The sequence below is a fragment of the Cupressus sempervirens genome, chromosome 8, assembly GCF_028749045.1.
Source record: "Cupressus sempervirens isolate cs-2001-9-10 chromosome 8, ASM2874904v1, whole genome shotgun sequence".
Taxonomy (NCBI): Eukaryota; Viridiplantae; Streptophyta; class Pinopsida; order Cupressales; family Cupressaceae; genus Cupressus; species Cupressus sempervirens.
In genome coordinates, this window is record NC_143125.1 from 291,548,355 (window position 1) to 291,620,443 (window position 72,089).

General features: G+C 31.6%; 1 pseudogene; it reads left to right on the forward strand.

Annotated features, from left to right (window-relative positions):
• Window positions 1-3,494: 3,494 nt before the first annotated feature.
• Window positions 3,495-35,906, forward strand: LOC149542569 (pentatricopeptide repeat-containing protein At4g04790, mitochondrial-like; annotated as a pseudogene).
• The last annotated feature ends 36,183 nt before the right edge of the window (window positions 35,907-72,089 follow it).

The following is a 72,089-nucleotide window of genomic DNA, read 5'->3' on the forward strand; positions in this document are numbered from 1 at the left end:
GGACACATTGTATCCAAGGAGGATCTGACTATTAATCTAAAAAGAAAAAAACAATACTCTCTCTCTCTCTCTCTCTCTCTCTCTCTCTCTCTCTCTCTCTCTCTCTCTCTCTCTCTCTCTCTCTCTCTCTCTCTCTCTCTCTCTCTCTCTCTCTCTCTCTTCCTAACCACAAGAAATGGCTGCAAAGTTTTCTTGGTAGGATAAATTTTGTGAGGAGATTTATTCCTAATTTAGCTACTATGGTAAAACCTCTTATAGACATTCACAAAAAAGAACATGGCCTTTACATGGGCCAAGGAAGGGAAATTTTTTTTTGAAGAGATCAAGGTAGCAATAGAATCAGTCCCCACTCTCATCAATCCAAATTTTGAGATGGATTTCATTCTTTACACCTTAGAAGGTGAGTCAAGTATCTCTATTGTTTTGACTCAACCAAATGACAAGAATGAAGAACATCTCATTGCCTTCTTTAGTGAAGGGATTAAAAAGTATGAAGACAAGTATAGATATGTGGAGAAGCAATTTCTTGTAGTCATAAGATCCTTGAAGAAATTCAAACACCTTCTATCCCACAATAAGATTCATTTATTGGCCCCTTGTGCAAGTGTTAAGGACTTCCTTTTGAGCAAGGATATTAATGAGAAAAGAGTCGTTTGGATTACTAAAGTCATGGAGTATGATGTGGATATACCAATTACCAAAATTGGTAAGAGGGAAAGGACTGTGCAAGTAGATGGTCTCATCTCAAGAATTGGATAAAGAAGTTGCCTTGGTATTGACAAAAAAATAAGAAGTAAGAGATGACAATCCAAAAAGTTGGATAGATGATATGATGACCTTCTTAATAGGAAATGGATATCCTTGAGGATTGGATAAATCTAAAAGAAGATATTTTAGATTGCATTCAATTCCTTATCCCATAGTTGATGGTACTCTTTTTAGGAAGGACTTCAATGGAGCTTTTCTAAGATTTATTGATGCATAGCAAGCAAGGAGGATGTTTAAATAATTACATGATGGTCTTGATGGTGTAAAATTTTCAACAAGAACCACTTCCATGAAGATGATGAGGGTAGGTTATTATTGGCCATCCTTGTTCCACGATTGTCATAGGTATGTTATGAAGTGTGAAAAATGTGCCTTCTCTTTAGGTAAACAAAGACTTGCAAACCTTCCACTTCATCCTATTCAAGCATATCAGCCTTTTGCTCAATGGGGATTAGATTTGATAGGTAATATTAATCCTCCTTCTCATTCTAGCCATAAATGGATTCTAACTATTATAGATTACTTCACCAGGTGGATAGAGGCAATTGCATTAAGGGACAATACTAAGAATTCAGTTGTTGAGTTCTTAAATGGAGTCATCACAAGGTTTGGTACTCTTTCCACCATCATTTTAGATAATGAAAAATCATTTGTAAGAGCTCAGATATGTTCATGGGTAGTAGATCATGGCATTTATTTGATTACATCTTCCAATTACTATCCTCAAGGTAATGGATTAGCTGAGACATCTAATAAGAATTTGATTAGAATAATGAAAAGAACCATAGAGGATAATCAGAGGTGTTGGTATTTTTTGGTTTGATTTTTTACTAAATAAAATTATCCCAATCTAGGTATAAAAAATCAAAATTGAGTCAAAATTATAGCCCTAGTTTTGAGAATTTTGAGAAATTAAGCCCTACAAATGCTTTTAAATGTGCATGTACCCTACTGTCCTTTTAAGGCCTAAGAGGTGTTTAATGCTACTAGCACCTTTCATTTAGTGCATCTGTGTTTCATGAAGTTAAATTGACATTCTAAGCCATTTCATGAAGTCCTATTTTGAGCATTTGTCAAATCTACATTTTCACCCATGTCAAACAGCAATAGGAACCCGTGTTTGCAATTGAATATCTCACACCCAATAACATTTCATGACTCACCACTTTGGGAGTGTTTATTTTCCATATCAAAGAGCCTATGTTTTACATTTCAAGTCATTTTGAATCCGTTTGACTAGGTTTTGAATTCCTCAAACTTGGTTGTTTACCAATGTCATGCTGATGTAGTCTTTTCATAATTCTTAGAGGCCCTATTTGACGTGTTATAATTTTGACCTAGTTGACCAAAATGTTAAAATTTCTTTTGTGTTACATTTTAGATGTTAGAGACTTGTTATCTTTCAATTTTGAGCTTATGACGAATCCATTTGATCAGTTTTCAAACTCAATTCCAAATGCAATTTCTAACTTTTTACTAGTGTCAGCATATGCAGATTTGTCAGTGCCCCTATTCAGGATGTGATAACTCCTAATCCATGATTGGTGAGATTGAATGGATTGTACCACTACATTGTACTCCAAAAATACTTAAAGTGTGCCAGTTTTTAAATCATGACGAATCTATTTGCACACTTTCCCAGGTCAATTCCATTTGCATAAAATGTTTTTTATCAGTGTTTCTAGTTTGCAAATTCTGAGTAGCCCACTTTGGCCACTCACCAAATGTGTCTTATTATTCATCATGAGCCCAAATCCAAGATTTATATTTTCCTCATGACAAAGAATCAACACCCTAGTTTTCGTGCTCCCAAGTGTCAATTTACCTAGTTTTTGAAGTCAATTTCGAATGTGATTTATGCTTTGCTGACATGTTTGTTTACAGGTGATTTTAAGAACGTAACTTTGATAGTCAATATCTTTTCATTGAGAATTCATCATGAGATGAGATTCAAATAGGGTGAAACTATGTGGAACAGAGAATTAGTGTGTCAAATTCCAAAGCCCTGTTAGGTGTTTGGGTCAGTTTTTAAGGCCAGCTAAAGGATCTCCGGGCATGAAATTGACAAGTTGGAATAAAGTGGTCAAATGAGTTTTAATTTGTAGTTTAGTGATGGTTTTTTATTTAGATCTATATCAAATGTTCTATTGATCAATTTGCCAGTTTAGTTGTCTGAAAACGGAAAAAAATTAGCCAGACCCATGCTGGGGCCTGACTGATTGCATCAAGCAAAGTGAGTCAAAGCATGTGAATGAAATGAAAAGAAGAGATACATTTCCAAATTCCAATATCTACTCAAAAATGATAATTAGATATGTCAAGTTAGGGGAACTGGGTGATGCATTTCTATTGTTCTATTAGATGGTGAAGCAATGTATCAGACCAACTATTTCTATTTATAGTACTTTGATTGGTTGATATTGTAGAGAAGATAAAGTCGAAGATGCTCTTAATATGTGCAATAAAATGATTGAAAATGGTGTTACATCTGATATACTAACTTGTAATGCACTAATACTTGGATTGTGTAAAAATGGGGAGATGAAGAAAACCAAGAAGATTCTTTGTCAAATGTGGAAAAATGGTTTGATTACATGTGAGAGGTATCTAAATTGTTGCCAAAAGTTGATTGAAAACTATTAGAGAAGGTAGAAATAGCTAATGTTTCTTATCCAACATGTTTGATAAACATTTTTAAATGCTTTGGGAAGGCCAAATTGCAAGAGATGGCAAAAAAGTACATTCTTGCATTGAAAACAAAAGGTACTGAACAAGATAGTTTGTCAAATTTCATGTGTGAATATTCCCTAAGCATAATGGATATGGAGCTTGAGGAGGTTATTTTTATTTTCAAGGGCATGCATGAACGTCTTGGAGTAAAACCATCCTCATCATCTTACAACAAACTTATTGAGCATTATTGTGTGACTTTTAAGGTTCACGTGGCTTTTGATTTAATTGATGAAATGTGTAAAGCAGGTCTAAATATTTGTGCAGAGACTTTCCATGTAATCATGCAAGCATGTTAAAGGACAAATGAACTTGAACTGGTGCCCCCTTCATATAAATTGATGTGCAACTATAGTTTGAAACCAACTAGGGAGATTGTCAAATATGTTATCAATTCTTTTGTGAAGATGAAAATGTTAAAACTGCTTACAATCTATTGGAAGAAATGAGACATCTCATATGGCCTTCAATACATCTTCATAATATACTAATGGAAGCCTATTTTTGAGAGAATAATGTCTTTGGGGCAATGGTTTTTCTTAAATAAATGGAGGATGTAGATTTGCAACTAGATGCAGAGACATATTCATACTTAATATCTCATGGTAAAAATTTAAATGAATCTAAAAAGTACTACAAAAAGATGCAAATGTCAAACATTCCACCAAAAAGAAATGTGTGCTTATGACACTTATCAATGTTTATGTGAACAATGACCAACTTTCTAAGACAAAGGAGATTGCTAAGGATCCAAGAATAAAGCATAAATACTCCAAGAGCACCCTAATAACAACACTTGCTTCAAATGGAAGAGTTTTTGAAGCATTCAAAATATATAAGGAAATAAAGAAAGTAGGTGTAGTCCCAAAGCGAAAAGCAATCAGGTTTCTACTTGAATCTCTTGCAATGCAGAGTAAATTTCCTAAAATTGTTTTAGTTGCTTAATGAGTATAGACATGAATAGGACTGATATTCTGCTTGCACTAAGATAGTTCTTTGCTGCATTGAACATGGACAAATTAGTCATGCCATTGATGTGCTCCAGCAACTAAAATTGAGAGACAAGCTTGACATGGACATTGTTTGTAATGAGATCTTTTCCCTTGTCTGTGATTCTACCATAGCAAAATTAATGGATTTCTTGGCTTTATTAAAAGGCATGAATAGAGAATCCAACATAATAAATGGAAGGCATCATGTAGAGGAGAGTAAGGAGCTCACAATTTTAAGTAGGGGAGTTTGGAAGAGGATGCACATCCACGATGAACAGGAACCCACAATGAAGGTGACTTTGAAGATGAGCAGTGTCCATGACAATAGAAAAGAACACACAACCATAGAAAAGATAGCAATAAAACCCATGCATTGAATCAAAGCTGTCATGTGCAGGGCATCTACATTTTTAATCCCACATCGGCTGTGGGAGGGTACCTTTTACATTTTAAATACTCCCACCAACAATAGACTTGTTGTCCCAATGATAAATTCTTTTGAAAGCCCTAGCTTCTTGCAAGGAGGGTCCCACTAGGATGTGGATGCCAGCTAGAGGCAAATAAAATATATTTTTGAACAAATGCATTGACATCATCGCCAAAAAAGCTAGAAAATGGAGTGCTGAAAAAGTGGAGATTTTTAGTGGTTTCTATGTCACCACCAAAAATTGGTGAGATATTTTAGCATGCGACATGGTGACCTACTAAAAAATCTCAAATTTGGCTAGCAACCCATCAAAAAATTGAAAATTCGGTGAGGAGTTAAAAAGCAGCATGGCTCCCGCCTGCAGATCCAATGACAAACCAAAATATGACAAGTGGCAACTGGTAGTGGGTATAGAATGACTGAGCGATGATGTGGAATTCTAGACCAACCACAAGGTGCCACATGGCATGGATTTCAAGGCAAGGTGTGATGTGGCAAGAAAATTTCACAAATACACCAAATCGTGCCACGTGGTAGATCTGATGGATGTCGCTATGTCACAAAGATGAAGTTGCTTGATGGATAACATAGCAACATAGTGACACAATAGAAAGTTGACACATGGTAGAGGTTCCTAATGTGGCATGCTTCCTGAGTTGCTAATGTGGCACCCAGTTAATAGGGATGGATGACTATACATGGAATGAGCTAATCAGAAGATGACACGTGGTGATGGTGGTCAAACCAAGTTTGACCCAGATGAAACCTGTGAGGGAAATTTCAAAAGTTCTAAAAAAATATTTTTTAAAGATTTTTTTCTCTAAAGTACATGCAAGGTCAGATTTTAAATAAAAACTTATTTATCATATAGTTCATACTATATAAAAGGATAAATTTTTGCAATTTTATTGCTATGGGAGTCATGAAGAGAAGCCCAATTTTTAAATGGGCATAACATAGACAATTTTTTGCTCAAAATAGGCACTCCAATATACTATTGGAACTAGAACAATCTGAATTTTCCATTTCTAAGGTTAGTTTTTCTACAGGTTTTCACCGGTTCAATCTATAAGCCAATTTGTGATTCTCAGGGCATTCTCAGCAGAACAGGCAGGTTTCACTATTGATCATCAAAATTGGTTAAAGGGAAGATTTGAAGACCTTTTGAAGCCTAAATGTGAAAAAAAAAACTTTGAAAAGATTTTATTGCATTTTGGAGGCCATATTTAACTGATTTTTCACATTTACCTTGAGTTCAAATTTGACATCAAAAATCAATTAGCCTTTCCAATCAAATATATGAATCACTTTATGCCTTTGAGAGATAAAATGATCAAATATTTGATTCATCCATGGAAGAGAGAGATTAGAGAGATTCTTTTCATGCCAAAGAGAGGGAATTTCAAGTGGACACATGTTAGATGTAGAGAAGATCCGAGATTTCCTTCCTCTATGTCATTCTCATTCTTTCTCATTGTAGGGTTTCCAATCTTTGGGAAGAAAAAGTTTCATTGTTGTGATACCATTAGGGTTTCTAGTTTTTCACTGTGAGACCATTGGTTAAAGTTTTTGACATGTTTCCTTGACTGCGACACCATTTCTTTTAGCAAATTTCTCTTGTATGAACAACAATAGGAAGATAAATGCAGATAGTTCAGATCTATTAGGTCTCTCTTTGTTTTAAATTTAGGCATATGAATGTATTATTTCAAGGAAATCAATACAAAGAACAGAAATTGTTTGAGTTTTCATTTTAGATCTTGTCTCCTTTCTCAGTGAATTTTCAATGTTTTATGATATTTGAACAAAGAGCCTAGGTCGTAGTTGCAGTCTCTTAAAGCTGTATGTTGTTTCATTGTTTCTTATAACTCAAAGGGTTATGTAAATGTTTCAAATAAATCAACAAGGTTGCAAGTTTCTTGAGGAGGATATTAGGTAAGAACAAGATTTAGATTGAACACAGATGTCTATTTACAAGGTGAATAGATAGATTAGATACCTAAATAAATGAATAGGTATCATGTATACATATGTGTGTGTTTGATTCATGGAATTACCCAAAGCTTAAGGCATTGATTAGTTATAGGATAACTTGTTCATGCTACTGCATATTTGAGGGTATGTTGAATTCAACATCAATAATCAATTTTATTTCCCTTTCATGTTGAAGAGCTACAGTAGAATGTCCTCACTTAGCTTGTGAATATCATAGAATTACAATTTGCTACTGTAGATTTCTGTCATTGCATAAGTATTAGGAGATATAAGGGCTTTTATCTACTCAATAGATTCAGGAATATGTTTTGCACTGGTACCATATTGATCGAATCTAAGATCCACCTACCTAGGTTTTCTAGAGCCTGAAGTAGAAGAAGGGTCTAGCTTTATAGTTGGCCCAGTGTCTGAAATGATATGTTGAAAATGGGAGTTACCTACCCCTAGATATGTCTTGTTTTCATCAGGGTAATTGGAAACCTATGATTTTTTCAAACACCAAAAGTATCAAAACTTGAAGATAGCTCTATGGGTTGATAGGATAACACCTAAGAGTGCTATAGGAATTTCTCCTTTCATATTGGTATATGGCAGAGAAGATAGGCTTCCTATTTCATTAGAATTTCCTCCCTGAGAATTAGCTCATCAACTAGAGCTGATTGAAGATGATTCTATGACAATAAGGATAGTAGAATTAATGGAGTTGGAGGAGACGAGTTTTCAAGCCATACAAAACTTGGAAACACATTAGCAACAAGTGAAAAGATCCTTTGATAAGAAGGCTAGGGTCAGGAATTTTAGGGAAGGTGATCTTGTACTAAAATGGGATGCAAATAGAGAAAAACTAGGGACACATTCAAAGTTTGAATCAATATGGAGTGGTCCCTATATGATAATCAATTGCAAGTAGGCCAATGCTTTCTAGTTGAGTATGCCTAATGATGAAATCTTGCCTATTCCAGTCAATAAAATATATCTTAAGACTTGTTTTTGATAGGGATGAATGTTTCATGTATATAGTTAGGTTAGTTTCTTTCATTTCTTGCCTATTTTCTAAGAAGTGCATGGTGCACATAGTATTGTTCCTTTGGAATGACCAATTTTGAAGAATTTTGTAGAGAGTATAGAGGTAGAATTTCCTAAATTTTTCACAATTATAGAGAGTCACAGTTCTTTAGTGTGTTTTTTTTTTTGCAAGGCAAACCTTCATGTTTTTTTGACTCTTTAGCCCAATGGATGTTGAAGGTCAATGGTTGTATGCATAGTAGGCTTGCATCTCCCTTGAGGTTCCAGAATTGTTAGGCTTCCCACCAAATTGAAATATTTGAATTTAAACCTAGTTAGCATTCATATATTTGAATATTCAAATGTTAGGGCATGCAAAAATGCCTATTTTAAATACCTTAGGTTGTATCTTATTTCCTAAGAGAATGCATGTTTAATATTTCCACAGGCCCATATTATGTTCACCATTAGAACAAAAGGGATTGATGACCAACTCTTTATCACTGTCAATAATTGTACACCCTTTTCTCATAGCAACAAAGTGAAAAATTTCCATGTAACACCATGGGCCCCTTTTCCTAGTCCTCAAATGGTCTTTTTGTCCACCGTCAAATCTTGCAACATCTATAGTCATCACTTTATCACTTTGCATAAGTGCATGGGCTTTACTTCATGCGAGAAAGTGATGATGTGGCATGTGGCATGGGGGTCTTTTTTTCCTTATGGGCCACAGGTGAGGCTTATGAATGAGATATTCATTTATTTCATTGGAAATTTTGTTGTTGTATACCTTGATTACATACTAATCTTTAGTCATAGTAAGGAAGAACACCTCGATCATGTGGAATAGGCTTTGAGGAGATTTCATTAGCACAAGTTGGTGATCAACTTTGAAAAATGCATATTCATGAAGAAGGAACTTGTGTTCCTAGGCTTTGTAATCTCACAAGGCACCCTCAAGATGGACCTTGAGAAGGTTGAAGCCATTATCAATTGTCCTCCACCAAAGAACCAAGGTGATATAAGGAGCTTCCATTGCCTTGCCACTTTCTATATGAAATTCATCAAGAATTATAGTCATGTGTGTCCTCCTATTCTAGACATTATTAAAGGAGGAAGGAAGAACAATTTTTCTTCGACAAAAGAGGCTAATTATATTTTTTGATATTTCAGTGTTTCAGATCATCCATGTTTATCTTCAATATGCTTTCCATATTCCAAGAAATCAACTCTATCAGCTAGATATTATGATTTCTCGTAAACTATTGAAATTTTGTTCCTTGGCCAACACTATATTATATCACTCAGTCATCATAGGATTATTTGGTCACTACTATATTTCTTTCTTGACACATATACTATCACTTGGGCAGTACTGATGGTTGATCAATGCTATTTCTACTCAGCATGTATTGTGGCTTGGTCGACACTAGCATCACTCGACATAAAATTCAAGTTCCTTAATCTTCTACTATATTGTTTGGTCAAGCCTATGTATTTTGTCTATCTTTGATCACTTCTTTAAAGATTTAGTTTAAATATCTTCTCCACTTGCAACATGATTTAAAAATCACTTTATCCTATCAAAGTCCAACTAATAAAGTGTCAATTTGTAATTTCCTCTCCATAACTCAATCTTTCCTCTAGATACTTTTGTTATGACAAACTTCTCAAATCCTCTTCACTAATAAAATAGATATGATACTCATACCAGATAGACACATGTCTTACCAATAAGGTTTGAGATCAATGAACACATAAAAATTGTTCCAATTGTAGTTTCCAACAATCTCCCTCTTTAGAATTGATGGAAGCACCTCTAGTTATAATGCAATCCAAAACATGTACTAAATTGAGAAACTCCCTCTTTGTATAGTATCAAATCTTCATTAATATCCTTAGTTTCATTCTAATTCACATGTCTATGCCCAACAATGACTTTCTTTAGTTTCATTCTGATTCTAGTCCATGCGACTCTACTATGCAACACATATTTTCATTTTATCATATTAGATCATGAAATCAATCATCTTCTTTTGCATTACTGACAATAATGTCTTTTATTTTCTCCCTCTTCCATTTTTCTTCCTCTTTCTTATGGTAACTATTTCACAAAATCTCCCTCTTTGACAACAATGCCAAAGATATTTCAACTCATGCATCTTTACCATTTAAATATTTTTATGTCAATTCTGAATTCATCTTCTATCATCTTTGTATGACTAATTCAACATTATGTCCTTCTTCCTCATTATTGCCTTAGGCAAGACCTAAAGTAGGTTTGTCTACATCAATTTATAAGATAGTCTGATCAACACATTTGATGCAGAGCACCATCTTTGTTTAAGTCTCTTTGTCTAGGGAAATCACTCCTAGTTTACCTCTTAGATATTCATGAGCATCTTTAGGTAACTCTTTAGTGAAAATATAAGCTATTTTCTCTTTAGTGTTCACATACTCTAATTTCACTTATTTGTCTTGAACTAGCTCTCTCAAGTAATGATACTTGATTTATCATCTTAAAATAGAAGGACTTCGATGTTAAGAGTGTTTATCCCTTCAATTAAGTGGTATAGATTCATGTCAAGCACCTTGAATGGTTTTTTGCATGGATTTGGTATTTTTCCCCTTGTTCTGCTTCTCTATCTCTATTTCTAGCCTATTTCTAACAACTTTCTCTATGAAACTAAGGACTTTGGCTTTTTGGGTCGAGGTTGACCTTTTAGGTCAAGATCAAGCTTGATCCTAACCTAGGTCAAGGATGACCTTGACCCTAACCTCAAGAAGGCTTGACCTCATCCTTGAACCCAAGTCAATTTTTGAATTTCCAAAGGTTTCGGGACATCAGGGTTTGGAAAGTTTCATTTTCCTACTTTCGGATCGACTTTTTTTGAGTTTTGGAATGGTAGAATCTTAAATTAAATTAAATATAGGTCCATTTCTAGGGCTTAAGATTAAATGAGATTTAATGCTCCTATGCCAGCCTTCTCTAGGAGTTTGTGCCCTAGATCTCTATATAAGTAAGCCTTCTTCCCTCATTTTGACATTTATAATGTATCCAGGATCTATCACACTTAAATGACTATCTACTTACTAAGAGAAATTACCTACTTTTCATAAGGAGATATTATCAAGCATTATATCATTCAAGTATCCAAGTTTTCCATTGAAGATAAGGGTTGAAGCATTCAAGCCTTTGAAGGGATTTGGTTCAAACATTTAAGATTCATCATTCAAACACTAGATCTAGCCATCATGATGGTGTGATCTTCCTTTAAGATCCTTTTTTCATCTTCAAGATCTATTTATTCTTCTATCAACATGCATTCCAAGCATAGAATCATGGAGGTTTTGATTTACATTTGTTAATGTTACGTTCAAGCTTTCATATCAATATACTTATTTACATTTCAAATACGATTAGATATCTATTGAATATCATAGCTTCATTGTTAGATTTACTTTTACTACTTGCTATCATTCTTGATTTTAATTTCATTATTAAGGTTGATTCCAAACTAGGGTTTGACCAAAGCAAACCCCTCATCCAAAAAATAAAACCATTTTTCTTGCAAATACAGGTGTGGAACAATGAATTAAAGAGAAGATTTGGATACCCTTTTCATCAAACTTGCAAGATCCACAAATAGAAATTTTATCAAAGTAGTGTAGGTCAAGGTTGATGTTTTGGGGTATAGTGGTGCCCTGGGGTAATATTGTGCCCTACTATTAGGGTCAAGATCAACCTCCCTTCAAAAGGATAAAATTTTTCTTAGTTTTCTCCATCTCGACATTTATTGTATGGAACAAGTTGCAAAGATTCTTGAAACTGTACACAAACACCAAAAATGAGAATTTTCTAGAGTTATTCTACTTCAAGGTTAGAATTTTTCTTTCATCTATTTCAAGATTTAAGTACATACTTCTCAAATAGGATGACCATAGGATCTCTTTTCTCATTATTTTTCATTACATGATCCTTTTGTGCATTGATCACTTTCTTGTGTCTAATCAATTTGGATCATTTCTATTGGAAAATTAAGGTTGAGGAAAGGTCCCATTTTCACCCTATTCACTTGATAGAAATATTCTTTGTCTTTTTGTACATTACAAGAGTATTTGATATGTTAATAGCACTAGTCTTATCACAATAAATAAGCACTAGATCAATGATCTCTTCCCTCATACCTTTTAACAATTGCTTGATCCATATGATATTTGAACAATTTACTACCGTGTCCACATATTTAGCTTTAGCTATTGATTGAGAAATGTAGTTCTACTTCTTTCTTTTTCATGAAACTATTCTCTTTCCTAGAAAGAATGCACCTCCACTTGTGCTCTTTTTGTCATCAACATTTCTTGCCCAATTAGAATCATCAAACACCTTCAATTAAAACCTATCATTCTTCTTTTCATACAATCCATAGTCTTTTGTTCCTTTCAAATACCTTAGTATTTTTTTCACTACCATCATGTGGTTCTCCTTAGGACTTGTAGAACATATTGCAACTATCCCAACTGCTAATGCAATATCAAGTCTGTTGTGAACAACATATTGTATTTTTCCAATCATTGATTTATACAATGTTTAATTCACATCAGTATAATCATCATTCTTAGATAAATTATCTCCAATATATATAGGTGTACTAACTTGTCTTGAATCTTCCATTCTACAAAAATTTAGCATCTCCTTGATATATTTGGATTGGTTACTAAAGATACCTTGCTTCATTTGATATACTTGTAATCCAACAAAGAATATTATCTCACCAAACATTGACATTTCAAATTCCTCTTTCATTTCATCAGCAAATGATTTGCATAATGCTTCCTTGCATCCAAATATGATATCATCAACAAATTTTTTGATAGAAATATCTCAATGTTCTTGCTAGTCTTTAAGTATAGATTGATGTTGTCATTAGTTCTTGCAAAACCAATATTCACCAAATAATTATGCAGCCTTTCATACCATGCTCTAGGGGGCTTATTTCCAACCATATAAATCCTTCTTCAGCTTGCACACCATATTCTTCTTGCAAGGATCGACAAATCCTTCAAGCTCATCTATGTATACTTTTATTCAAGTATCCCATTCAAAAATGAAGATTTGGCATCTATTTAATATATCTTAAATCTTTTATAAGTAGAATATGCAAGCAATGTTCTAACTTTTTCTAGTCTTTCTACAAGGGAAAATGTCTCCCCATAGTCAATACCTTCTTATTGTGCATATCCTTCACACACTAGTCTAGCCTCATTCCTTGTGACTTCACCATTTTCACTCATCTTATTCCTAAATACTCACTTTGTTCCATTAATATTTTTATCTTTAGGTCTAGGTACTAGTGTCCATGTTTTTTTCTTTTCAATCTACTCAATTTATTCATTCATTGCTTGTATCCAATCCTTATTCTCTAAAGCATCTTTGATAGTTTTGGGCTCAAACTCACAAAGTAAGAATGTATCACTTTTGATTCTTTTTATTATCATAACACCAAATTATTTATCTCTAATGATTTTCTCACATGCATGATGTCTTCTCACATATTTTTCTACTACATGTTTTTTTTCTTCTTTTTTCTTCAACGGGTTCATCTTGATAAATAATTTCAAGCTCATTATCCCTCTCTGGTTCAACTTTTGATGCATGCTTGACATTCTCTACTTGATGTTCGGTTCCTTCTATCATTGACTCAGCATTGTTCTATTGTTGTTCAGCAACCACAATCTACTACTTGACGACTTGCTATTGCAACTCAATATTTCCATTCTATTGTTGATTTGCATCTTTGTTATTTTGTTCAAGCGGGGAATTGGCAGCACTATCATTCACATACATGAATGTACTATAGTCTTTAGGTTCTCTCTTGCATTCAACTTCATTCTTCTCTACATACTTATCGACTTTTACATTTGCACTTTACACAACTTTGTTAGTGTTAGAGTTCAAACACTTATAAGATTTTCTCTAAGTGGAATAACCTAGGAATATGCCTTCATCACTCTTCACATCATCTTTTCCATTTCTATTATGCTTAAGTATATAGAATTTTCTTTGAAATACTTTACATTAGGAGCATACCCTATTGAAAATAATTGATCAATTATATATTGTCTTTGATGTTACACAAAATGTCATATCTTTACTAGTCAGTGTCTTCCAAGCTCACTCGGGTGATGAAGACAATTTCTTGTGTCTTCCAATCATTCTAGTGTTACAAAGTTTAAAAGATACAAAGTTTAGAAGATAGTGTCTACTAAGTTCACTTGAGCACCAAAGAGAAGTTCATAGAAGTTTAGTGTTAACCAAGCTTAGTTGGTTAACAAAGGAAAGTTGACATGGAACTAGTGTGAATAGAGCTTACTTAGTTACCAAAAGAAGTTTATGAAGTTGCAATCTTAACTGAGCTCACTTGGTTAACATAGGAAAATCATTTTAGAGTTAGTTTCTATTGAGATGGGTCGGCTAAAAAAAGATTTTCTTATTTTGGCATATTGAGTTTAATGGATTTTTTTATTGGTTCTAACTGACTGGAGAGATCAATATTAATTGTTGTAAGTTATATTCAAGTCAACTTGACAATTTATATGATATAAATATAAGGTCAAGTTAAGGATTGAATAAGTGAGAATCTATCAAAATAAGAAGATTCTTAGAGGAGGTGAATTGGAAGTATAAGAAAAATATCCTTATTGGGCTACAAGGATTAATCTGATCAAGAAGGATCGAGTATTCAAGCCAGAATTGATATCTAAATTAGAAAAACATTGTTGCATTAACAATCAGGTCAGGTCATTATTACTCTCTAATAATTGTAGTAGTGAATCAAATCTCTTAAGAGAGTTAGCCTAACAACTATTTGTAAATCCTCTAATAAGGTAACATTTCTAGATTGAAGTCTCTAAAGACCTCTAACAAGGCCACTCCTAATAGAGTGATTAAATCCTTTAATAGGGTCACACCTAACAAAATGTTTTGTAACCTTTAACAAGGCTAGGTCCTAACAAGGCTCACTTTAGAAGATTAAAAAGAAATAATTAGTCGTGATTGGTGGTTTTCCCAAATTGGGTTTCCACATTAAATCTTGGTGTCACTTGTGTTCATGCTATTTCTTTTGTGTGTATGAAACTAAGTTAATTAAGGTTAATAAAAATTAATATCTTAAGATCTAAATATTTAGTATTACCAAGTTACAATTTATATTTTAGCACTTACTGAGTGATAGTAAATTGTTAGTGTTAACTGAGTGCCTTTGTGTTAATCGAGTTTAAGTAGTAATTCAGTTTTAGTAGAGTTTGTATTTTTCTTTTTATTAGCATCTAAGGGATCTAAGATTTATTTTAGTGGTAAATGATTCACCCCTCCTCTCTTAGTTACTCCTCTTATATTTCTAATAATTGGTATAAGAGCTTTTGGTGCTTACAAAGAAGATTTCAAGGACCTAAGCTAAAGATCAAGATGCCTTACAGAAGAGAAATTCCCAAGTTGAACAAAGATAAATTTGAAGAATGGAAGGAAATTAAGAAGCTACATCTAGAAACCATCAATGACTCAAGTCTAAAATATCTGAACACCAAGTATGTGGCTCCTACTAAAACTTTGACTATGGAAGAGATCATTGAAAAGAACAATCATAGCTTTATGATGATTGACAATTAATCTACTCTTAATTATGTTGAACTTGATGAGGTCAAAGATTGTGGTATTGCTCATGAAATGCAGTTCAAGCTGAAAGATATCTATGGAGGTGATTAAAATGTGAGAAGAGCCAAGGTAGAAAGCTTAAGAGGTCAGTTTGATCATATGAAAATGAGAGAGGATGAAAATATTGCAAAATACAATGAAAGAATAAAAGCTAGTCTTAGTGCAATCAGAGCCTCTAGAGGTAAAATTGATGATGGCATAGTGTTCAACAAGGTACTCATAGCTCTTCTTCCTATCTATGAAATTAGAGTATTAGCTATTCAGGAAATGAGATGTGATCCCAATTATGACATAACTTTGGTTGCACTAGTTGGAAGGTTGACAACTTTTGAGTTGGATAACTATGACAACTATGTTCTTAACTCTAGAAGCATTGAGTCTAAATTTGAAGCTAAGGTTTCACTTAAAAAGAAAGGTGGAAAATCCTAAGGCAAACAATCTGAAAGTGAAGAAAAAGACAGTTCTAATAGTGATCTTCAAGTCATTGAAACCCTACTTGCAAGAAGATATCCTAAGGGCAAAGAAAAGTACAAATGTAAAACTCCACTAATCTATTTTTCTTGTGAAGAAATTGGTCACATTGTTGCAAGGTGTCCAAACAAAGAAGATGACGAAGAAATAAAAGCAACAATTACAAAGGCCAGAAGGATTTCAAAAACTACAAGAACTACAAGGATAAAGGTAAGAGGTCATGTTACATGGCTAAAGATTCTGATAGTAGTGATGATGATGAAATGGTTTATATTGTTGTAAGAGATGATGAAGATGATAAGATGGAACTTATTTCTCATGTTAGTAAAAATGATACATGAATTATTGATAGTGGTTGTTCTCACCATATGACTAGTGATAAAACAAAGTTTGAAAATATGGAACACTATGATGGTGGGAGTGTCAGACTTGGAAATAATGAACCTTGTTGTATAAAAGGAAAAGGTTGTATTTTGCTAACCAATGAACTCAAATGTCACAATGCCTACTAGGTTGAAGGACTGAACCATAATCTACTAAGTGTTGCACAATTGAATAACTTTGGATTCAAGGTAGAATTCATGAATGGGAAGGCCAAGCTACTAGATGGAAAATGAAATCTAGTTGGGTCTAGTAATCAAACAAAAGGTGATTTATTCTACCTAGATTTAAGTGAAAGTTCATGTTTCATTGCTCAAGTAGAAGAAAGTTGGTTATGGCATAAAAGGTTGTGTCATGTGAACTTTGATAACTTGATCAAGATAAGAAAAAATGAAAGAGTGAGAGGTATTCCTAGTCTGAGGAAACCTAATATGGGCATGTGCAAAAAATGTCAAATTAGAAAGATGGGAAAGAAAAGTTTCAAAAGAAAGAACTATCATTCCAAACAAGTCTTGAAGCTAGTTCATATAGATCTTTGTGGACCTATTGGTATAGAGAGCTAAAATGGAGATAAGTATTTTGTTTTATTTGTTGTTGACTATTCTAGGATGATGACAATAATGTATTTGAAAGATAAGTCTAAAGCTTTTCAAACGTTCAAGTGGTATTTGACTAGAGTTGAGAAAGAAATGGGAAAGAAACTAAAGTGTTTAAGGTTAGATAGAGGAGGTGAATTCATCTCAAATTAATTAAATGAATTCTACATTGAAAGAGGAATCAAAAGACAAGTATCAGCCCCTAGTACACCTCAAAAAAATGGTATAGTAGAAAGGAGGAACATATCTATCATGGGTTGTGCAAGAAATCTAATGATAGAAAAGAATGTTGCAATCAAATACTAGAAGGAAGTAATTAGTACATCAGTTCATACCTTAAATAGAGTACAACTAAAGAAAGACTCAAATCAAAATCATTATGAACTATGGTGCGACTATAAACCTAATGTAGGTTACTTCAAAGTATTTGGTAGCAAGTGTTATATCTTGAAGGAGACTAGGAAAGGTAAATTTGATGTTAAAAGTGATGAAGGCATATTCCTAGGATACTCCATTAGAAGTAAAGGATATAAATGTTTGAATCTAACTACTCATAAGATCATAGAAAGTGCACATGTGAAGATTGATGAGTTTGTGAAAAAGAGTAAAGAAGAGAGCAGCAAAGAACTTGAAGACTATAGAAAGTTTGTTTACTTTGAACCTGATACATTGCCTAATCCAAATGGAAGTCAGCAAACTTCATTTCCTAAGTCCCAAAAATATCTAGAAGCACACAAGTTCTAGTTGAGGAAACCTGAGTGACATTCTAAAGGACCCAAGTCACAATCAAAAGCAACCGAGTTGTGGCTAGTGCAACCTGAGTTTGAGTCTAAAGTACCCAAGTCACAGACAGTAGGACCCAAGCATGATGTAGAAGATCATGGTGAGGCAAGTGAAACAAGATTTAAATCCAAAGTACCTATACTTGCAAGATATGTTAGCAGGCACCATGCACTTGAGAAAATAATTGGAGACAAGTCAAAAGGCGCAATGACAAGGAACAAATTGAAAGGTACATGTTTACTTACTAAATTAGAACCCAGAACTATTAAAGATGCTTTGGATAATGAAAGCTATATTAAAGCAATGAAGGAAGAAACTAAAGAAATGAAGAGGAAAAAAAACTTGGACTCTTATTCCTAGACCCAAGGATAAGAATGTAATGGACACAAAAAGGGTATTCATAAATAAGTTGAATGAAGATGGAGAAGTTTCAAGAAACAAAGCAAGGTTAGTATGCAAATGTTATTCTCAAGAGGAAGGTATTGATTATGGTAAAACATTTTCTCTTGTTGCAAGATTAGAAGGTGTTAGGATTGTAGACACCTAAAATTGTCCAAATCACGTGTCTTGACCAATTAAATAAATATTTATTATTTATTTAATTCCCTTACCTTTAATTAAATAAATTTTACATTTATTTAATTATGTTCACCTTTTCTTGATTTAAACAAACTAAGGTTTATTTAAATCCTAACCCATCCCCTTTAATTAAGTACTTTGTTTACTTAATTAATCCTTGCCTAATCCCTCTTGGAATTAAATATTAAATTTAATCCTATTTGAGCACATGGCTCCTACCTTTAACCTTCACCTAGCCTCACTTCCCTAACCTAACCCATCCTTCTAACCTATGTCAATCCACTTATCCACTAATTAATCTTAGTTTCTCATCTCATCACATCACTAATCATTTGCACAATCCTAATCAAAGGATTAGCAAACCCTAGTCACATGTGACATGTGACTCTTACACACTTACAACCTTGTCCCCCTTCACATGTGAACCAAGGTGTCTCACACATGTGTGAGAAACCTTGAGCCTCCAACCCTCTTACACATGTCATTGACCCATCACTTTCAAAGGTGTCTCACACATGTGTGAGGAAACATGATCTTACACACCTCTTACACCTATCATTGACATGTCATATCAAAGGTTGTGTGAGCATCTTTCCCCCTTTGAATGGTCAAAACCCTAATCCACATGGAGTCTACTTGGCCTCCACCTCATGAACACCTCATTGATCCTGAGAGATCCTAGCCATCCATCTTGCATTCAATCTTAGCTGTCCATTGCATCCATTTTCCTATAAAAGGAGAGCCCTCTCCTCATTTTCACAAGCACCTTCTACCTCATTGTTATGCTGCTAGATTTGTGAGCAACCACATCTCATGAGCAATGAAATCATCTACACTTGATGGTTTCATGAGGTTTGCATAGTGCTATTTTGTTGTTCATTTACATGTCTTCTTTCATATTTTAAAGTTTTGCATGATAATGTAGGAATGTGCATTAGTTGCTTAGTGTTATTTCCTTAGTTACATTTTTATGCAACACAAGGACTACTTTCTTATTCTACACATAAAAGATTCAAAGTGTATCAGATGGATGTGAAATATGTATTCTTGAATGGAATTCTAGAAGAAGTCCACATTGAGCAACCTAAAGGTTTTGTAGATCCTAGAGCAAAAAGAATATGGCTAATAACCTACACATAGAATTATATGGTCTCAAGCAAGCTCCTAGATCTTGGTATGAAAGACTTCATAGTTATTTGATGAGGATTTCTTTTCAAAGGAAAAATGATAACACCAGCCTATACATCAAAGAAGGACTAGAAAAGGAAATATTGCTGACAGAAATATTTGTAGATGATATATTGTTTACCGATTATGATAACTTATGTAAATATTTTTCTAAATAAATGAGTAAGTAATTTGAGATGTCAATGTTTGGAGAGATCAAATTCTTTGTTGGCTTTCAAATTTAATAGAAGAAAGATGGTATCTACATTACTTGATTAGAGTATATCAAGGAGATACTAAAATGATAATTCAAAGGAGGTAGATCAGACCACATATAGATCCATGATTGGAAAACTTCAGTATGTAGTGCATACTAGGCATGATATTTCTCGTATAGTTGGTACGGTGGCAATATTTTCAGATAATCCTAAAGAAAATCATATGATGACAATAAAGAGAATCATTAGGTATCTAAAGGGTACTAGAGATTAGGATTATGGTACAAGAAAGGTGGCAACTTTGATTTGAAAGCCTTAATTGATAAAGATTGGGCAAGAAGTATTGATGACAGGAAGAGCACCAATGGTGGAGCAATATTTCTTGGTAAGAGACTAGTGTCTTGGACAAGTACAAAGTAGATTGCATCTCTTAGTCTACAACAAAGGTAGAATATGTTGCAGCAATAGTTAATTATTCAAATATTGTTTGGTTTAAGAAACTATTGGCAAGTATGAAGGTAGAAATCAAGGATCCATTAGTTATCTTTTGTGATAAAACTAGTACAATTAATATATCAAATAATCCTATGATACATACCAAAACCAAGAGCATTTCAATAAAATATCATTTTCTGAGAGAATTGGTGCAAGACAAAGAGGTGAGATTAGAATATGTGAATACTAAAGAACAAATTGTAGACATATTCACCAAGCCATTAGCTATGGATGTATTTTTTTTATCTAAGAAATAAGCTAGGGGTTATTCCCCTATCTGGAGCTCACTAAACAATATGTAGTGATGCATCAACTGAGTATTTCTGAATATTAGTCAAGTTGATGTAGTAATGAAATGGTAGATTGCATATGAATTTTTATGTCAAGTACATTCAAAATCATTGAATATTTTCTTTGGCATAAGATGTCAAATAGGGAGAGTTTATTTTCATAGTACAAAATTTTTGTAAAATAAGAGTTTTCTATATCAGAGAATTTTTTTTGAATGTTTGAAGATGTCAAAGAGGAAGATTTTTCTAAAGAGTAAACTTGGAGAATTTTTTGTCAAATGGAGAAACTGAAATTAGAGGGAAATATTGATGTTAGAGGGAGTTCTCATGGATAAAAATCAAAATGAAACTAAGGATATGGATAAAAATTAGAATGAAACTAAGGATATTATCCTTACTTTTATTTTGCTCTAAAATTTTATTGTATTATGACATATTTTTTTGTCATCAATGCCAAATAGGGGGATTGTTGAAAACAATTGATCAATTGTATATTGTCTTTGATGTTACACAAAATTTCATATCTTTACCAATCAGTGTCTATCGAGCTCACTTAAGAAATGAAGACGGTTTCATTTGTCTTCTAAGCATTTCAATTTTTACGAAGTTCAGAAGACAGTGTTTACTGAGTTCACTCGAGCACCAAAGAGAAGTTCGCAGAAGTTCAGTGTTAACTGAGCTCACTCGGTTAACAAAGGAAAGTTCACATGGAACCAATGTTAACCAAGCTCACTCAGTTACAAAAGGAAGTTTACAAAGTTGCAGTGTTAATTGAGCTCACTTGGTTTAGATAGGAAGATCATTTCAAAGTTAGTGTCTACTAAGTTAGGTTAGATAACAAAGGATTTTCTTGTTTTGGCATATTGAGTTTGATGGATTTGTTTGTTAGTTCTAGCCAACTGAAGAGATGAATATTAATTGTTATAATTTTTATTCAAGCTGACTTGAAAATGTATATGATATAAGTATAAGGTCAAGTTGAAGATTCAATAAGTGAGAGTGTTGGGAAGATAAGAAGATGCTTAGAGGAAGAGAATAGGAAGGATAAGAAGAATATCCTTGTTGGGCTACAAAGATTAATCTGATCAGGAAGGATCGAGTACTCAAGCCAAGATTGAGATCTGAATTAGTGAAGATAGTTGCATTAACAATTAGGTTAAGTCATTACTACTCTCTAACCATTGTAGTAGTTAATCACATCTCTTAACAAAGTTATCCTAACAACTATTTGTAAATCCTCTAACAAGGTGGCATTTATAGATTGAAGTTTCTAAAGACCTCTAAAAATGCCACTCCTAACAGGGTGATTAAATCATTTAATAGGGTCACACCTAACAGTGTGTTTTGTAAACTTTAACAGGGTTGGCTCCTAAGAGAGCTCACTTTGGAAGAGTGAAAAATAGTAACTAGTTACAATTGGTGATTTTTCCCAAATTGGGTTTCCATGTTAAATCTCAGTGTGACTTGTGTTCATGCTATTTATTTTGTGCATATGCAACTAAGTTAATTAAGGTTAATCAGACTTAATATCTTAAGATCTAAATGTTTGGTATTTACTGAGTAACAGTTGATATTTTAGTACTTGTCAAGTGACAGTAAATTGTTAGTGTTAACCGAGTGCCTCTGTATTAACCGAGTTTCAGCTGTAATTCAATTTTAGCAAAGTTTTGTGTTTTGATTTGTATCAAGACATCTAAGGGATTTAGGATTTTTTTTAGTGGTAACTAATTCATCCCTCCCCTCTTAGTTACTGCTCTTATATTTTCAACATACCCATACAAAAATTCAAAAGATGTAGCATTTGTACCTTTCTTGACTTGCACTCGATTCAAAGTATAAACAACTATACTTAGATATTCTCTCTAATATTTCTATGATACATTAATCTTCTCCATCATAAGTGTTCTAGCACAATCCATGATTGATCTATTTCTCCTTTCAAATATTCCATTTTTAGGAGGGTTCCTAGGTGTTGACATCTATCTTTTGATTCCTCTATCATTGTAGAATATGTTAAATTCATTGGGAATGAATTCACCACCTATGTTAGATCTCAAGCACTTCAAACTCCTTCTTATCTCCTTTTCAATTCTAGTCAAATACCACTTAAATAACTAAAAAGCATCAATTTTTTTAAGAAACATCAAAGTGATCATTCTAGAATATTCATCAACAAATAGAATGAAATATTTGTCTCTACAATAGCTTTGAACACAAATAGGTCCACATAAGTTAGTATGAATGAATTCCAAAATATCATCAGATGAATATGTCTTTCTCTTGAAACTAGATTTGTCATTTTTCCCAATTGACATTGTTTACACATAGCATTATTAGGCTTCTTTAGTTTTGGAAGACCTCTTACTCTTTTTATCTTACTAATGCTAACCAAATTGTCAAAATTTACATGACATATCCTCATCGTGCCATAACCAATAGTAGTAGGAGTGTAACTATCAAAATTAGACATCTCAAAAGAAGCTAGCCTACCAACCACACCTTCTAGGGTTAGCGCATTACCTAGAGCACATCTCAGTTCTTGTATTGTAGAAACCCTAATAACATAAATAGGAAGTAAAGTTCTCAATATCTTACTTATAATTTTTTCCTCTTCAATATTTTGGTTTTCACCTCTAATAGAATTGACAACCTCTTTTATTCTTGCATAGTATTGAACTATATTTTCACCTTTTGTCATTCTCATTTCATCAAGTTTTCCCCTCAAGCTTTCTAATTTGGCTCTCATAAAATTATCATCTCCTCCATATGTGGTCTTTAGTTTATTCCATATTTCCTTTGCATTCTTTCAATCTTTTATGTCAGCAAACTCAACATATCTTAGGGTTGATGTAATCTCCAACATCGCCTAATTCTATTATTGCTTCTCTTTTAGTTGTTGATTGGCTAGATGAACTATTGTTATCTCCACATATGCATTGTACACAAACTCTAGTGCAGTATCATCAATTCAAGCTATGTATAGCCTCATCAATTTTTGCCAAGTAGGAAAGTTATCTTTGTTCAACTTTGGTATCTCCTTTTTGTACATCATGATCTTTAGCTTTAAGTACCTTCAAGCTTTTCTCTACAAGAACCAAAGATTTGATACCAATTGTTATAATTTTTACAATAAATAAGAGGGGTAAGGGAGGTGAATCAATTATCCAAGGTCCAAATGTATCAGTTGAACAAACAAACACTTAAACTACTTCAAATTTCAACATTGTATAGCTCGACCTCTATAATCAACTTTTAGTAACATCAACTAGTAGTCCATTGTCCCAAAAATAATAGACTTGTAGAATGTAAACATTAATAGTAAATCATGACATAACATCCACACAAGTTTGACACTAGGATTTAAGGTGGAAACCCAATCTAGGAACCACTAGTAACATGTCACCAAGTTTTTTCACTCTTCTAAAGTGAGCTCTGTTAGGGGCCAACCCAGTTAAAGGTTTCAAAACACATTGTTAAATGTGACCTTGTTAAAGGATTTAGTCACCTTGTTAGGAGTGGCCTTGTTAGATAACTTTAGAACATTCCATTAGAATGACACCTTGATTAAAAGATTTACATATGACTATTAGATCAACCTTGATAAAAGATTTCAAATATAGATATAATCATTAGAAAGTAATAAAAAAAAATTGATCTATCAAGTACAAATCACTTTACAAATACATATATCAGTTCATCTCACAAGATGATTCATTGATAGGCCTTTATTGTCATCTCAATCTCTGATTAGCTTGGCAACTCTTCAAGCAAATACACTTTTCTTCTCAACTCATCTCAACTTTCTGCTTAAGTTCACTAGTCAATAGCATCAACAACTATTCCAACCTTCAACCCTTAATGAACGTTAGCCCTTGGACCTCCTTAAATATGAAATTCTAATTTTTTGCCTCTTAAACACCACCATAGATCTTAGGTTTAGATTAGATTCAGTGAATCCATCCATCATTTTTTCTCTTCTTTCTATTCTAGAAACTTCTCCTTGAATCCTTCCACAGAAATGCACAAATGAGGTGTCCCTTGATTTAAATATTCCAGTTCATCCATCCTTATTTTCAACATGCTTTCCATATTCCAAGAAATCAAATTTGTTGGCTAGAAATTATGATTTCTCATAAATTGTTAAAATGTTGTTCATCGACCAACATTATGTTTTGTCACTCAATCATCATAGGATTATTTGATCACTGCTAGATTTTTTTCTTGGCACATATATTGTCACTCAATCAATACTGATGCTTGGTCAACACTATTTCTGCTCAACACTTACTGTGGCTTGGTTGACACTAGCATCACTTACCATATACTTCAAGTTCCTTAATCTTCAACTCTATTGCTCGGTCAAGCCTATGTATTTGGTCTATCTTTGATCACTTCTTCAAGACTTCAATGTAACTATCTTATCCACTTGCAACATGATTAAACAATCACTTTATCTTTTCAAATTCCAACTAATCAAGTGTCCATTTTTAGTTTCCTCTTCATAACTCAATTTTTCCTCTAGATACTTTTGTTGTGACCAACTTCATAAATCCTCTTCAATAATCAAATAGATATGACACTTAGATCAGATAGTAAATTTTCTTACCAATAAGATTTGACATCAATAAAAACATAACAATTGCTCCAATTGTAGTTTCCAACAGCATCTACTCAAAAAATTTAGGAAGCCCCCTCCATGGGACCCCAACCTAAGGAAGCTTTACACTTCTTGCTATCATTCTAGTTTAAAAATAATATGTAGATTTCTAATGTCTATATCATTAATTTAATATACATAACCAAATGAATTATGGCCTATTTGTCATAATCAAGATTTATCTACTAAATTAGATTCTAAATGTTTTTGATATGAAAGCAGTCAAAAGTAGAGGGTTGTGCCTACTACAAACCAGTGGCTGTCCCAACAACAAACTACCATAAAATAAAGCACATTACCATACCACCCAAAAAAAACTTAATAATAAAAGACAAACATAAACCCTAGCTCCCCTAGTAATAGGAGTCTTCATAAATATAACACTACAACTACTAGTAACCATATACCTAATAGCAAAAGAGCCATATTTATGAATGTAGCTAAACCACTTAAACCTAATTAACATATAAAGTTTTAGAAGTTTAAATTTTAATGCCATACAAGGCCAATAAAAAGTATCAAAGATGGAACACCCCAACATAGCCAAGTAAAAGAAAATAAACTGATGACAATAAACATCCTAATTCTTAACCTTCTCTTTTCCCTTCCCAGTCAGCAACACATTTTCTCAGTCTTAAGCAAGAAAACCATAGAGATACTTAGAGTCCTCTATCCCAAGACCTCCCTCTTCCTTCTCCTATAGAAACAACTAAGGTTAGTGGCCACAACATGACTAACTTTCATAGAAATCCTTGAGAGGGTTCTGAAGTTCTCATCTAGAGTTGGTAACCTCGCCTTGAGTTCATCTAGCTCACTAGTGGTATCTACCATATTCTTAGCAAGAGAAAGAAAAATAACACAACTCCCCATGGGGGAGTCTTTTTCTGTGAACTGCAACATAAGGGGTTAGAAAAATATATATCTTTATCCTTTTTATTATTCTTGCATTCATAGGCAAAACATCTTTAGAGACCTAGGTATCTAGGTAGGCATTATGGATGAAGTCTAGCAGAAACATGGGAGAGATCCTCACTCACAACCTCCTTCATTTTTTTCTTCCCTCCCTTGAAATTCAAGGTCTCCTCACCATTATCCACCTCCCTCTCTTCCTCATCCCCTTCCTCCAAATTCCTCCTAGCAATCTCCTTTATTTGAGGATTTTTCTTTCCATTTTCTCTTGAGCCTAACACCTCCTCCTCCATGTCCAGATATATATTCACCTTCTTCTTCTATCTAGCTTTGGTTTTAGCCAGGTTATCCATCTTTCTATGCCCCTCGCCCTCATCTCTTGTTTCGAGTTTCCAAGGTCAACATCAATATTTTTTTTAATTTTAAGCTTTTTACCTACAACCTGACTCATAGGAACAACATTTTTTGTTGTTTCTTTTGGGTTTCATGGGGTTCCCAAAGGGGTATGACTAGATGAGGGTTGAGGGGTGGGAGCCCAAGACCCTCCACCAATTCTTAGAGGGTTTTTTGGGGTTGGAATAATCTCAATGGTGATGCATATAGGAGGACACAAAGAAAGGTGGGAATTATACAAGTGGAGAATAAGACCTTGATGGAGGATGGTATAGCTCATTCCCTTTCTTTTTTCTTCCTAAATTCTAACATTGTATCTTCAAGCTCATGAAGCAGGAAAAAGGGAATAGAAAGAATGTCTTAATTTTGAAAATGAACCCAAATCTATCCTCTTGGGTTAAGTATTTCATGATAACCAAGCATACCTCATTCCATGGTTCTAATATTTTTTCATGCAAAACCCCACCCATATGTCAAAGTAGCTCCTCACCATGTTTGAAAAATCTATTAAGGCTTGTCTTGTTTGAAACTTTAATCACTTTTTGTATTTTTCTTCCTTCCACTAAAAATCTTATTTCCATAACAATGATATCCTCATTAACTTGGAAGGAATTCCATTAATGGTCACTCTCTTATTCATCCAAGAATTCACAAATTGCTGCAAGAAATCCTCATCATAGCTCGTCATGGTTTCCATTAAGGGAACTAGACAACCTTTTTTCAATATAATCTAGATGCAAGGCTTCCTCACACTATCTTCAATACTGGTGGGCTCAATTCTCTCCAAGTCACCACCCATATTATCCTCTAAATCAACACTCACCACAATCTCCATATTTGCAAACTTAGGATAATTTTTCTTGAAGTGAAGATAGTATTCTAGATGTTGAATAGTATGAAAGCAATTTATGTATCTTTCATTCCTAAAAAGGCAGAATTTATTGTAATTATCAAAATAAGTGGTATTAAAAAATGTGTCCCTTCTCCATAGAGTAGCCATGTATGACCTACCACATCTTCAATCAATCATTAATACAATCCTCTGTTGGAGATTGTGCAAAACATGATTTATTTGAAATCCTAATTTTTTAATTAATTAATTATGACAAGATCTTGCTTAATCTTTTCCATAAAATTATTAGTGGGCATTAAAATAATTAGACTCCAATCCCAATTATTATTCACATCAAATCTCATTTTTCATCTTATTTAAAGGATCTATTTTATCATAACATGTTTGTAACTCCCCCCAACGACACCAATTAAAGTTAAAAAAAATCATAGCTTCAAAATTTAAATATTATTTCATCATTTCTAACCAATAGAAAACCCACAAAAGGAACACATTATTCTTTCCTATGTGATCACCTAATTTTTCACCAAACAAAGATTTTTCGATACTCTGTGAAGATTAGTGAAAAAATAGACGTAAAAATTGATTAGGGTTTCTAAAAATATGTTACCCCTTATAAAACCCCTGGGGCAATAGTCATGTCTTGTATTTTGTATTTTGTCAAATAGGGAAACATAAAAAAACTCTAGTTATATGTTATTTTCTTTCATATCCCTAAGTCATTTTGATCTCTTATCATATTAAATTTCATGTCTCTTAGTTCTTTTAAGTTGTGATGTTGTGAAAATGCTTCAATCACAACATTGCTCCTTTATGATCTCTAACCATTTTGAAGGATGCGAAGATGTGAAACAGACATCAACACAGTTAGTGCGGTTTGTAGCTATTAAGATCAAATGTCAAGTTTAAGTTACAAAGATGCAATAAGTTGTTAATCACAAGGTTGTAAACATTATCAAGCTTAAGGCATGTAGAGTTGTGAAGTAGCAATTAAATGCCATGTAGTCAAATTTTGAACCATCACATGATTGCAAGTGATCAAATAAACTCTTGTTTCTAAGTTACAAAGGTGTGAAAGAAAAAAATAGTTAAGTTAAATGGTTATCACATCTCCACAACTGGTTAAAGATAACCCAGAGTTACGGTAGCAAAAAAGCAAAATGATTTGATCGCATCTTCATAGGGTTAAGTGTTGAGTTAGGATTTCAAGTTGACATGTTATGATTGAAAGAAATAGTTAATTTTAAAAGGTTATCACAATGGCACAAGTAAAGAAGCATTAAAGATAAGTCAATTTGTGAAGTAGTGATGAATGAGAAAATAATCAAGATAACAATCATCACAATATCGCATTGTTAAGCCAAGAGCAACGATTTTGAGATGTGAAACTCTAAAGATCATTTGATAATTAAAGGAAATGGTCATCACACTATCACAAGTGTTTAAGTTACAGTGAAATATTAAGTTGCAAAGGTGTGGAAAGTGATCATGATAGTTAAGGTTTAGGCAGTCATAGCATCGCATAGAGTTAAGGATATCCTGAGATTAAAGCTGAGAAGTGGTGAAATCCTTTGATCGCATCTTCGTGAGGTTAAATTTGTGGTTAAGGTTTAAGGTTGCATGACTATGAACAAATAGAATGTTACATTTAGAGGTGGCTACCACAACATCATAGATGGCAACACAGTTAAGAAATGCTAAGTTGCAAAGAAGTGATAAAGAATCATGCAATTAAAATTTAAACCATCACATCTTCACAAGGGGTTATGATTGATTAGAGGTCAACATAGCAAAGTGGCGAAAGCTTATAATTATACTTTTGCAAGGTTTGATTGTGAGCTAAAATCTTAAGTTTCAAGCTTGTGAGATGTATTCAAAATAGTTGAGTTAAAGGTCAGTGCAACATCGCAAGGTTTCATTTGTAGTTAAGGTTATTGGTTGTGAAGTTACGAAGTAAAGTGGTGGTTAATCAAAACAGTCAATACAACATTGTACTGTTAGAGAAAGCCTTGTGTTTGGTAGTTGTGAAGGGCTAACAAAGGTAAAGATAAAAGCATCACATCATTGAAAGTAAAAGAAATCTTAAGTTCTAAGCCGACTTGAAGATGTGAGGTAGTAAGTTTCATGGTCATCACTAAGTCACAATGGTTAGTAAATTGAAATGTTGAATAGTTGTGAAGGAGTGATAAAGCATAAAAAGTAGTGATCGTAGTTTTGCAAGCCCATACATTCAATGAAGAAATAAGGTTGCAAAGTGGCGATTAAAGGGAAGTGCAACATCATAGGCTAGACATAGTAGTTAAGAAAAGTGGTAACGAAGTTGTGAAATAGCTTAAGATAACCAATTTTGCATGGTCACAGGAACAGATGAGGAAAGATAGAAAGCTATAGTGAAGAAACAATAAAGAACTCATCATAGCATCATAACTCTCAGTTGTGAAAACATAAAACATAGTTTTAAAATGTACATGTTTGAGCTAGATAAAGAAATATAAGTTGGATGTATGATGGGTAAAAAAGAGAAGATTTTTCCAGCTTTTCAAAGATTGATAGGTTTTAAAGCATGCTGATTTAAATGCCATTAATGCAATGCTCATGTTGTAGAGACAGATAAATTTTAAGAAGAATAGATATTTTCATTACAAATTAGATGATTGTTTGAGTTTCAAAGAAGAGTTAGAATTGTAGAGTAAATTTGAGCAATTTCTTAGCATACAACATTTAGAATACTTGAGATTATTTTGCAAAAATGGTGCAAAAGGAAGGAAAATTGATAACACGACCTGTGATTGAATAAATTACTTTAAAAGGGAAAATCCCTAGCCCATTCGTGGATGAATGGATGTCAATTCTACCTGGTTCTTCAAATGCACAAGTTGTAAATGACCTTGCTTTTCAAGATCCCTATGCATTCTGTAGAGATGCAGAGGTGCCTAATAGAAATAGCAGTGAATTATTCAAGTATATCTACAAGAATAGGATAGAGAAGGTCCCAATATGTAACCCTTGGACCATGAACCTAGGAAAGTTAATCTTGACAGAGGTCTTTGTGGATATTGACCTAATGAAGGCACTGACAAAATGTTACAACCCAATTAGCAAGTCATTTCATAGGAAGGATAGGAGTATCTTTGTGGCATTGGATAAAGAGACATTCATTGAAGCATTTGACTTGGGAGGCCCTATGTCATTGCCAATTAACATAGAAAAATTTAATGAGAATTTCAAAATCCAGAAGAATTTTTACATGGGCAAGGTTATGACTAGGCATATCCCTGAGGTAAAAAAAGAGAAGGGGGAAATACCAAAGAAAAAGGAAGTGGATAAATCCATGCCTCTAGAGTTCTTTCAGAGGTATATGAAGAATATATTTTTTTTCTTTGAAAAAATCCCTAGGTTCAAATGGAACCATGTATGCTACTAGTGCAGACTGCATCATGGAATTAAACATTTAGGATCCCAACACAAATGTGGGATATGATTTTTTCGAGTAAATCATAACCAAAATACATGATGAAATTGTTTCTGCATAGGAGGGGAGATTGGAGAATTTTAGGTTCTTTCACTACTCTATGCTCATGCATCTAATCCTATTTAGAAATGTCAATCTCTTTGATCAAAGTTTCTTCAAGTGTATAGAGGAATGGAGAGAGAGAGAGAGAGAGATTACCTGTGCAAAGATGGACAAGGTTATAGCAAATATTTTACCCCTACTCTAATTTTATTTCCTTTTATAATGACTTTGTTCACCCTGTGTTAAAAATGATAGGAACTGTTAACGAAAGAATATCACATAATGTAAAGAAGATAGTTAAGCCAAATTTATGTTTTGGTGCAGGAAAACAAATAGAGCATAATTGGGGTAGTGTTTTGAAGACTATATTATTATTAGGATTTTTGGATGCTCTCAGCCTCCCCATCTTCTCCCAAAGTTTGTACCGGAGAGGTTAGGAAATGTAGAGATATTCTGGTAATTAATTTCATTAAATAGGGAAAACTATCAAGAAGGGCACTTTCTTATGTAGGTGTACAAAATTAGGAGACTTTGAGATAGGAAAAAATATTATTTGAAGAAATTGATGCTTTCCTTAGAGAATAAAAATTGCCAATGGCCCCCCCTAGAATCTATGACCCTTGCTATTCCTTGAAGAACATGAAGAATTATACCTTAGCTCCAACAAAATGCCTATGGGAGGAGGATATCATTACTGACAGATTGGATGAAAATGTATGTAGAAAGAGAATGATTAACTTCTAGGATGTAGTCAGTTTGGAATGAGAGATGAGGATAGTTGATCCATCTTGTAAGGGGTTTTATCCTAAGATGGTGTACTAGGCCAAATTGGATAAATGTGTTGAAAATTTTAATGAAATTTGAGCTCAAGTGCCTAAAGAAATCTAGAAAAGAGTAGATCCTAAATCTTTTGATTAGGACATTATGGTAGAAGTCAGTGATGACAAAGAAGACCAGGCAAAGAGTTCACAGTGGGCCCAATAGAGAAATAAGAAGTAGAAAATGGTGGAGATTCCACCAAAGGCCACATAGAAAGCCTTACAAATCCTCAAAGGGGGCAACTAGTATTTTGATACTATGAGAAGAAACTTTCTAAAAACCCAAGCTACTGAGGATGAAAAAAGGGCCAAAAAACTTGAGCTTCATGCTCAAATTCTTGATGATGGGATCATAGAGGCCAATGAATTAATGAGTGATGATAACTTCATCAAAATAGAGGAATTCAAGGGTTTTCCTTTAAAATTGAAACAAAATGAGTTATCTCTACGAATGAAGCTAGGTGACTCAAATGAAGTAGTTGCTGAGATGATTTAAAAACTATAGGAGTATGATCATGCTAGTAAAACCCTCATTGTGGAAGAATCTAGAGAGATAGGAAGGAGAAGCGGTATGATTGTCTTCCCAGGGTGAGATATCAGTTCTTCATGTTTATTAGATCAAATTAGAAGACAAAAAAGAACCATATCTTTTGAACATAAGAATCAAATGGGAGAGTTGATAGGCTCTAGGTATAATATTGATGCCCAAACTATGGCAATATGGAGCTTAGCTCTAGAAAACCTAAAGCCTACTCTTATGGAAATTAAAGAATCCCTTGGGGGGAATGTTAGATTTTGGAATGTGCACTCTACTTCGAGTAGTGTAATTCCCCGCCAAGGGATCCAAAGAATTTCACTAAGTTTGCCAAACAATTTTTTTTTTTTAAACATGAAATATAAACCATTCATAACATTTGCGAAAGCAATAGTAACATCCAACTGAAAATAACATAACATAACAGATTACATTCTTTAAAGATCCCTTAACGTTGAATTACTTCTAATCATAACTTATTCATCTAACATTACATCCTTAACAACGAAATAACAACTATACATCCAATGTTCTTAAACCATATACAAGTGTACATTTTAGATTGCTCAATCATCCACTATACATGTTACAAGGTATGAAAGGCTTAAAAGAATATACATCCATGTATATAAAGTATATCATCATCCAACATTAATCCATGATGCAATAACATAATGAGACCATAAATCATACATGATACATCATCACAAAAGACATAAACATCCATCATAAAAGATAACTATACATCACAAACATAACTAACTAAGTGCATGGTTCCTCCCAACCATAAATAGCATCATTAGACCATCATGGATCCTAGCCATCCCTCCGTGCGTAACATTCCAAAGGACCGAAGAGATCATCGGCTATAAACATAGTAGGAATGTCACTCCTAAAAACATCCTACTAACATGCAAAGTAAAGCATAGGATACCATCATCTAACATATGCAAACCATCAATATAAGAAACATACCAATAAATACATCCATTATAAGGTATATCGTCTATCATAATGATCCAAGAACATAATGAAGATAAATACCAACCAAGAATACTCCAACCACAGTGTCTCAATGGATCTCAAATGATAAGAGTGGAAAAACACTACCACCCGACCGCGTGGAACCTAAATGGTCCACTCCCACCATGCTGAGGAGACAGTCTCAAGTCCCAAACAAGATATCAAAACCACAAAGCATAAATCTCTATAAGTCTAGGAATCCTAAGAGTATACTAACTCAAAGGTTCCATCACACAAAACTGACATCTAATTCCCAGAGGTGTAACGCCCCGCTCGGGAACCCAAGAGAAATAAACCTAATATGTTACAATGTTTACTGAACTATTTTTTTTTTTTTTTTTGAAGTTTAAACAACATCAAGATAACATTAATGCGGAAGCAATATGAAAATACAAAACAAATACACATTTGCAATTACAGATATAGTTTCAATTCCTCATGAGTTCCTTTACATTGAGTCACATTTAATGTTTTTAAATTAATTAGTTTAAGTTCCAAGTACAATGTCTCAAGATCATAAAGAAATAACAGATACATAATCGCATAAGCAAATACATAAGTATACTAATACAATGAATGTACGTCCACTAAATAACATCCACTGCACATGTCGCAGGGTATGTGAAAATAGATACAATACATCAGAATACATGATAACATATATACATCATCAGAAAAGAAGTCTCTGAGATAAGAAATAAGAATGATAAAGGTACATCTTCTGCAACGAACATCCAACAGCTGGCAATGTGAATGGGAACCCAAATGGTAAGAAGACACTACCTCCGACCGCGTGGTTACCTAGTCAGGCTTCCACTCCCATCGTGCAGGGAAGATAATGAACGATCCAAAAATGGCTAATCAAACATAAAACATTCCTAGGAAAGGTACCCCTAATAGCCAAAACTACCTCAAAGGTAACACATGCTATTCAAGAAGATAAAATAATCTGAAAGTAAGAACACTCAATCCAATACTGACACCACATAACCAAACATCATACACGAACCAAGTATAAACCAAATAACAAGATCATAAGATAAAGTCAACGAAAGATAATCATCTCAAGTCAAAAGCCACATGTCAAAAGTACATCATCCATGAATCACCAATCATCATCAATGAAAGTAATAACCACCATAAACACATCCAACAATAAATACACCACCAGAGGTACACAAATCTATAGAGGAGACTCAGGCTACATACTAGGGAGTGTCATCACATGGCTACTTGAGTTACCCTGGACTGATCTCTTAATAGACCTCGGACCCTCAAGCGTTGAGTTACCCTGGACTGGTTACTCTGAACCCCGGACCCTCAACATCACACATATGGAAACTAGAAAGCCCTCTCAAAAAGACGAGGCACTCATCTCATTCCCACCCTTAGTCTATACAAGCACTCAAGGCATGGGTAGATAAAAAATCTCTAACTTATATTTTTAGTGTGTTTTCCCCCCCATAAATTTTATTTACTAGATTATCACTTATTACATAACTTGCATTAGGTTACCCTGGCACTGACCACTTTGGGTCCCAGACCCCTATGCAAACCACTCCCAAGTCACGTACCTAGACAACCTCTCCTAAGCACATAAAAACACAGTTGTGTCCCATACCACAACACCCATAATGATCAAACTCGGTTCCTTAACAGGCAACCTGAAATAAGATGGATCTCCCATCCAAATACACATAAAAGTTCCACAAGGTATAATCCCAATTTGAATCACAAAGCACATCATGACATCCAACCACAAAATAGTATCAAAAAAATTTCACAAAACCTCTGGTGTACATCCTAGACTAGTCAACATCTAAACAACTCGAGACTCCACAAGTATAAGCCATACAAGAAAAACAACATAGTTTCATAGTCTGAGTTTTGGTTTGAGAATACATAATTTGATTACAAGTAAAGTTTCACTTTACATTTTAATGTACGTTTTAAGTATAGAATATTCTCAATTTATTCTACAAGTCAACTCATTAATTAATTTGGATAAACTATAAAATTACCCCCATTTATATAATATCAATTAATTATTAAAATAATAATGATTGTTCTTCCAATAAAAATTAATTATTTCCATTTCATTAAAGCCAATATCATTAATATTAAAATAATTCTGAATTCCACTAAGTATTCTCTTATATTAATTAATTTTAATTAAATTTCATTTAATTAAACTAATTAATAATATAAAATTAAAATAATCTTACTCATTTATAAAAATAATAAATGTTAATAAATTCATAATAACATTCATTAGACCAAATTACTAAATAATCCTATAATTTACATTATAAAACTTGTTAATAAAATATTGGTAAATATTAATAAAATTAACATATTAAAATTCATTAATAAATAATAACAAAGTTTATGTAAAAATTATTATTAAATATTAATAAATATTAATAACTTTAATAATAAATTTTTAACAAAATAAAATAATAATAAAAAAGGCCTACGTGTTTTAAGGCTCGCCGGCCTGCACTGCTCTGCGGCCGCAGGGTACCCTGCTGTGCGCAACAGTAGTACAACTGCTGCCTGCGGTAGCAGCGGTACCGACTATCGCAGCCTTTAATGCCGGCAGCAGGTACGTGGGGGAAACAAACCCCCAAAAAAATTTAATTTAATTTTTTTTTAAGTTTTATTTTTATTTTAATATAAACAAAACATATTTGTAATATATATATATTTTTATTTTTATTTTTATTTTTAATTTTATAATTATGTTTCATAAATTTTAATTTATATAAAGTTTAATAAAATTAATAAATATATATATATATATATATATTTATATGTATATATATATATATATTTATATGTATATATATATATGTATGTATATATATATATGTATGTATATATATATATATATATATATATATGTATATGTATATATATATATATATATATATATATATATATATGTATGTATATGTGTGTGTGTGTGTGTGTGTGTGTATATATATATATATATGTATGTATATATATATATATGTATATATATATATATGTATATGTATGTATATATATATATATATATATATATATATATATATATATATATATATTATTTATTTATTTTTATTTTTATTTTTTTTTAATAACATGTACATTAATACTCTGATAGGAAAACCAAATTTAATCATTCAATATCCTAATTCAAAATTTTCTTTTCATTTCAAACTTTTTTCTCAAATTAATTTTCGTTCTTAAAATTTATTGAAAGAGGACGTTTATCTTTTAAATCTCAAGTTTGATTTCAATGTCCAAAAGATTCACGTATTTAATTAATTTCTTATTCAAATACAATTCTCTAAAATAAACCCAATGAAGTATCCATCTAAGTCATGTAGAGATATTTCTCAATCAAGAACAATATTGCATACAGAAAAACAACACATGCAAAAGACACGGAGCAAACAGAAATTTGAAGAGCAAAACTAATATACAATTAAACCACAAGATCCTACCTGGATCTGATGCTAAACAGTGGCAGCTAGATAAAGATTCCTACTGCAAGTGAAACCCTTCAAGCTACGAAAAACTTTCCTTATTTTCCAAACCCTCTGATTTTCTCTTCAAACCTGTGTGTGTCCTCAAATCTGTGTATGAAAAACTCCCCCAAAAATGACCCCAAAAACTCTCTAATATAGAATTTAATTACCTTTAGGGTTTTTGTCTCCACAACTCTAAAATAATAATTATTTTATTTAATTAATTCTTCATGCACAATTAATTTTCTTTTTAAATTAAAATATTCTTTTATTATTCCTTCATGCACTTTAAGTGAATTGTTAAATTACTTTATTTAACTTTCCACTTTATTTTACTTTAAATTAATTTATAACTTTAATCTCATGCACACTTTAAAATATCTTAATCAAGTTCACATATTTTATCTTTTAAATTAATCTCTTTTATTTTCAACTCATGCATAATTAATGTGAACTATAATCTTTATGATAATTTAATATCTTTTCACTTTTAATATATTTTTGAACGTTTAATTTGATAAATATTTATTAACTTAAATAACAATAATATTTAGCATTTATTTAAAAATGAACTCTAAATATATTATTATTAAATTAAATAAATATTATCATGTTCTAAATTTAATCTTAAAACTTTTATCTTCAATTTAATTCTTTATATTTAATTGATTTCTCAATTAATTAAATATAATTAAATATTCATAATATCATAATAATTTTCCATTAAATTAAATCATTAATTTAATCTTTTAATTAGACTTAATTTAATAGAAAATACATCAAACACTCACAAAACAACATACGCACAAAATACTCACAGGTTTAAAAAGGGTAGACAGTCTGTTACGAGTCCTCCTTGCAAGACAAGTATTATAGGCTTATGGCTAGGATTGGACCTAATCATTATCTTCCCATTCTCACCATTTGAGTATTTGTAATAGGGCATGCTCATCCTGGCAATTCAGGGAAGTCGATGCCCGGTTCCTACATCCTGCATAAAAGACAAGCATGTACATGTATATAATATATCTAAACTAAACAAACAATGGCAAGGAGTGGTTCATCGTGTAGATCCCGACTAGCAGGTGACTACGACTCCCTCCCCTAACCACATCAAACACTTCAGACAGAAAGATAAAATAAACACGCGCACCATACACATGCAAGTATGGGGTAAGTATAAAATCACAAATCTAAGATCAAATGCGTACATATAATAATGCATCTCTATCAATACAACATAATCATCATTAAAGACATCATGTTAACATTTTTATGAAAGAAACCACATTTACTAATTAGGAATCATTAAGATATCATTAACAACACATGAATGAAATGAAATCAACAACTATATATGTAATCCAAAACATGAAATAATATCATAATATTGTAAATCCAATATCTCTAAAACTAATCAATGCATAAAATCAACCTAAAGAAAATTGACAATGATAACAGAAATGCGAACTAGGGGCAGACACTACAAGAGGCACAACAATGACATGTAGGAAACCTACTCTACAAGCAGGAAAGTGTCATCGCATTTATTATGTACAAGTTATCCTGGCAGTTAGCTAAACTCCACAGGTCCATACTGATCTCATGCGGCCACTAGTATCCTCTCATACTTACAAGGCATACTATGGAATGCAAGGTCGCAACCATTCGTTCTCACTACTCCCATCCTAGCCTGTACAAGCACTCAAGGCATGGGTGAGAATATCAAAACAATTATCTTTTTAGGTTCATTTAATCCCCATTTAGTGTGTAACTGTTATCACTTATTAACCAAACTTACAATGAGTTACCCTGGCAACCACTTAGGGCCCCGGCCCCCGTTGCAAGCCACTTCTTAACACTACAAGTAGATAACCTACCCTAAGCTCATGGAATCATAAATCATCATAGTCCTGTACAAGCGACTGTAAAGAAAATCCAAAATATAATCAATAAAAAGAATCATCAAATATCCATGATAAAAGCATCAAATATCCATAATAAGAATCATCAAATCACCAAGATAAGAATCATCAAATCTCCATGAGCATCTGGAAAACATACATAGAAAATCATGACCACAACAGTTCTCTATTGGCAACTGAAGGCATCACTAATAATCATAAGTATCAATTGGTTCTTAATAACCAAAATATATCTCAAAATAATCACCATATCCATTGGTTCTTCAACAAGCAACCAAGAATATCTCAAAATCATACTAATCGAAGACTCCAAAATGGTTGAGTCAAACATGTCACAACATGACATCATCAAGAAATAAATCCACATTTCAGTCCCATCATGGCGACTAGAAAATAATCCAAGGATAACTGATCGATGACTCAAAAATGGTTAGCTCAAATGTCTCATACACATACATCTCAGCTTCACACATGAAGACTGATGAACAAATACAAATATTTCATAGAGCATACGATCACATAACCATGGTTGGGCTTATAAAGATCGAGACCAAATAAGATCAACATGCCATCACATCACATAACCCCCGAGCCTCTAGTAACAACCTAGGACTAGTCAACACTAGATAACCCAAAACCCAAAACAAGAAGCATATAGAATACATGATGTAGACACATGTTTTGGTTTTGCTATAGTTGAATCAAGTGTAGGGGTTTCCAGTTTTCTTTTCAAGTATACTTCAAGTGTCTAAGTTTCATCATTTGACCTACAAGTCAACCCATTTGTTCCCCCGATAGCAATATCCTTCCAATATTAAGAATTACATTCTAAGAATAACTTAAGGATAAATATTCACTAAACTGATCATCATTGCCCTTAATTAAATTGTTCTCTATATTAACCATGATCAATATTCTAATTGATTAACCTTTCTTTAATGTTACTTCAACTTTTCGAGATAATCAAAGATCATTATTCGTTCATAAAAGAACCAATTATCAATCTTCGAATAAAAAGATTATAACTTTATTTATCTCAATCCATTAACATAGGTACACCATCCATGACCTATTAACATCTTATTAATTTTCAATTAGAAACTTAATTAAATATTACTAAAGTCTGAGTCTTTTAATTTAATCATTATCATCATTGACAACCATATAATATCTGAAGTCATAATTCAAGTCATAAGACTTATCAACTTCAATATAGATAATCTACAATCTCATTAAAAGGATTATATCAAATAAATCTCTATCACATAACTTAATTATTAATTAAATCTAATTAACTCTCATTAATTGATTTAATTAATAATTACATAACCATAGCAACGTACCAATTTAACATCAGTTGACTAATAACTATCCAAAATTCTGTAAGTCAAAAGTCAACTATAATTCAATACTCAAATGATCATATTAATAATTTAATAATGATAACAACAAGTTATTTTGGAATTCTTATCCATAATGACCACATTTGTCATACTAATGTTTTCTTAACAATTTTGTATTAATGATAATCATTTCAAGTTAAAACTCTATCGCATTTAATTATATTGACAACTCATTAATTGATCAAAATCAATTCTAATCCAAATCCAATAATTATTATCTTTTGCAAAACTTCAATCAATAAATAATCTCCACTAGATTAACTTTAATCAGATTATTTGATATCTATTTAAACTATTTATTATTTATTAATAGTTTGTTAGACCCAACAACATTAATAAATAAACTAATTACAACTATAAATAGTCGATCTAGAGAATCTTTACATAAACTTCATTAGTTAATATTTAACTAACTCTTAGTACGATTAAGGTATAACAATAAGATACCTAATAATTCAAACGTATTAACATTAACATAACAATGTTATAACGATGTTATAATGTAGAAATGACCCATTGTCCAATATCAATAAAATTTGAATTACTTAATTTAAAATCATCTCGTAATATAAAATTACCATCTACAAATTATTTAATATATATTAAACGTTATTTAATATATATTAAATATTATTTAATAAATATATCTCTTTCCATCAATTCTATCGTTCCCATTAAAATCTCCATTAATTCATTTAGAACATTCTTATTAGTCATTAGACTAATTAAGTAATTATTAAATTCTAACTATATTGCTTTATTGAGATTTCAATGACTTGATTAATAACTTAAATACAATTCCATTAATATTACACACACACACACACACACACATATATATAAAATAATTTATATATATATATATATATATATATATATATATATATATATATATATATATATATATATATATATATATATATATAATAATTAATACTTCATTATGCTAACCAAAATTGAATACAATATTATATATGTATATATATAATAATATTAATAACTCCATATATATATATATATATATATATATATATATATATATATATATATATATATATATATATATCGAATTCATAATATATGAGTTTTTTTTTAACAAAACTAATCATTCAAAATGAATCATATTAAAGTTAAAGGTGGGGAAAAGCACACCCAAGGCTAAGTGATTTAATCGCCGCATAAACGTGCAAGCCGTGTGGCCTGCAGGTCGCAGGTACCCTGCGTACTCGAGGGTACTCTACGACCTGCGCAGGTGCACCACTAGCCGATGGGGGGGAAAATACGTGGGGACCCCTCAAAAAGGTTGCAAATTTTTAATTTTTTTTTTTTTAACGTTTTTCAAAAACGTTTTTCCCATATCGCATTCTAAAATATACGATTTACAAATACAAATTTGTAAATAAAGTTTCTTATTTCGACTTTCACAAATATATACATATATGTATATATGTATATATATGTATATGTATGTGTGTGTGTGTGTGTGTATACATATATATAATACAAAATTTGTTATCAATTATCACTGCATTTAATATATATATATATATGTGTGTGTGTGTGTGTGTGTGTGTGTGTGTGTGTGTGTGTGTGTGTGTGTGTGTGTGTGTGCAGATTTGCAAAAGAGAGTATATTTTTAGACTTAAACAAAAAGGAGCTTTTCTAAACAAGAATTTTTCCCTTTTAAAATAATTGTTTTCTAAACATATCCATTAATCCATCCAATAGGTTTGACTATAAATTTAAAATCATCTTTCTCAATCTGATTCAAATTCGAACCCAAACCTGTTTAGATCTAATTTCTTCTTAATTGAATCTAGGGTTTTCTATTGTTTTCTTCTCAAACAAATAAATACATATCTAGATTCCGATTCAAATTGCAATTTCATTCATGGACTATAATCGGACACATATAACAAACATGATGAAGACAAGAAGAGAAATGGTGCAAAGAGAATATGCAAATATCACGAGTGCACCTGGACACTGATGCTAATCCGCCATGCCTCAGAAGTCTATAGAAAATCCCTTCCTTCTCCATCATTCGCAATCCCTCCAAGATCCAAGCCAACCGAATCCTCCAAGTGACTAGAAGTGCTAGATGAAGCATAGAAGCATGTAGAAAATATATGAGCATATGAACTTCTCCAATGCATGTAAGCTTTGAAGCTTCCATTTTACGCTTGTAGCTTGTAGCTTCCATTAAGCTTCTACTTCAGCTTGTCCAAACACACTAGGAGAGCCTCTATTTAAAAGCCTCTAAGATGCATCTAGAGTGTCTCTAGAAACAACTAGAAGATAAGCATGACAACCAAGCATGGGTCTTCTCCAACCTTCTAGATGATTCGTAAGGTTGTAGACACCATGTGCTCAAATAAAATGCTAACTTCTAAGCGTAGACAACTAGTGCATTCTTAGAGTGCAAACTACAGTGTTGTCTACATGACAACTCTCAAGAATTTGCAAACTCCTAAATATTAAAATAATGCACAATCATTAATATAATATTTAATTTACTCTTTCCAATTTAATTTATTTATTTATTAAATCTCATGCACTAACTTTAATAATTCCACTTTGCAATCTTAATATATTTATATTTTAATCACATGAGATTTAGAATCTTTTATTAATTTAAATATATCTTCCACTTTTAAATTTCATTTTCCAAAACTTAATTGCTAAAATATTTATTAGCTTTAATAATATTATTATTTAGTCATTTATTTAAAAATGAACTCCAAATATGTTATTATTAAAATAAATATTGCCACATTCCAAGTTTAAACTTTTAACTTTTATCTTCAAATTTAATGATTTTATTTAATTAATTTCTCAATTAATTAAATAAAATAAATATTAAAATACCATATTAATTTTTCATTTAATTAAACCATTAATTAAATATTTTAATTAGGCTTAATTAATAGAAAATACATCAAAGACTCATAAGGTAGAAATACGAAAACCCATCATAGCCAAAATACATACAAAATCAAATCAAAGGTTTAAATCACAAATTACGTTATCCAACGTATTCAGAGGGTACTCAACTCAGATACTTGTCCTAATTTTCTAATTAGAACAAATGGCTTAAAGGGTTGGGATTTGGACTTGAGAATTTATCTCCCCTCTCTTATCATTGAGATAATGTGATAGGGTACGCTCATCCTGGCAATTCAGGGAAGTCGATACCCGGTACCTACAACCTGCATAAAATCTACGCATGTACAAGCACAATATATACTAAACTAAACAAGCAATGGCAAGAAGTGGTGCATCGTGTAGATCTTGACTAGCAGGTGACTACGACTCCCTTCCTTAACCACATCAAACACGCCATACAAAAGTAAACACGCAAAGAAAACACACACACCATACACATGCAAGTATGGGGTAAGTATCCATAATAAAACACATATGATGATAAATCATCTTACTAATCATCATTAATAACTGAAAGCAATGTAATAATCACCATCAATAATTGTGAACACTAAAAATAATCATCATACATACATAAAATGCAAAATCTAAGTAATCTCATCACATAATAAACTAAATCCATAGCACAATATCTATTAATCTCATAACAATGCTGCTAACCATCAACATAAGACTAGCTCTAAAAGAGTTCAACAATGTTAGCAAAATGTGAACTAGGGCAAGCACTACAAGTAGCCATATTTATGGGCTACAAAATTTAGCAACCATAATGGGCAAAAACAAGATAGATGTACTGGAAGAATAACTAGAAGTAGCCTATGAGTGGTATATTAAAACTAGGAAACATTATGAAAAGGAAATGAAAATGACCTATGTCTTAGAATGGAAAAACCTTCAATTTCAGAATGAAAAAATAGCATTAAGAAATACTATCAAATCTACTATAGATATTTGAGAACAAGGCATACAAATAGAAGGAATTGTACTTGAAATAGAGGAAGTCATAGGCCAAGCAATGGCAATTGATGAAGAGGAACTAGATTCTATCAAGGAGATTGAAATAAGAACGATCAAGAACTTGCTAACTCACAAGATAAGTGCATTAAAATTGGTTTCATAGAATGTGCACAACAATTATTTTGTTTTTTAGGGAGCTGAATACAAGTGTTCATATGTAGTTGCTCTATTGTCTCCTCTTTTTACCACATGGGGCCCTTATACCTAGTTCTTTTATAATCTTGTACCTATGTTGGTACAAAAGAAATATGTTCCAAAGTTAATGATTATTAGTGTTAGGAAAATGATTAATAAGGTGAAAGAACTAAATAGTTTCATTGCTAGCAAGTTGAAACTAATTCAGAATAAAATGAAAGCAATTGCCACAAGAACACCCAATTTTGTGCCCATCATTTTGTATAATGATGGAGGAGTTAACAACTAAATGGAATGGTCAGCTTCTATTGACAACATTTTAAATCAGTCTAGGTTTTTAGCCTACTGCAATGGTGAGGTAGATGTAGTGGTAGTTTATGATTTCATTGGCATACTATATTAGTTAGAAGTAGAAATTTCAAAGATAACTACAAAGGTTAAGGCTATAATAGATGCCAAATGGAACAAGTGCCTCAAAGAATTAAATGTAGTTAGGGATGTCACCTGGCCTAATGTGGACACAAATATTGCTATTTGGGAGGTTATAGAAGAAATAAAGGCCCTACCATCCGAGGAAAGTGATTAAGTAGTTTAAAGTAGAAGAGATAAAAGATAAAGATAAGGCAAGGAAAGAGATAGGCAATTACCATACAAACAAAATTATGTTGAAGACACCTACAAAAAGTGCCACCTGCCAGTTTTGCAATTGCTTCCCCAAATTTTGTTCAAATGCAGAGAATGTTTTGAATTTAAGTAACAAAGAAATATCTTTGTATTTTCTTTCCAATAGATTTTTGACATGTGTCCTCCCATCTAAAGCTTATTGCAATTCCTTCTATAAAAGGATTTCCAAGATGTGGAGTGAGGATCTGAATTTTGTAGAAATTTTAGTGCTTATCCTATTTACATTCATTCCAATTCTTGTGTCAATTGTATGATGTATTGAATTTTGCAAATATAGGAATATAGTAAAATCCTGAATCTCAGGTGTTTTCATGTCTTGAATTACATTTTGAGTTTTGTACTATTTATGTATTATTTTCAAAGAAGATTAATACAAAGGAAAGTTTTGCATATCTGTGTCTTTGAGTATTGTCTCCATTTTCATATATCTGTAATTTTGGGATTGAAATGAATCAAGTTATTTCACTTTAATGAAGCTTGGACGGGTTGTATATCCTTTCATTGATTGTTTTTAATTCAAGGAGTTAAGTAAATGCTTTCATGAATTGATAGGGTTTCTAGGTATATGGGAGGATATCATAAGAATGGAATTTAGGGTTAACTACTAATAAATTTAATTGCAAATTAATTAAATAGGTCTAGGGTTACTAGTCTTACTTTGTGTACCAATGGTAAGGAAATGTTCATTAATTCAGATGCAAATTGATGTAGTCATATGGTTGCACAACACATATTAATCAAAATTAATTTTTCATTTATGTAATGAAGAATCAAATTACTAGTCATTACTTATTTGCAATAGCTTTCCTTTGAGTTATAATTAGCTACTATAATCAAGGATTTAATTGCAGATCCAAGAAGAATATTAACCATTTTTCTACTATAGGGGATATAGATCTAAGAGGAAGAATATTAATGAGAAAATATTTGAAGAAGAAAACCACAGAACCCCATCATCTAAATCCCTAAGGTGCACCCACCTTGGCCCCGTAGAGTCTAAAGTGTAGAGAGTCTTTGTACTCTATTGAAGTTGGTCCAGATCTAAGATTAATCCTATTGAATATGGGATCTTGCTAGTCCTTAGGCTTTTTTTGTCTTTTGCATCTTGGTATTGGGTATCTTCAACCTGGTAGTTTTAAAACACCAAAAAAATGGACTATGCTAGAAATCCAATGAATGAAATAACTTTGAAGTGTTGGAATCTCTGATGTGAGCTTTGCATCTGCAGTCATGTGTTTGCAAGTTTTTTGTACCCATGCTTTGGTATTGGTCACTTTTGAATGACAAACCTTGAGAATCTATAAATTTCCCAATACCCCAAGAGCTATGTGATGTAGAGTGGGCTTACATAGTGCCTTATTTTCCATATAGAGTTTGCATTCCCAAAGTATACAATATTAAAGTCATATGCATTGGGTCCCTCTATTAGATCTATTTCTAGTAAAGTATTCCTGTAAAGTTTCTTGTCTTTCAGCCATTATAAAAAGATTTCCCCTAGTGGGTGGTAACTCAGTCTTAGGTTGTGTTAACTAGTGTATATATTAAAGAGAATAATGACTAACAGAAGAAAAAATATGTGAGCTTATGTAAGGGAAAACCTAGATATCCCCTTGTATACAGAGTTACCAAAAGGTGGTATAAATAATTGGCCTAAGAAGAAAGGAGAAACAAGTCATGCTTGGAAACCTAGAGATAGCTTTTAGTCCTAGCCTATAGTTCAGAAAGAAGTCTTATCCCATAGCTTAGAATCTAAGAGTACTAGGCTTCTAGGAAATCTATTTGTTACACCTTTTCATGAAGAACATTCCTATAATGACAAGATGGTGTCATCCACAAGAGATACTGCTTTTAGATCTAGTGATTTAGGAGGAAGAAATCAACATCCTAGACCTAGAAGTGTTCAATCAAGTAGATCTCACCCTTGTCATGTTCCTTTCATTGAAAGAAATCTTATTGATCTTAGTGATCCTATAGAATCAAAAGAAACAACCACAGAACATGATGACTTTCTTACTGAAGTGGAAGTCCTTAGAAAAAGGATTTTTATTTTTGAATAAGAGGCCAAACACATACATTTGGAGAAGGAGAAGGAACAAATTACTATACTCTTATTAAGAGAGACAAATCGCTTAGAAGAATGGATACTCTAAAGGAGAAAAACAAGAAGTTGGAAGAGAGGTCCTCTAAACTATATTCAGATGTATTTGGGGATGTTGAAGATTTAAGATCCAAAGTCCAAGAATAGGAACATCTGTTAAAAGAGAAGGAAGGACCTGTCATATCCCAAGTCCAACCCTATAAACCTATTGAAACAAAGTCATAGATTTAACTATGACAAACCTTGATAAAAGAAAGCAAAAAGTTGTAGGGATATGGATAAATGAGCCCCAAGTTCTTCCTAACAAATCTACAAGTCATGTCATGTCTAAACTAGATTTAGACTTGGAGAAAACCAAGAAGGAAAGAAGAGAGTTGGCCAAAGAACTTGAGAAAGTTGAAAATGAGGCTTAGGCAACTAAGACTAGAAGGAAAACATAGTTTATCAAATCTAATCCTGCCTTAGCATCTTGGCCAAACTTGTCTTCACAAGCTATACCCTTTGTTCCTACTTGTGGACCAACAATGATTAGCCAAAACATATCTTAGTCAACCCCTACCACATCTTATATTACAAGTAGTCAAATACATGTTAATCAACAAGTTCAACAATCTAAAATCCTTATACAAACCCAATGAGCTAGACCAAGCACATCAAATGTTGCTAGTTTTTAGAGAAGACCTATTTATATGGAAAAGTATAAGCAAATGTTATTTGTGGGTATTCCTAGCTTTCCCCATCCTATTTCAAATGATCTAAGAGATAAGATCATAAAAAATTTAGGCAATAATGTTGTGACTAGTGAAGAGCACCTAAGAAAAATTATAGACATTCTTAATGACTATGAGGTAGAGCATGATGATGTAGTAATGAAGTTGTTTGTACACTCATTGACTGAAGATGTTAGGGACTAGTTTAGGAGGCTGCCTAATGATAGTGTAGGCTCATGGAATGGCTTGGAGAAACTTTTCAAAGAGCAATATGGTGACAACACCAATGCTAGTTTTATGTTGAATGAGTTTAACAACATAAAGAAGAACCCAAATGAGTCTACATTTGATTTTATTGTGAGATTTCATAAAGGGATGTATAAGTTGTTCCAAGTAATAAGACTTGGTGAAGATGTATGCCTCACAACTTACTTTAATGTGTTTGACAGTAAGATGGCATATACCCAGAGGGACAAGGATCCTAGAACAATGAGGGATACCTACAAAATGGTTGTGAATATTGAGAATAACAAAAAGGCATTCAGTAAGTTGGGAAGAAGGAATGACCCAAAATTATTCAATCCAAGGGGAAGAAAGAAGGTGAAAAATATATTGCAACCAAGAAACCTGAGGATAATACAATGGGTTAGGTCTTAGATCTTTTTAAGAAATGGAATCCACTAGCATACAATGCCAATAAGCCTAATGTTGGCGATAAGCCCTAGCTTAGTAACAATTACAACAAGCAACCGAAGATGTAGAATTACCCTTATACCATACAATGGAAGGATGGTAAACCAATCGCCAATCCTTCTCAAGGTAGTAAAGATAAGTGTATAGAAGATCCATTATAAAGGAATTCTATAAACATGATGGATGATGTGCCATGGTGCATTGTATGATAGTCTCCTCACTCTCTTGACTATTGTGTAGTTTCTCAGTTATTTTCTACAAATCAATAAGCACAAAATGAAGAAGAAGAGGAAGAAAAGAATGCTAAGGATGTGGGATGCAACATGATAAATTTGTGTGATAATGGTGAGAAATATGACATAGAAGATTTTGAAAATGATGTTATAAATTAGAGAAATATATATTATTTGCACCATCAGCAAGTGTTTTCAAATGATGAAGAGCAAGAAGAAGATAGGATGTGCAACATGACATCTAATGTAGAACATATGAACTTGAGAAAGTCATCAAATGAGGAGATTGATAGAATCATTGCTGAGATGATAGCTCAAGTGCACAGTACTTATAATCTTAGGAATAGAACTATAAACAATACTGTTGGTAAGCCATTTGGTATTTTCATCAAGGATATTACTCATAAAATGGATGATGAGAATAAGAAGAATAATCCAGTAATTGTAAAAATAAAAGACAGTAAAAGAAAGAAATGGGAACCAAAGAAGAAAGTGCAATTTTAGGATGCGGAAATAGTCAAATTCAATGTACAAGAGAAGAAATCAAGTCATGATGTTACCAAGCATGTGAAAGAGCCTATTGTTCAAGAGAAATCAATTAGAGGTAATCTTCCCAAATCTTTTACATATGATCTTGTTGTTACATGATTTCTATGTCGTCTCAAATTACTGTAAAAGTTCCCTTATCCAGAGATGTTTAAAATAGAATAACAAAAAAATAATTCCCTTTCTTGGTTAGGAAGAATATGATGTAATACTATTGTTGAACAAGAACCATCAGTAATGAAGCAAGTCCCACTTGTAATAAAAGATAAGGAAGACATTGGAGTCATATCCCAAATACCCCAGATGTATTTGGATAATTCATTTGCTGCTTACATAGAAAATATTGACCCTTTCTTTTTGAGTTTGATCATAAATGAGAAAACCTTAAAAAATTGTATGATAGATTTAGGGGCTTCTAATACTGTAATTCTATGAAGCCTTAGGTCTAAAAGTGAATACAAAGAAAGGTAGATGTAGGGCCATGGATGCAAGAGAAGTGCCTATCATAGGTACCATCAATGCTTTGCCTTTCAAGTTAGTTTCATACCCTAATGTTGACCTAAGCATGACAGTCCTAGTAGTAGATATTCCTCCATAGTACGGAATGTTGTTGTCAAGAAAATGGAGCACTACAATGGGAGGTAGCCTATAATGTGATCTGTCATATGCTACATTTTACATAGGGGACAAGGCCATTAAATTTGATGGGGAACCAAGAGTAACTCATATGTTAGAGGAAAACATTAAAAAAGATGCTACATGTTTCTTGGACATAGAAGTCAATGCTTTTAGAGCTGAACTCATTATTCAAGAAATTGAGAAACCAATCCCATTGATTGCACAAGAGGTAACAAATTGTGTAGATTCCCAAAGCCTTTGAACAGTGTATTTTGATGGGGCCAATGGGGCCAATTCTAAGGATGGATGAAGAGCTAGAGCTTTTTTCATATCTCCAAATAAGAATACATTTAGGTATTAATTTACTTTGAATTTTGTATGCACTAATAACATTGAAAAATATGAGGAACATTTGTTGGGATTAAAAGTGGCAGCAAGTCATGGAATTAAGAAGTCGCATGTTATTGGTGACTCAGAGATAATTGTGTCTCAAAACAAGGAGACATATGCTCTAAGAATAGAAGGCTAAAACAGTATAGAAATGTTGTTTGGGACCAAATAGAAGCATTTGATGCCTTTGACATATCTTGGATGGATAGAAGTAATAATAAGATGGCTGATTTGTTGGAAAATGTAGCAATCAAGCCTGATGATATATCATTTTATGGTGTATCTACAATTGAGATGCAGAATAGGCCTTCTATCCCTAGAAATATAGAGAATTGGCAAGTGTTTGAAGACGACAGAGATATCATGAATTTCCTTTTGAAGAATGAGGATAAGTACCATGGATAAGAGGTTGACTGTGTAGAACTTGTGGAAACAATAGATGGTAAGGACACTATCTTTGGTGAAGAATTTCTCCAATTAAAGACAAATAAGATTCCTAAGGGACTGGTTGTATTGGAGACTTTTTTTATGATCATGATAGGTGCAGGATAACCAAAAGTGAACATAATGTCAAGGACTTTGAAGAGATCAATCTTGAGACTAAAGAAGCACCTAAAAAGGTACATATAGAAAAGAAATTATCTCCTAAGATTAGATAGAGTTTAATTAATTTATTGAGAAAGTGCAGATGTGTGTTTCATTGGTCCTATGATGATCTAAAAGCCTATAAAGAAGATCTCTTCTAGCATGAGGTTCCATTAAAGGAAGGAGCCAAACCTTTCAGACAAAAATAGAGACCCATTAATCCAACATTGGCACCTAAGATGCAAGAGGAGCTAGTAAAGCTAAGAGATGCAGGAATTATTAAACTAATCATGCATTATTCTTGGGTGTCAAATCTAGTTCCTATGAAGAAGAAGAATGGTGATGTCAGATTGTGTGTTAATTTCAAAAATTTGAACATATCATCATTGAAGGATAATTATGGATTACCAGACATGGAAGCTATGATGTAGAGAGTTACTAGATCAGAGTTGATATCTATGATGGATGACTTCTCTTGTTATAACCAAGTAGTTGTTAAGGAATCAGAGCAGTACAAGACTACATTTAGAACACCTTGGGGGACTTATGTTTATAGCAGAATGCCCTTTAGTTTAACAAATGTTGGTGCCACTTTTCAAAGAGCCATGGATGTGACCTTTGCTGATATTATTGATAAATTCTTAGTGGTATATCAGGATGACCTAACAACATATTCAAAAGATGAAAATGACCATTGTATGCACCTTGAAAAGGTTTTTATTAGAGCTCTTAAGTATGGCATTTCTCTAAATCCTAAGAAGCGTGCCTTTGCTGTTACTAAAGGTAAATTATTGGGCCACTTGGTTGGGAAAGGAGTTAGAATAGACCCTTAAAGAGTTGAAACCATAGAAAAAATCCAAAAGCCTAAAAATGTGAAGAGGATTTAGTCTTTCTTTATAAATTGATATGGCATTCTCCTCTTGGAGAGCCCACCTTCACCCAATGTTCATTATTCCACTTGTGAATCATTGTGAACACCTTGGTTGGGGTTGTAAATGTTGTGTTTTGTGTTGTCCATGCATTAGTAAGCTTGTTTGATTGTCACTTTTTTTAGCCTTGATTCTCCTATCTTGGTGGGTGGCCTCCACCAGGCCTAGGATGGGAGGTGAGCCTCCATGGTTCTTATTTTAAATGCATTTGTAAGTTTTTGTGCTCAATGGTATCATAGGAGAAGCTTGGAGTTTCTCATTGTGTGGATGCATCATGAAGGAGAAAAATTTTCATTTGTGTATTTCATTGTAATGGAGGAATCTCCATCTTGTCTAAATTGTTGTGATGCATGATTCCATGTTAACAAAATGGGATTTTGTGGAAATGTAATTGTATCAATGTTTAGTGATGTGCATTCATATGAAATGAAATGAAGATTTCTCCATCTTAATTGTGATGTTGAAATGTATGAGTTGTATGGTAGAAAGAAAGGAATTGTGAAGAAGTAAATTTAATTTCAATCTTATTTCCTTGAAATGTATTTGTAAGGAATGAAATTGGAAAGCTGAAATCTCCTCGTAGGTATAGTTGAAAAGTTGCAATATGATTAATCGTGTTCATATCATGTTTTGATCATGTAAGGATTTAGATAATGTAACTAGATCAATGGAAATTTCATTTGAATTTCATTGTAGATATGTAAGAATGATCTAGGTTGAGTCCATAGTTGATCTTGTTCAAAATATTACAAATCTTAGGCTATTGTTACAAGTAAACTAATATGTATGAACACTAAAGTTTCAAGCTTACATTCCATGATTTTAAGTGGTTTCCATAGAACTATAAATTTGATAGATTCATTAGAATGTTGGTATTAACATCAACCCAAATATATAATAAAGAAAACAAAATCATGTCAAAATGCTTGAGTAAGAAATACACTAAGTAGTTATTTTTGCAAACACACACACAAACAAAAAAATATGGAGTGAGAAAATTTGCTATCTAGATTTTGTATGTCTTAGTGTAAATTATTAATTATTATTACACTTTACTTAAGTTTACTTAGGAATATGCATAGTCATATGAGTTATCTTGGTGACAACACAGGAGCTAGCAACTTATTAGAGCACATGGTGTCTACAACATCTCTTTATGAGATACACCTATGTAAACTTATCCTCTCATCATCACACAAGCTCTTATGCTCAATGGAGGATAATCCACCTTTGGTGGACATGTGCTGAGTTGTAATCCTTATCTCTTGTGTGACTTCTAGACATATCGGTTGCCCTTATATACAAGCACCCTCTATGATGTATTTTTTCAATTATCCAGTTATCTGATATCCATTCTCATTTGATCATCATTTGTCTCTCTTGCGCTATCTATTGAGTTTCTTGATCTTGGTGTTGAATTAAATGCGTTAGGAAAATTCTTACATGGTATCAAAGCCATAGGAGTTTTATTGCATAGCCACTAGAGAGAATTTTTTTTTTTCTACAGATCAAGATTGGAGCTTGCTAGTGTAAATCGGATATTGGTATTAGAGTCACAGGAGTTTCATTTCATAGCCATTGGAGAGATTTTTTTTTTTGCAAGTCAAGGTTAGAGCTTGCTAGTGCAAATTAGATATTGGTATTCCATTCAAAAGGTCAAAAAAATCCAAAATTGACTTTTGTTTTATCAAAATCGAACATCTAAGGTGAATTCTAGAGTTGTTTGATATTTGGAGATGCGATAGCTATGATTTAGGAAAAATAATTACAAAGGTGCTTTTTAAATAGCGATATCTCTCTCTCATATGGACTCCTTTTTTCGAGCAATTTTTTTTTTTTGTTTTGGGGTAGAATTTTGTGATCTACACATTGGTGCAAGTTGTTTGAGATCTTTGTTCCTGAATTTTTTTGAAAATCACAAATCCTAATTTTTGCAACTTTAGAGGCATCATTCAAGCTCATATGGACACATATTCAGGTGCTATTTTTTTGAAAGTGCATGATTTTTTATCTACTTTCTAGATTTGGTATCAGTTTGGACTAATTTTGAGTAGACATAGTACTTTTAGGTTTTGGTCTCATTTTGGCCTATTGGCACTTGTAATTAAGTAGATCCTTGAGAGGTCATGTGTCTTATCTTGTTGACTCCAATATAGCTTCATATGTGTTGTTGTAATCATCAAAATTAGAAGTCCACTTATGCCTTAAATTGGTAAGTGGTCATTGTAATTGGACTAAATATAAATTGCCAAATCATGCATTGGGGGGGGGGGGGTTCTTTGAATTATTTTGCATTTTGGGGGTGCATACATTATTTGATATCATGGAGTCATGTCAAAAGTGTCACTTTGGTTTAAGATTCAAATTGAGAAAAGGAACTATCAGAAATGGAGTGCTTTGATGATTGATCATCTAAGAGAACATAAGGAATTGTTTCCTTATCTATATTTGAAGATATTTCCACCTAATACTAATTGGAGACATCTTTCTCTTCTTCTTCACTTTATGTATAATAGTATGAGTAAAGAATCTTTTGCTCCTCTTAGTAAAGCAAGTAGTCCTCATGATGTTTGGATGTGTCTGTAGGAAGCATATGGAGATCCACAAGTCCCTCCATTACCAGAGGACATTCTACCTCCAGTCACTCTAGTTGTGGTACCTACAACTCTAGTTGAGATCATACCTCCTGATGCTCTTGTTGCTTCTACTAATCTAGTTCTAGCCACAGATGCTCTTGATTTAGTGCAGTAAGAAACACCATGTCTTACTATTTCAACTTCATGGGATGACTTCCTTCCAAACATTGCAGTGTTGTTTGTGGAGTCCTACAGTAAAGATGTGGGAGACATTATTGCTGACATCCATCTTCTCTTTATTGAGGAGAATTCTTCTTCACTTGTTGCGAGGGAACATTCTGACCATCAACCACTTGATCTTTTGTTTGAGACTGAAATGATTGTGGACATTTCTTTTTAGCAATTGGAGGAGGACTCTTTTACTTCAAAGGAGGTGTATTAGTCTTTGGAGATTGTATTCCAATTTTTTCAGACATCATATCTTTTGAGGATTCTTCCTACTAGTTGGGGAGCATTCTCTACTACACCTATAGCACCACTTCTTCCTTCAAGGAGGAACATCATTCAGTTTTCATGGTCCAAATTCTTTAGTCATCAAAGAGCTTCTTTCATGGGTGTACATTCATCATTGAGGGGAGGCTACATTGCTTCTCTTCCCATATCTTCCTATAAGGATAATTCCTTGTCTTTGGAGTTTGATTCACTTTCATACATGGACACGTTACCTTTTTTTTCACCTTCTTTTGGGCATCCACTAGATTAGCTTGTAGCACCTACATTCATCAAGGACTTGTCAACATATGAGAAGACTTTAGAGGCAATATCCATAGCATACTACATATGGATTCCTCATCCATCTTCCTATCCACAATGGGAAGTATACTTGCATCTACTTGGTGTATTTTCTTCCTAAACGGAGAAATGTCGTTTGTAGGCATTGGATACTTTTTTGTCTTCATGACATCCTTGCAAGAGATTATTCAATATGTGGGGATACCATCATGTATTTGTTCTTATGGTGGATATATGCTTGTACATGCATGATGTATGTCATACTAGGGGGGTCTTGATTATTGCATCCTTGCATGCATCTTGTTTTTCTTCATCTCTCTTTTTGGAGGAGGTTTTTCCAATGAGGTTATCCCTCTTTCTCCATTTTCAGAGAGATTGCATTACAATGCATTGCATTGCATTGTATTTAGAACATTGCATTTGTACATGGGTACCTAACATGGCCTAATAGCCAAGACCCACATTGTACCTTGCATTTAGCTTTGTGAGCTTAAGTGCATTCCCCTAACTTGCACTTAAGGGGGGTTGTTAGTGTAAATAATTAATTATTATTAAACTTTACTTAAGTTTAGTTAGGAATATGCATAGTCATATGAGTTATCGCGGTGACAACATAGGAGTTAGCAACTTATTAGAGCACATAGTGTCTACAACATCTCTTTATGAGATACACCTATGTAAACTTAACCTGTCATCATCACACAAACTCATGTGCTCAATGAAGGATAATCCACCTTTGGTGAACATGTGCTGAGTTGTAATTGTTATCTCTTGTGTGACTTCTAGACATATTGGTTGCCCTTATATATAGGCACCCTCTATGATGTATTTATTCAATAATCCAATTATATGATATACAATCATCTGATATCCATTCTCATCTTGTGCTATCTACTGAGCTTCTTGATCTTGGTGTTGAATTAATGCCTTGGGCAAATTCTTGCATGGTATCAAAGCTATACCAAATTCTTACAGTATGACAAGTCAAAAATAACCCTACTATCTAATACAAATTAATAAAATACTTAGAAAAAGAATATTCCTAAATATCTTCTAGGTAGAAAATAAGTGAAACAATATCCTTACCTAGAAGACAAAATACAATAACCCCAAATAATTACCTAGAAAATTAAGACATGACTAGTGCACCCAAAACATTATTAACCTAAAAGAAATGTACTTAGCGTGAGCAACCCATGAAAAGGCACAAGCAATTCAAGTGACTAAGACTAGTGTAATTAAGTCTTATTAAAAAAAAATTATAATATTATAAAACTTTCACATTTACCCCGTGCAAGGAATCGCCATATATCAAAGGGGAAAGGAACTTTAAATAAGATATATATATATATATAGACACACAAAAAAAAACGAAACCACGGTTCTTATTCATGGCATGCAGCGAAGTATGGGATAGGCGACACAATTTGAACTGGCAGATTTCATGGGACAGGATGATCGCACGACATGCCACACTCACACAAAAAAATGAAACCATAGTTCTTTTTCTTTATATATATGTTTTAAAATCAGTGGAGAAGGCGGTTTCTTCCAACCTCCTGTGAAGGAAAACGCTGCTTATCTGGACCCCAAAGAGTGTTACCCAACTGGCAGGGAGAATTCATACAATAACTATTACCAGTCCGGTAATGCTAACGGTTACGGTAACGGCGCGGGTGAAGGTGCCGGTTACAAAGAGACCGTCAACGGCTACGGTAGGGGCGCAGAATACACGACGGAGAATGGCCGCGCTGAGGGCTACAGCGACCTGTATATAAACTTCGATGCTATTCTAAATTATAAACAAAACTTGTCAAACACTTCTATTTGTTTTGATTTCTAATTTTCTATTATGGAAGGCTTTATATGTAGTATATAACTTAATTAAATTAACTTTTATTTATTTTAAATAATTAGATTGTGATCTAAAATGTTCATTGAAGAATATATATTTAATTTAATTTGAAAATTCTTTCTAATTATTCCTTTTATTTTTTCACTTTGATAAATTTATGCATGCCCGTAATATTTTTAAAAAAATTAAAATTGCATCATTTTTTACATCTCTTATACTATATTCTAGGACCACTAAGCTTGAATTGACTAATGTTTTAAAAACTCTCTAATTAAATTGTGTGATTATGTTATCCACATATATAAAATCAAACTATTGAGAAATCAATCAAATACACTTGTATAATTTATATTAATTTTTTATTATGTATTATAAGTTCATTTTTTTTATTATATAAGTTTTTAAAATCTAATTTCTATTTGTTTAAATAATTAGAGCATAATAAAAAAATATGAAATGAAAAATATACAAAGTGCAATTAAATTTTTTATTTCAATTATCTAGGTTTTGACACAGGATAATATATAATTTTTAAATATATTCTACTTTCATAAGCTTTTACATACATAAAATAGAAAAAATTTGTAATTGAGCACCAATGTTTGCATGAGGTTTTAGTATTTTATTCTTGAATCTTCAACTACATTTACTTCATATTTCAAAATTTTCATGTTTTAACTTTTAAAAGGTTTAAACTTTTGAGAAGAATATGATAATTAGTTATTTATGTTAGTATATCTAAAAACTGTATTAGCTTGTCTAGTAGAGTCATACTAGGAGCCATTCCCACTTGAATAATTATAGAGTTGTTCTTTTAGTTTTTCATGTTAGATTGTAACTACCTCACTTGAAGCCAAATAGGGGCTTCAAGATTTTCTAGTTTTGTCTCTCTTTTTAGTCCATACTTATAGTAAGAAAATTATTCTTTTGTAGAAACTTTATTTGAATAATATAACGGGTTATTAAGAATATTCATATTTTTCAGGATGGGTAGAAAGAATAAGTGGGAATCACTTATTATATTAAGTTAGGCGTGCAAGACATCCCAAATGATGGAAGTCATTTCTCAAATTGTGAACTTGAATGGACACCTATTGGAGATGATAGCAAACAACAAATAGATTGGTGTGTTGCTATCCCTCTTGAGAGACTCCCTCACTTTGTCAAAGGAGAAGGTTTATTGGGAAGTACTGAAACAACATTTATACATAAAAAAAATTATAGAGACTAATTTGGTAGAGCCTACCAAACACGCCACAAAGATGTATTTGAGGTTTTTCTAGATTTAATAAATTGATTAAGCATGTCACTTATTTATTTATTTATTTATTTTATTATATCGATTAATAATTTTTTAACATGTATAAACAGTTATCATTGTGCTTTTGGGCCACTAGATAAAAGAAATTCACCAAAAAGTAAGGAGAGAAAACACAAATTTATTCAAAAAAGAGGTTGTCAAACACACTTTCATGCTAGGGTTATGTATGGTAGACTAGATATTGCAATAATTACATATAATGAATTTAGCCATCAAGATGTTAATGATGAATATTGTCATGAAAAGGATGACCCTTTTAGTGATCCAAGGAGTAGTTTTACACCAAGGTTGTCAAGTGAATGCAAATCATACATTGAATTCTTACTATTGATGGGTGTGGGGATCGACACAATATGTCAAAAACAATACTTAGATCTTGGTATCAAAAAGTTGATGAATAGGAGGGACACATCTTTGTTAAGAAAGGATGTTATTTTAAACAGATCAGTTTTCCACAATCCATCATCTATAGCATTAATGTCTAGAGAAGATTGTGTAAGAGTTTTTGAGTCTACATTTTGGATCACACTCTGTGATCCATCATCAGGACATAAGAGAGCAAAAGGATGAGTAAAATAGATTGATCCATCAATCTATTTTACTCATCCTTTTTCTCTCTTATGTCCTGATGATGGATCACAGAATGTTATCCGAAACGTAGACTGAAAAACTCTTACACAATCTTCTCCAAAAATTGATGCTATAAAGAAAGGATGTGTAAATGCATGGAAACAAGTACGTTCCCTATGTTCTTAAAAGAATAAAGATGATACAAAAAGTGTATGCTTGTGGCATTTAGAGGAGAAAGATATTTTCTTCTTCCATAAAACACCAAAAAATGCGGAAAATATTCCATTTATTATAGGCATCCAAACACCATGGATGCAAGAAATGATGGTGAAGCATTCATATGAGTCACTTATTGCAATGGACTCCATGTTTTCAAAAAATAAATATTGTGTAAGTAGAATAATGCTAATTTTATTTGTGAATTTTAATTTAATCATCAACATTATTTGAATAAAAAATTAATTTATTAATAATTTGTTAAATGCAATATCAACTATATACCTTGCTTGTATTTGATGAGCAAGAAGCTGGTATACCATTTGCATGGGCTATATCCTCTAGAAACAAAGTTGAGGATATAAATGAATGGCTAACTGAAATTTACAAAAGAGGGAAACAATGTAGAGAAGATTGGAATGTCAATGCATTCATGATGGATGATGTTAGCGCTAAGATTGAAGCAATCAGGTTTTTATCAACTTTGCTTTATAGTTATAAGAGTGTAGTTTCTTTATTTTTAGTTTGTAAATATATTTTTCCCTAATTTTGGAATTAACTAGTTTTAATTTAAGAATCATTTTATTAGAATTTTAATTATGAACTTTGATAATGTATCGTCTTGTAGATTATCCTTTAATTGTCAAGTGTTGTTATGCATTTGGCATGTACATAGGGCATGGTTGAAAAATGTGTACAAGTAATCTAATATCTCATAAGAATATATGAAAAATCACATACATCACATAATAACTCCATGTTGTGTGATATAATTCAGATTTGTTAAAAATAAAGATGTTCGAACAAGAATATTTGATAGACTGGGTGAGATAATGTATTTAATGAGTGAGAATGAAGATGTCAGTACTCATTTGATAATAAAGTTCATGGAGGAATTCAAAGAAGAGAAAGAATTCATTGATTACTTTTAGAAGTATTGGTGTATGATCAAAGTTGCATTGGTAAGGTTACAAAAATTATTCTTTATAGCTTTTATGTATTTGTAGAATTTAAATTGCTCATTCTATATGCTAAGATATAATGTTTATTTGTATAGAAATGTGGGCAAAAACTTCCAAAGCTTCCCTCATGCAAATCAACAAACTAATGCCTCAATTGAGTCATATCACTCTCACATCAAGAGTCAACATCTAAGTGGTCATTCTAGGAAATGCACAAGAAGAATGGATTGGCTCATTTATACACTACTCCATAAGGTAGAGCCATTCTATAAAAATAAAAGATATTTGTAGCTATCTAGATTTTTAACCAACTTCAAAAAGGAAAGATATTACAGGACTACTTTAGAGAGATAAAAAATAATACTAGATACAGGTTATTATCTAGATGGTCACCTACCAAACACATATAACATTAGAAGTCAAACTATTCCAACAAAATGGTATTATGTTAGGAATTTTGGACCAAATTTGCATGTGTGTGATTGTGAGTGGGCAAAAAGAGGAAACACGTGCAAACATTTGTTGAAGGTCTTATATATTCTAAAGAGGAACACACATAATGAAGTTGTTGGTAAGTATCTTTTAAGATTTAAGATTAACTTATCTATATTTTAATTTAAAAAATTCTAATTAACTATATTAGTCATTTTAAATTACAAAAGTTTGTAACCCATTGGTTGTAGATGATGAGAAAGTGATAGGCAGTTCCATTCTGAAAATTAATGTCACTAGTAATGATGATATGTTCGTTTAGTTAAATATTAAATGATTTTATGATTCTCAACATTAATTACTCCATATTTCAATTGTAGATGGTTGTATACTTTGAGAGAATCAAGATGTTCTTGAAGTTGTTAATGTTGGTGGAGGTGAGACAACGACTAAATTTTAAAACCATTATTCTTAACAGACTTTTGATTTTTCTCAATATTATTGAGTTTTACATTGTTTTAATATTGCAGATGGTCAAAATTCATCTAGCATTATCAATGATAAGTTTCAAAAATCAGTTGATTATATAAATTCATTGCTCCAAAATTTACCAACTAGTGATTATGAAAAGGACATTTTTAGTCAATTAGTTGATAGATTTAGAGATATTCATGCATCTCTTGCTTATCTTCCAAATTTGAACCAATCCTTGGCTTAGATAACATGTCTATGAAACGAGTTCCACCATGGTTTAGTCCAAGCAAAATGAAGAAAGAAAAAAAAACATTCCACTCACCAAAATCACAAATCCCTATCTAGAAACTTAAATAGTAGAGTTGAGGAGTGTGAAAATTTCTAGTTCCCCTCAATAGGATGCAAAAAGAAGAAGCAAAAAAAGATTACAAATTGCTCAGGTGTAGCTACCAAAAAAGAAAGATATATTATTAAGCAACAAGGTGAGTGCATTTTTAAAAAATTGCTTTAGTAAGTTACATAAAATTACTCCTTACTATTATTTCATCCATTAAATATATGTCATTATAGGTTTGGTTGATCAAGAAAGCAATCTACGATGTCAGTTACATTTCTCCATTGATCTAAACCATACAATAATAGATGAAGTGCAATTTACAAATGGTAAGTTTTTAACTGTTAAATACATTTATTACTTTTATAAAAAAAAAAACCTTTATTCTTATTTCTAACCACTTTTGTATATTTTTAAACAAACAAATCAAATATAATTGGTAGAGATCAAAAATCAATGCTCAGTAGTATACCCACCTATACCTTTCAACAAGCTGTTACATGTAGCTAGTAATTTTAATACTTTTTAGAATAATTACATAGATTAATTTTACACTTGAACACTTTATCTAAGCTAACACATTAAATATGAATTTTGTTGTAGCTTTGGATGATCAGCAAGAAGCTCAACAACTTGTGTTGCCTTTTCTATTGATCTTAACCAAACATTAACAACAATAGATGTAATACAAACTAAATATGATAATGTGTAAATTTATTTTATCAAAATTGACATATTAAATGTTCATGTTATTGCAGGATTAGATGATCAACAAAAAAATCAAGAACACATGCCACCTTTTTCCATTAAATCCAATCAGACGCCAACAAAAAATAATGCAATGGAAGTGCGATATGGTAATGGAATTATGAAATGAATATAATTTTTAGTATTTAATTTACAAATGCATCTTAATTTTATTCAAGATATATGTTAAATGTGATTTCTTTTGCAGATCTAGCTGATCAACAAACTATTAAAAATCATTTGGAAGCATCTTTTATTGATCTTAAACAAACAATAACATAAATGAACACAATGCAAAGTGGAGATGGTAAGGAAAATATGAAATGAATTTCAATCAAATTGTGTATCTTTAGTTTGAAAATTATTCTTATTATTAACTCAATGCATTTGTAGGTCTTGATGATATCTATATGGAGTAAAATGATAAATGTTTTTTTTCTTTTTTGGTAAATTGATTGAACTGATAAAATTGGCTCCAATCAAAAGAGGATTTAATATAAGTCTAGGCAAAAAGCTCTACTATGAGGGATTTTCAAAACTTATTGTAGTATTTTATCATTCAAATATTACTTTCTTGATTTTGTGCTTTTGCAACGGATTTGATTTGTTCTCACGGTCAAAGCATTATGATGCTTTGAGTTATAGTTTTTGTACTATAGTTGTTCATCGTCATGTGTTTATGTTATTTCCAACTTCACATGTAGCATTTTGAATAAGTTAGGATGTAACATTTGACTCAACTTAAATATTGTAATAACACAAATGTTGAAGTAACATATAAGTGTATGATATGAATAACATGGTCAGATGAGCATTTTTTTTGTAACATAAGAGCATGGTTTTGAATAATATGATCAAACTAAAGATTTTTTCTCATTCTTAGTAATGACTATTGTGAATCTTGCATGCCTATTCTTGGTAGCAAGCTAGAACCTAGATAATTTTACTCTTTATTGGAATGTAAAATAAATGCAAATAGATTGATTAATTAAAATATTTGTTATACATTTATCTCCTCAGTCTATTCTCTCAAATTATAATATAAATACTAACACATGATTTTTTTTATTAAGTATAAGATTAAAAATTCATTCATTAATTTCTAAAGAATTAAATATTTTAAAGTCTTATAATTTCATTAAGAGAAAAAAATTAAAGATACACTTAAATATTTATTTATCAATTAAAAAATAAAAAATAATATCTATAGAATAACTTACCAATTCTTATTTAGTAATTTACCAAAGTGAAAAATATTATTAAAATAATAATAAATTTTAACTAAAAATAATAATTATAAGAAAATAACTTAAATTCTTATTAGTATTATAACAACTTTTAAGTAATAATAGAATTAATTAAATTTGAATAATGTACTTAATAACAATTCAATAATTAGCTAAAATATGGATAATTTGTATACAAAGAATACAAAATAAAAATCATTAAAATATGATGTATAAGTCACTCCTTAATCCAACCATTTTATATTTCAATTGCCCGCATGGTTCCAAGGAACATGTGTGACGAGGTCCAAATTCGAAAAAAGCAATCATATCTAAATTCGAAAATAGTAATGATAACACAAGTGATAACACAAGTGACATGCCTGACATATATCTGGCAACGCAGGTAGGCACAAAAGTTGGGGCAGGGCGGGTGCCAATCACATCCCTCCCTTGCTTCGTACACTGCCCTAGCAAAGACCGCTAGTTAGTCTATTGCAACTGCCGCCCTATGTGGTCAGCAAGGTTTTCATGGGGATAGGTGAGCACTTGGGAATAGCGCTAGTTACGTAGAGAAGGCACTGGCTAAATAGCCACGAAAATGCAACGGCTAATCAGCTAGTGCCGTTACTGTCTCTGTCTCCGTCTAGCAAGTTTGAAATTATGGTGCCCGTGCAACTTATTTGTACTGTAGAATGGATGCATTTAGAACCCTTTTTTTTTTAGTTAAAAATTGCCACATACCCGCGACGTACCTTCTAGCGCACTATGCACACAGGCGTACTGCACTTGCATGCGTACGCTTCTGACGCAGGAGGACAAGCGTCAAATCAACTTTTTCAAAATTGATTTAAATTTTTATTTTTTTTTAAAACGCATTAACAACTTTTTAAAAAGTTATATAAGATATGCATTTCAACTTTTTTTTGAAAAAAAACATTGAAATAAAAAAAAAATTATGCAGTTTTTTTAAAATGATAAAAAAAATTTCCACGTTTTCTAAGAAATTTACCTCGAATTGCGTGTCAATGATTGAATTTTTTTACAGATTGCTCAGGTAAGAAAAATAGGACAAATTTTATATCAAAATTCTCTGAATCGATCCTCTGAATCAGCACTGGCAAAATAGCTACGAAAATGCACTCAGCTAATAGCCAGTGTCGTTAACTCCGTCTACAACTAGATCGCAGTGCACACGAAACATACTTTGCATGTTTGAACGTACTTTGCAACTTTGTGCATGGAAGCCGTTGCAGTCAATAGCCGATACAATCAAAGTTTTACTTTCTCATATAATTTCACAACTACTTTTTCTTACCAACTGTTTCTTCTTACTAGCCCTCAAACACTTAGTTTTTCTCTTTCACATATTCAACTAAATTTTAATGAGAATGACTTGCTTTTTTTAAATAATTTTTTGTTTTAAACAATTTTTTATATTTTATTTAAAATGTGGAAATATAAAATATTATTCTATAATCATAAAATGTAGATATTATATTATATTTTTCACTTTTAACTAAAAAATTATAAATATTTTACAAACTTTTTTGCTCATTTTTATTATATTATTTTAATATTAATTATGTATTAAGTATTTCAATTATGCATAATCACTAGTTAGATACTTAGTAAAATTTTGAGAATAATATTTTTTTTAATCTTAAAATGATATTATAATGTAATTAATTTTGAAACATAAAAATAATAATCCTAAATAATAACTATTATAACAAGGTTGCATGGCAACGCAATAAATACCTTGATAAAATTAAAGTAATTAATGTTAAACACAAAGCATAAAGAATAATGTTAAAGAGGTACAAAAATATAGATCTAATGATAAGGATATTAAAAAAAATATTAATTTCAATTTATTAAAAAATAAAAAATAAAAATGTTTAATCATTTGTATTATAAAACATTTTATTCTTATATGAATTTATAAAATAGAAAATCTACTATAAGTATATTTAATAAGATAGTTATTAATCTAGTTATAATCTAATATTATCTAAATATAGTCTATCTTAATATATATAATCTAGTTATATATATTAGGTTATAACTAGATTAATAACTATATATAATATATAGATAGATTAATATATAACTAGATTAATATTTGTCCATCTTAAAATGGTTTATAGATAATTATTAAATAATTAAATTTGAAATGTTGAAATTAAAATATAAATCTAAGTTATTATATTAAATTTTCTCATGTTGTTTAACTAGTGATTACAATACACAATTATAATAAACCAAATTATGTTATTTTTTCTTAATAGCATATCTATAAAGTCAAATTGCACACTTAATAACAAAACAAGTTTTAGAAATTAATTTTCTAAATTGTAATTAGCTAAACAAATTACCCATATGAGCCCTTTTTTGATTTAGAGTAAAGATTTTATATTATATTTATTAAAAAACTATAAGAACTTAGATTAAAAACTAATAAATTTAATAATATAATAATTTTTTAGAAAGAAGATATTTTTATTTTATATATATATATATATTAGATTAGACACATCTATATTGTAACACACTACCTACCATAAACAAAACAATACTTGAAACAAAGAACGAACAATGATTGCAATAATTTTTTTTATTTAAATCATCTCAACACAAGTTCCAATACAAGGATTGAATCACTCTTATACAAAAAAATTCCCAATGAAAGAGAATATCGTCTAAATACATTTTCATTACAATAAGAATACATAAAGAGTTCAATACGATCTTGAAGTACAATTTCATTTCTAGACACCTATGTCCAACATAGGAACCCTAAATGTTGATTCAAGAAGTAACTTCAGTAAACATCCTTAGCTACTTGAAACTCAAAGCACCTGAAAACCACACAGAATGCAACATAACACAAATAGGGGCTCAGTACACACTAAGTTTAAAAGAAAAAACCATCTGCATACATGTTAGTACCAACATATAGATATCCAAAAGCAGATTTTTAATCCATCTAATATAGTGCAAATCTGATATTAATATGCAAGAAGTAAACAATTACTTATCAATGCAAAATTAAATTCGCACTAAGAACAACCTGTGAATGAAACATATATATTCTGAGGTGTCATCGTTATAGCACTAAGTTTCTGCATCCAAATATGGTATGCTCATAGTCATCATATAACGGTATTCTCTATTTTACTTGTCATTGACAGAATAGAGACATGCCTTTTCTCCATACTTAACCATATAGGTTTAAGTCATAGGTAAGGCCAATTATCTTTTATATGAAATTAACCCACCCAATTTATTTTAAAGTTATCACTGAATTAATTAATTGAATAGGATAAACCAAATTCAACCACCTCGATATACGTTCATCACAGCTATTCTTAAAAATACACATCAAACAGATATACTAAGAATGTACATGCGGCAAATATAAAATTAGTTTACAACATGATACTACATCCTTAAATCCATCTGTAACACATCTTATTCTGTCAAGTTCAAAGGTAAATATGGATAATTACAACAACAAAAATAAAACCTATAATATCAAGATTGCATAAATACAATTGAACTTTTCCACAGCTCAATGATACTTACAAAATCTTCATACTATACTTTTAATTCCCTGCTGACCTAACCATCTACACTTAACATCGAACTGACCAAGATAACAAATCAAAATGCACATGATATTCTTGTTATAAATGACACATCATCAAACATATATCAAAATCTGCCTCAATTCATATACTACCTTCATTTAATTAAGAACTGAAATTCATCTTAAATAATAAAAGAACTCTGTCTTAAGAATCTATTCTCAAACAGTCCAATAATGCTAATAGAACACATTATAAACATAATAGAAACTAAGTACAGCCAAATCTTAACAAGTGATCGTTAACTAAGTTATTAAGATAAACAAGAGTCTATAAAAGTAACACCTCTATTTTGACAATAAGCCACCACCCAAAATAACTACAACAACATATTAAGATGTGATGTTTAAAATCAATTTGGAATATAATTCACAATATGCAATGTGACTTTCAACATCCCTACACTCAAAAGTAATTTAGGATATAACATTCCTAATCTAAAATGTACATCCTAGCTGTTCATAAATAACTACTTTGATAATGAAACAACAAAGTTAACCAATGTTTTCGTTTATCAATACTGTCATACTCAGTTGCGGGTAACTTCTCAAAACAACAATGAGTGATGACTCAATATCCATCATAATTTACTGAACATAATAAAATATCTCTATTCACCACTGTTAAACTCGAGTTCCATATAAAAACATTATATAATACTACCCTCGATGACCCAATTCACAACATATGATCGTCATCTCACAATCATAATACAAGTATATATATATATATATATACCTATTTGTTAATGAAAACAAAATTCAAACAGGTATTGAGCAGTTTTATACTATTGAATTGATGCATCTACTTGCTTCATGTTTTATCTAGCTAATGAAATAATGACATCGCATAGTTTCCAAGTCTCAATATAGCAAGATAACTAAAACCCGACAGCATACAAATTCCAAATAGTAATTGAAACATAATGCCAACTCACACAGAGTATCGGCTGTTAGATAGCCTTTTGATGACATAATAATACTACACCAAGAAATGCTGATACAACATTCTTTATGCTTCGAACAAAATATATGACCAAATGTCAACCCTCATACCATGAAACTGTTCGAAAAAATGTCCACTTACAAATCCAAACAATGATACGATATTCAGACTAAGTTATTAGTTTTATGCAACTCAAATTTCCATATAAGTTTCTACTACTGGTGTTTTAATACCATCACCGTGGGTCAGGTTGCACTTCAAACCCAAGCCTTTATTTCAAAAATCAAGTTCGGTTACTTTCCTCCAAACTCAAACCCTTTATAAAACAATGATAGTGCCTCTAACATCAAACTAGTTATTCGATGCTACCACAAAACCCTTAAACCATGCATTTATGAATTCGTAAACACATATTGCCTACAGATTAAATCTGGGTGATACCGCATAGATACTGTTTTACCAAATAACAGAACCCCAAACATAAAACCCATATCACAGAGTAACTGTGTTCTTTTATCACAAGCCATTCATATGACAAAATGTCTATATAACACAAGAAATCGAAACACACAGTTGAGCTCAGTCATCTCGAATCTAAATATATATAATACTTTTTAAAACATCATCTAAATCCAAAAACACAATGTTTGAAAACACATATTGCTCGTTATCCAAATATGGATATATACAAAGCTCAACACCAATTGTCCAACCGTACATATACCCATACTTGGGTATCGACAAGTGTAACTTAAAACTGAACTTCCACAATTTCCTTAGAACAAAATTAACACCCAAAACAGTAAAGGGTAAAGGTTAGGAACTGCCCCCTACTTGAGATTCAGCAAACACGAAATCGTTCAACACAGAGCCTTGCTATGAAGCTTAAAACGAAAGCCCCAGAAACCAAATCCAACCAAACTTCAAAAATGCAAAGATTGAAGAACTTGCAAAACAAACTGACAGTGAGTAACATCTCGATGCTCAGCCTCATATGCATGTAAACATTTTCAACAACCTCATTCAAGATTCCAAAACCACAGCAACTAAGTTCACAAATGTAAACCAAACAGAGCAAGGTGGCCATGTTTTCGGCCTAACCTCAACAGAAAACCCACTCGCAAATGAAATGATCAACAGAAACCCTGAGTGCCATAATACCTCTTAAATTATGCTTTCAAAACCCAAATTAACAAAACTAAATAATAAGTATATTCTATCAACTGCGGTTAACAAGACCCTAATTAAATAAGTGAACTAATATCTTGAAGTAAGACCAATTTAGGGTAAATGCATTTAGATATATTTTACCCCATTCACAACATTTGCAAATATACTAAGACAAAAACCTCTAAGGAAGTGATTAATCTATTAACAATTTATAAGCATAAACCTTGTAAAGTTTAACCTCATGAACACTTGATACCCTAACATTATAAATTCTTATAATCATGCTTTCAAACCTTAAAAACTCAATTTAAATTAAGAACTTAAACGTTTAATCCTTCAAAGCAATCTGATTAATGCAACCACAAAAGTTCGGTATATCAAACCTCTTAATATAACATATTAAAATCATAAGTCATCTGTCATATCTAGATAGAGTAATGTTGATACCGAAAACACACTCAACAAAAATTTTATGTTCTGCTAAATAGAATATAACCAAGTTCTGACTGAATAATCAACGTATCAAACAGAAAGAAACTAGATCACAACTAAGTCATAAAAGTAGAATAACTAATAGAAGGAGTCAAGCATGACATATACTATATGGTTTATTTTATGCAATTAATATATTACATTACATAATATTTTTACTTAACCTATTATTTTTTTATTGTATTAGAGTAAATTATCCTATATCTTATTAAATATACTTATATTAGATTTTCTATTTTATAAATTCATATAAGAATAAAATGTTTTATAATACAAATGATTAAACTTTTTTATTTTTTATTTTTTAATAAATTGAAATTTATTTATTTTTTAATATCTTAATAATAAATATTTATTAATTTTAATTTATTAAAAAATAAAAAATAAAAATATTTAATCATTTGTATTATAAAATATTTTATTCTTATATGAATTTGTAAAATAGAAAATCTAATATAAGTATATTTAATAAGGTAGTTATTAATCTAGTTATAATCTAATATTATCTAAATATAGTCTATCTTAATATATATAATCTAGTTATATATATTAGATTATAACTAGATTAATAACTATATATAATATATAGATAGATTAATAAATAACTAGATTAATATTTGTCTATCTTAAAATGGTTTATAGATAATTATTAAATAATTAAATTTGAAATGTTGAAATTAAAATATAAATCTAAGTTATTATATTAAATTTTCTCATGTTGTTTAACTAGTGATTAAAATACACAATTTAAATCAACAAAATTATGTTATTTTTCTCATAATAGCATATCTATAAAATCAAATTGCACACTTAATAACAAAAAAAGTTTTAGAAATTAATTTTCTAAATTGTAATTGGCTAAACAAATTACCCATATGAGCCCTTTTTTGATTTAGAGTAAAGATTTTATATTATATTTATTAGAAAACTATAAGAACTTAGATTAAAAACTAATAAATTTAATAATATAATAATTTGTTAGAAAGAAGATATTTTTATTTATTTTTATATATTAGATGAGACACATCTGTACTATATGGTTTATTTTATGCAATTAATATATTACATTACATAATATTTTTACTTAATCTATTATTTTGTTATTGTATTAGAGTAAATTATCATATATCTTATTAAATATACTTATATTAGATTTTCTATTTTATAAATTCATATAAGAATAAAATGTTTTATAATACAAATGATTAAAAAAAATTATTTTTTATTTTTTAATAAATTGAAATTAATATTTTTTTTAATATCCTCATCATTAGATCTATATTTTTGTACCTCTTTAACATTATTCTTTATTCTTTGTGTTTAACATTAATTACTTTAATTTTGTCAAGGTATGAATTTGCGTTGCTATGCAACCTTGTTATGATAGTTATTATCTATGATTATTATTTTTATGTTTCAAAATTAATTACATTATAATATCATTTTAAGATTTAAAAAAAATATTATTCTCAAAATTTTACTAAGTATCTAACTGGTGATTATGCATAATTGAAATACTTAATACATAATTAATATTAAAATAATATAATAAAAATGAGCAAAAAAATTTGTAAAATATTTATAATTTTTTAGTTAAAATTGAAAAATATAATATTCAAATTTTTACCATATATTTAATTTTTTTTTAAAGACAGTAAAATTTATGTAAGATTTAAGAATTTAAGTTGAAAATTTTATTTAAAACTTATTTTAATATTTCTTTTACTTAACCTAATTTTTAAAAAAAAATATTAATCTGCATTTTATGATTATAGAATAATATTTTATATTTCTACATTTTAAATAAAATATAAAAAATTGTTTAAAACCAAAATTTATTAAAATATTATTAAAAAAAAGCAAGTCATTCTCATTAAAATTTAGTTAAATATGTGAAAGAGAAAAACTAAGTGTTTGAGGGCCAGTAAGAAGAAAAGGTTGGTAAGAAAAAGTAGTTGTGAAATTATATGAGAAAGTAAAACTTTAATTGTACGGGCTATTGACTGCAACCGCTTCCATGCACAGAGTTGCAAAGTACATTCAGACATGCAAAGTACATTTCACGTGCACTGCAATCTAGTTGTAGACGGAGTTAACGGCACTGGCTATTAGTCGGGTGCATTTTTGTGGCTATTTAACGAGTGCCCTCTGAATCCATTGGTGAGGTCTATTTTGGCTTAAGAGGCCTCCAACAAAAGTGTGTCCCCAGATCCAACCAAAAGAACTTTTGAAAGATCAAACCCTTGAAGCTCCAAAAAATTCTTCAAATCAAGAACAAGCAACCACATATCTGAGCTTTGATACCATGAAAGAATTGATTAACATTAATTCTACACAACCCAAGAAGAACCTGTTAGCCAATAACCTGTCACAAGAGAAGAATAATGAAGACAAAAGAAAAGTTGCTCTCAAATGTAAAAAATGCATAAGAGATAATGAGAAAAGTACAAGGCTCGACCTTATAAAGGTGAGATAGAAACCCTAAACGAAAAAGCTAGGTTGTGCATTATTAACTACTAATTAATTAATAATGTACCTAAATGAAGCTTAAGTAACTAGAGTAAAAGAAACTTAATTAATTAAATCA